The sequence below is a fragment of the Populus nigra genome, chromosome 1 (assembly GCF_951802175.1).
Source record: "Populus nigra chromosome 1, ddPopNigr1.1, whole genome shotgun sequence".
Classification (NCBI taxonomy): domain Eukaryota; kingdom Viridiplantae; phylum Streptophyta; class Magnoliopsida; order Malpighiales; family Salicaceae; genus Populus; species Populus nigra.
This window is the reverse complement of record NC_084852.1, coordinates 20,966,561-21,035,742: the sequence shown is the minus strand read 5'-3', so window position 1 is coordinate 21,035,742 and position 69,182 is coordinate 20,966,561. Positions and strand designations below refer to the sequence as shown.

Here is a 69,182-nt window from a genome sequence, read left to right as displayed (position 1 = left end):
GAGAATAATCACTCAATCTCTTCTCTCTTTCTTTCTCTTGCAGATTCAACGACGAATCGCTGCGAATTCTCGAATCACTTCTGGTCTTCAAAGACGTGAAGTCGCAGATCGAGACTCGATCGGACTTGAAACAGTTCTTGAGATTCGAATCTCTCTCTATTTTCCACGAAATCAAATGTAAAACAGTTTATCAGAAGCTTTTCATTCTCCAATTCTTCGTTCGCGCTTTCGCTCTCATAGGCGACACCGAGGCAGCCCCAAAATCTTCTACTTCAATCAATTAAATTTAAACTAGCAATCTGTGCCTTCTTATTGTGTCTTCTATATGTGCAGAGTTGTTTGGCACTGAAATACGAGGCATTGCTTTTTCGTGATGTCAAGTCTAGCAGTGACCGATCACTACATGTTTCGTATTTGGAATGGCTAAATTTTGCTCACCATTCGCTCGATCAGGGCTTCTATTCTATTGCTACACAGGTTAAGTTTTTTTTCATCATCACCATCACCATCACCATCACCATCATCATCTCTAGTCCAAGCCTTCACTTTCATTGTTTTTTTGCTCATGCAGGCAAGTGAAAAAGCCCTAGCATGCTTTCAAAAGAAGGATGTCGCAGATGCCAAAACAGGCGAATTCTTCGAAAATGCGCGCGTTATTGAAGATATAAAGAGGCTTAAGGACCGTGCCACGAGGTCTGCAGCTTCAGGCTCTGGTATGTTTTTAATCCTTTAATATGCATGTACAGTATCTGATCAGCTAATGCAAACTTCGGTGATATATCGTGTGCTGTGTTGTACGACTTATATTTTAGCTTTCACGATGGATATTAATTATATAATCTCAAATGGCTATACTTTATTGCTAAAGACAACAGTGTTGGGATATGAATTTGTGCACGAAATGATGTAAACAAGAAAGCAAAGCATGAAAACTATAAGTGTATAGCTCAAGTTATGGGTTTGTTTTCTAGAAATTATCAGTTTGAGTATTTAAAATTTCAGAGTCATTGGAAGCTTACATAATCGTTAAATTTAAGGCCTTGAGAAATTAGTTGAAATACATATAAGCTGATCTGGATACACATTGTTAAAAAAAAAAAAGTAAAAGAAAAAGAAAGCAAAGCATGAAGTGTTCTGTTGGACACTTTAATCGTTGTTATATGGAAGAAAGCACATCAGCCCTTTTCGTTCGTCAAAATAGATGTTCGAAATTCATGAGCTGCGCAGTGAAATGAAAATCAAGCTTGTAGAGGTCGTGGATGTAATAGATTGATAAAATTTATTTTTGACGCCGATGATGAGATTGCAAGTTCTCACCTCAAAAGCTAATTCATGTGAAAAGAGACCTTCATTTATGTTTTGCCAGTTTTTATGCATATATTGGTGAAACTTTATGATAATTTGTGCTGCGCCACAGAGTTTAAGAATGACTTAGGAAGATAGGCTGCAACCATATGAAGGAGTTCTTCCAAGATGTCTTTGTTGGCTTTAAATTAACTTTTTATAGGAGTATCCAGAATAACTCTTTATATATCGTTATATCCTTGTTTAAGGGTTTTTCGTGGAGTTTCATCATTCAGTGAATGAAGGGTACTTAACATAAGCTACGAGATTGCTTTAAGATAGATAATAAGTAGGGCGTGGCATGCAGCATTTCTTTTTGTGTTTTTCAGTTCAAAAGGCAAGGAGATAAGTGATCAAAGCAGTTTCGCCATTTCTGGTGTAGTATATTCTGCTAATTTGGTGTCTCGTATTCTCAATTTAGCAGAATTCACGCCTGTGGGTCATTCAGATGGATTGAAAATTTTAAGACTAAATGATCTACATTAGCAATTGCCACTCAAGGCTGCACATGATGTTTCTAGGTTATATATGGTTCTTTTACTTTTCATGTACCTATAATCTCAGATTCTACATGGGGTTAGTCATTACTTTATTTACCTGATGTTTGCTTTAATCCATAAATCTTTCTAATACTCGTTTTAGCCTTGAGGAAATATTGAAGAACTATATATCTTCCATTCTGTAAATAGAAGCTAATTGTATATGATAACCTCATCATCTTTGGCATATAGACTAATTAATGTTGGACCTCAGAACTAGACAGTTTGGATTTAGTGCAACTATTTTGTTGAATGTTTATATTTGGTTCTCGTTCCTCCAAGTGACTAAGGATTGGTAAATAAGATTTATGGTGAATGCGTGCTTCTTGATCACGTGGTCAAGCAACCCACAACGAAGATGATACAATTCCTGAAAAGCCAAGAAATTAGGTTTGGTAGGATTGTGACACAATGAAAACCTGTTTCAAGACACCAACACTATTGGAATAAGAAACCTTCACTCAATGAATACTAATTTGCGAATGAGAAGTACAAGGAAGACATCACAAGGTTAGGATAAGTCAATTCGTTTTTTGTCCCAGCAAAGAAAATGTGTCGCATCACGCAAAACATAAGTTTATTTTATAAATTCATGGCTACTGAAAATCTTAGCTTATAAAATCTTAATAATATTTTACAAAGTAACCTAAATGGACCCAAAACTCGTGGGCTAATATTTAACCACTTAAAATAAATTCAAAGTATATTAACTAAGCCCAAACATGAATAAAATAATGAAAATAACAAATCTAACATAAGAACTAAAGTTGTATCTAATTAAACAAAATAACCTAAGATAGATAATCTTTCTAATTTAAATCATATCATGAACGAAATTCTCATGCTAGAAACACTAGGGTTTTTGTTACCACCTTTAGATATCCAAAATAAGCTAAAAAATTGTTTGCTAAAGTTGCCTTTCTTTTAGTTTCCTTGTTTGTCTAGGATAATTAATTGTAACCTTAAAGAATCCTCTCAAAACATGGAAATTCTTATTGCCTTCCTTTAACCTTCATTTTAGGATTAGGAAATTCCCTAAAATAAGCTAACTAATCTGTCATTAAATACCACAAGCTTTTCTTTCCTTGTGTAGTTAGGATGAATAATGAATCCTTATGAAAAAAGAATTTTGGAACATTAATAAATCTTTGCCACCCTTGAAAATTATATTGCATTTCATTAAAGATCTTTGTAGAATTAGAAAATTCTCAAAACAAGTTGTCACGTTCTTGTAAGAAAAGGATCATTGCCAAACAGGAAGTTCATAAGTTAAAAGAAAATAAATAACAAAATTCATATAGCATATTCTGACTTATATCCCAAGGCCTTCCCAAACTCAGATTGACCTGAAATTTTACCCTAATATAGAACAATATTCTGGGAAACTCTAGGTAAATTTTCAACTTAATCCAACAATTGGATTTTGAAGAATGATTGCTATTGTAAAACTGGACAACAAACACAATTATGTTAGAATCCGAATTTTCTTATTCAGCCATTTTTTGGATTGTATTATTCCGTCTCTCTTCAAGATGATTCATTCTTGAATCACCAATAGGTATAATGGATGTTTTATAAGCCTTTAGAGCTCTTTTCTTGTCAACACTCACCTCTAACAATTTTATATGAAAGTAGCAGCCTTTATCTTTCATGTTTCATCCTTTCTGCGTTGTTGCTCCTCTCTCTGAAGCTTGTCATTCATATAATAGTTCGTTTGACTTATCAAATTCTTTCATTAAAACCTTAAACTTACGGGATAGATTTTTGCATTCTTCATCAAAAACACCAATTTGTTTGTTCCTCTCTTTTTTATGCCACTTTTCTTTTTGATACCTCATTTTTCTTTATCATAATACCTCATCAAAATACATGTAATCTTGATTGTAATACTCGTTTTGCATTTTGTTTTCTACTATAAGTTTTCAAACTGGACAAAAAACAAAAAATTCAACCAATCCTTTTTATTTTTTTATAACAGACCCTAAAACAATGCTAATGATAATAAAGAAAGTAAGAAGACACTTAGGATTAGAGAAAACAGACCCGAAACAAAAACATTGATAGAAACAAGTAGATTTGACGCACAACAAGAGAAAAAAACAAAATTAACAAAAGGATATAACCTGATTAATGGATCCAAACTTTGATACCAACTGATGTGAACCTCGTGGTCACGCAATCCACAATTAAGATTGAAATTTGATCCTGAAAAGCCGAAAGAGGACTGATAGAACTGTGACACAATGTAAACAAGTCCCAAGGCACCAACATTATTGGAATTGAATCGAATGACACCATGAAGTCAATTAATCTTCAATAAGTCAGTTTTAGTTTTTTCAAGAATCAAAGGATGCAAGAATCACTCTTACATGTTAAGTTGAGAAAACTTCAGAATTATTATTTATCAAAAGGTTGCCGAAACTTAGGCTTACAAGAATTGAAGTACTTCTAAAAAATTAACTCTAATGGATCTACTCTTGTGAGCTGAATTGATCCACTTACAAAACTGACCCAATACCTATTCTAGTAAGCCTAAGCCCTGATCCAAACAAGTTTTAGATCCTAGCTAAAAACAAAAAATTAATTAAGCTCAAACAAGTCTTGAGCTATAGCTAAAATAATAAAAATAAAATTCACAAGTTAATTTCTTATGTTGCTGTGAGAAGAAAAGGAAAGAAAACAATACAAGTATGATATAAGGCTTATTTATAACCTACAATGTTGCCCAATGATCATAGAAACCAATCTGTTATTAAATACCACTAGCCTTTTTTTTTTGTGTAACTAAGATGAATAAGGAATTCTTGTAAGAAAAAAGATTTTAGAATATTAATGAATCCTTGTGACACTTGGAAATTATGTTGCAGCCCATTAAAGATTCTTGTAGACCTCAAAAATTTCCAAAACAAGCTACCACATCTTTGTAGGAAAATGATCTTTGCCAAATAGAAAGTCCATAAGTCAAAATGAAGTAAATAACAAAATCTGTACAGTCTGTTCTGACCTATATCACAAGGCCTTTCCAAACTCCTATTCACTTGAAATTTTATCTTAATATAGAAAAATACCTATGGAATCTTCTGGTAAAGTTTTAGCTTGATCCAGTGGTTTGATTTGGAGTTATGCTCGATAGTGTAAAACTGGAAGATATAAAATTTAATGCCAAATTCGAATCTGACCTTGCTTGGATTATATCAGAGTTAGCCATCACTTTATTTACCTGATGTTTGCTTTAATCCATAAATAGTCGTGAGGAAATATTGAAGAACTGTATATCTTCCATTCTGTAAATAGAAGCTAATTGTATATTATAACCTCATCATCTTTGGCATATAGACTAATTAATGTTGGACCTCAGAACTAGCTAGTTTGGATTTAGTGCATCTATTTTGTTGAATGTTTATATGTGGTTCTCGTTTCTCCAAGTGACTAAGGATTGGTAAATAAGATTCATGCTGAGCTCTTTCAAACATCCCTTTTCATTTGATGGTTGCATATTCTGTTTGCTCATTCCAGTCCAGGCACAGGCGGCAGAGTATTTGAAAAGGAAAGTTGTCGAGAAGAGCAGAACATGTTCTTCATTTCGTACAGAAACAAAGAGTGCTGCTAGCACTCTGTTTAGAAATGGAATCAAGAAGCGGCATGCGCGTGAATTGCGCAAACACCAAAGTTTGCAGCAGAACATTGAATTTTAACTTTGTTGCCAATTTTATTTGCCCTCACCGAATTCATTCACATGACTGGAAAGTCGTATGAAGTCTCTCCATGTTAATCACAATCACTTCCCCCCTCAATTGTAACGATACTGAAGACAAAGAGAACGCTCTGCTATTCCATTCAATCGAAAGAACATCAAGGTATGCTCTGATTATCTGATCATTTTGGGTCTTTTCACATGAAATAATATGATGGGTTAGGAGTTTTTATTTATTTATTCATGTTCTATAGAGGCTGATACTACTGTGCTGGATCTGAATAAAGGACAGGCTGGTAGGATAGTGGTCTGCATGACATGCTCTGCTGGCTTGGCTTGGATTAGCCATATCAAGATTGTATGTGCCAACCAATAAAAACAATTAGTACGGCTAGAGCATTTATGTTCCTGTCAATGCATTATCATTGTATTTTACGGTAGAATAACAAGAGAATAATGAAAATGAGCTTTCACTAATCATTGAATAATTTTATAGGGCATGACCTGCAAGAAAAATGGAATTATCTTTCTACTTGTGCGTTCTTCAATCTATTTGTAGTGTATGTCGTCAGGAAAGGCTACTCTTCTGGCGCCTCTCGAGTGCTCTTGTCAGCGTTGCAAAAAGAGATTCATTTATGACCACATGGTATGGGAAGTACTCGTCACGTTAGAATAGGTATTTGAACTCTAGATTGAAGATGACCTCTTTAATTTTTGAAGTACTAAACCATAAATGACTTCATTTTGAGGGCAAAACGTAGCTCTGCAGTAACAAATTAACATGGCCCATGTTCGTGTGCATGCTCACGTGCTTACCTCTTGTTCAGGCCTATATTTTTCTTAATTTTGCACCGAATTTATAATGCAGACCTTGCCGCTCGAATAGAATTGGTCGCCTTGGCCTTGGAAACCCAACATGGAACCTGTTCAAGCAACTGAATTTCAAGTCCATGTTGCCTAAGTCAAACAATGCCTCTAATCTTCACCTCTTTAGATTTGAAAATAAACCATATGCAAATTTCAAGAATCGAATCTTCCCTATCACCAGGCACATTAAATGCTTGCATTGGAGCTCGCATGTTTTATTTTTCTCCAAGGGGGGGAAGATGTCTGTTTTTCCTCTATTTTATTCATGTGTTTAAAAATACCAAAGTAAAACAGAATACAAGGTTCTCACTTTCTGAAGTATGGCTCCTTTTTCTTCTTCCTAGAGCCTAGGGGTTTGAAACTTGGAAGTGAAACGCGTTTTTCGATGCAGTTCAATAAAAAGAAATGTCGCAGGTGGCCCCATGGTTGAGATACGAGTCTAAAATAACATATATACTTGGTTAAATAACATATATAGATATAAAGGGCGGGGAAAGGTAATAGAAACGCCATGACAACTAGCTAGGGAACGAGAGTTTGTTTTTCTCGGAAGAGAAGCTTAGAAGCCTGGAATTGGAATCATGTGGTGAGCATTAAATGCAAGAGATAAAGAATAGGTCTTAGGGTTCCACAACTCTTATGTTTTCCGTTTCAGTGTCTCTGGAATTGGGGTTTTTTTAATGCCTTAGAAGCTCGACCTTAGCTCTATGTCGGATCTCATTTGATGGTTCGCATTAATTACTTGGTGGGTTATCTATCATCGTCGTATTATTTTATGGAGTAAATTAGGAGTTCAATTGATGTCTGTTTATCATAAGAGACAGTCTTTGGATGATTTGATGGCTTGGAATAATGCGACTATAGTCAAAATGAGTTATAAGTGTTTTTACCGTGGAACCATAACCATAACTAGACATTGTTCAATGACATTCATGTGGAATGCAATGTTTGTAAGGCATTCAAACTATGTCAAACAATGTAAAGAATAGCAAATTATATAATTAAAACAGCAAATTAATGACAAATGTGAACCTTTTACTGTTGATTATGCATGTCAACCCATCTCGAGGCTAGACGTTAACCGTGTTCCCATACTTGGTTAAATATAATCGTGAAAGAATGAAAACGAGGCTAGAAATGCTAACTAAGAGTCTATTTGTTTTTGTATTTAAAAATGATTTTAAAAAAATTGAGATTTTTTTATTTTTTTGCTTCAAATTGATATTTTTTTATATTTTGAAATTGTTTTGATATGCTAATGTCAAAAATAAATATTAAAAAGTAAAATAATATATATTATTTTAATATATTTCTATATAAAAAACACTTTAAAAAACTGAAAAAAGCAGCAAAACATATGTTAATTTGAAGTGTATTAGTCACTATGATTAACTACTGACGTATATATCTCATGTTAAAATGATCAATTGTTGTAGAGATAGGGGGTGTTTGGCTTGGAGGTATGGGTGGTTTTGTTTATAAAACTCATCTAAAAAGCATATTTTTATAAGATATAGTTTATGCTTTTAAAAAGTTATACTTTTATAAAAAAGAAATTAATCACACCTACAAGCTAAGCCAAATACACCTGGTGTTCAAGAAAAAAGTTGTACGGAAATTTATTAGAAGTTCCTCATGTCAAGTGCCTCTCCCTCCATCATTGTAGGGTTGTCATTAATCTCTGAACACAATAATCACTTTTGTTGAAATATTTTGGTGTTATTGGGTGGCATTGGAAGGAGAAAATCCACTGAGTTGGCACGCTATATGTTTTTTTGATTGATCACAAACACTAGACATTGGAGTTGGTAGCGATATGTATTCTTATGCTATTTTCTTCGCCTTCTTTAATTTATTCAAGGAAAGGAAAAGGGATGCATTTTGATTTGCAACAGCAGTCGTAGACGGCGGACCGACAGAGGAGGAGAGAATTTAGAGTGAAATTTCCATGTGAATTTAATTTCGCAAACAAACATTCACGTCGAGCCCATTTTTCTTGGTGTCTTGATCCTGGTTAGCTAGGTAAGCTGGTAAACCCTAAACCAGCTTAATTAACATTAATTAATGACTCACACTTTCTGAGGTTTAGACTTTCATTTCTATATGACAGAGGTTTAGACATTTGAAACCTAACAGTAAAGTAACATAATCATCATACTATGTATTAATTTCTTTTAAAGACTCACATGATCAGTACTGTACATACGTAATACAATTAGAACATAAAAATACATATACGAATAGTCAAACAAGAACGTGGGTAAGATTACTGCTACACCAATGCGTTGCCAACCCATCACGCGCCTGGCGGTGGTCAACCTCCTCCATTTGATCTTGATACCAATCTCTACACTACAGAATATTGACCTGCATGCTCTATTCAGCACTATTGACTAATTGTTAAAGCCCAAAACTGTAAAACACTATGTGCATGATAGATTACGGGTTCCTCCAAACTCAGGAATCCTAGCTAGCCCTCTCCATGCATTTAATATATATTTCTTATTATTTATTTAATTATAGCGTGCATCCAATATTCTACACTAGGGGTGCCACTTCCTCAACTTATTATAAATACACACTTTTTGAAGCTCATCTTGTTCCACATTGAGCTCCCGTTTGTATTTCCTTTAATCTTTCTTTGTACCTATCTGCGTCAAGAGGGAATTTTCCTTGAGTTATTTTAAGACAGAAATATGGCGGGTTCTTCACCATGTGCATCCTGCAAACTACTAAGGCGCCGGTGTGCCAAAGACTGCATCTTTGCCCCTTACTTCCCTTCTGATGATCCCCATAAGTTTGCCATTGTTCACAAGATTTTTGGTGCAAGTAATGTCAGCAAAATGTTGCAGGTTTTTTCCTCTCTCCATCCTTTATTAATTTATATGATCTATCGATTCTGTCTTGTGTGTGTTACTACGGAAAAGAATGTTGTTATTTGCAATTTTTAACAGTAATGATGATGCTTTAAGTGATGAGAATATTATGATCTTGCAGGAGATTCCAATTCATCAAAGAGCAGATGCTGTGGGTAGTCTAGTTTATGAAGCGAATGCAAGAGTGCGAGACCCCGTCTATGGATGTGTTGGTGCAATATCTTACTTACAAAATCAAGTATCACAGTTACAAATGCAACTTGCAGTAGCTCAAGCAGAGATACTATGCATCCAGATGCAACAAGAGCCTAACTTACCAACCCAGCTAGATCAAGATGACAAGTCGCTTCTTTTAGCCAGCTGCAATAACTTCAACAGCATTCCTCAGTATTTTAACTTTGCCTCTTCAAGCAATGTAATCCAAGACCCTCTTAAGAGAGAGTCTCTTTGGACCTAGGTACTCAATCATGTTTGTTGTTAATGAAGTACCCTATCGTTTCAAGGTTCTCTCTAGCCAATTAATTTCGTGTTGAATATTGGCCTAGCTAGCTTTCTGGTGCTAGCAATGTATTTCTCATGGAAACAGATGCATGATTGCGTATAAACAGTTTGTGTGCGTGTGTCCATGTGAAAGAGAGAGATGAATAAATATTTAGCTCTTGCCTTCTAGGAGTAGGCGAGACCAACAAAAAAAAAAAACAAAAACTTCATGTGGGATATTGAGTTAAGGGGTCAACATTAGGCGCCGGCCTGCATGTGAGATAGGAGCACAGTAGGGTTTACATAGATTCTCTTTTCTTCATTAAGACGTTGCTTCTTATGGGGTATGCTGTCCCCTAGCTACCTAGTTTTCTTTCAGCATATATGATTTCAAAATTGAACCTGTAAATCAACCTTTGATCATTTCTGTCTTGCTCATGACACATCACTGGCCTGTGCAATTACTCAAAGTCCAAATAAGAACCGCGGACGTAGTACCCATAGTTATTAAACCCGACCCGGGGGTTGACCCGGCCAAGGGGCCGGGTTCCGGGTTTCATGGGTCAACTCGGGTCAACCCGGATTAACCCGGAAAAATTAAAAAAAAATTAAAGTTTTAATATTTCATATGAAAAAATCCATGTAAATATAGATTATACATATTATGAAGTTTAAAAGAATATTTTAAAAAGTTTTTTATTCCACATTGAAAAAACATAACTTTTTTCTTGAAAACATAGAGTATATATACTAATGAATTTCAAATCCCACATTGAAAAAACATAACTTTTTCCTTGGAAACATAGAGTATATATACTAATGGGTTTCAAATCCCACATTGAAAAAACATAACTTTTTTCATGGGAACATAGAGTATATATATGAAAGGGTTTCAAATCCCACATTGAAAAGATAATATATTATCCTTTTAAGTTGAAGTATTTAAACCAAAAGGTTTTTTATCCCACATTGAAAAAACATGGTTTTTTTCATGGAGACATAATGTATATATATGAAAGGGCTTCAAATCCCACATTGAAAAAACATGGTTTTTTACATGGGACATGGAGTATATATATGAAAGGGTTTCAAATCCCACATTGAAAAGATATTATGTTATCTTTTTAAGTTGAAGTACTTAAATCAAAAGGTTCTTTTATCCCACATTGAAAAAACATGGTTTTTTTCATGGAGACATAATGTATATATATATGAAAGGGTTTCAAATCCCACATTGAAAAAACATGGTTTTTTACATGGGAACATGGAGTTTATATATGAAAGGGCTTCAAATCTCACATTGAAAAGATACTTTGTTATCCTTTTAAGTTGAAGTAGTTAAACCAAAAGGTTTTTTATCCCACATTGAAAAAACATGGTTTTTTTCATGAGAACATAGTGTATATATATGAAAGGGCTTCAAATCCCACATTGAAAAGATATTATGTTATCCTTTTAAGTTGAAGTATTTAAACCAAAAGGTTTTTTTATCCCACATTGAAAAAATATTGTTTTTTTCATGGGAACATAGTGTATATATACTAATAGGTTTCAAATCCCACATTTAAAAAAAAAAAAAACCGGGTCTCGTCCGGGTTTGCCCGGGTCGCCCGGGTCCCGGGTTGACCCGCCGGGTTGCCCGGGTTTGGCCGGGCTGTTGCCACAGCCGGTCTTTTATTAAACCCGGACCGGTCCAGCCACCGGGTCGACCGGGTCCCGGGTCGACCGGGTCCCGGGTCGACCCGCCGGGCCGGGCCGGGTTTAATAACTATGGTAGTACCTTCAATAAATGACAGAGAAAACACGTTAATAACACGCATACAATTATGGTCGTTGTGTTTCGATTGTAATTAATTAGAGAGCTTGGTAGGCAACACCTGGAAAACCATATATATGATGCAACTGGAGGCTACTGGATACATCCATGTGTGAATGTACGAGTTTCAGTGTGTGTGTATGTGTATCCTGTGGTAATGAATTAAGATGTTTTATTATGTAAGTATAATATTAATATAACACTATTTTTAATATTTTGCTAGATAACATTATCAATTTTTATTATCCCAAAATTAACATCTGACTGAATTTTAAAATTTTTAATTATATAATAAACAATTTATCACATGGTTTAAAATACATGTAAGCAGTACTTAATAATTCTTAACTCTTGTAATGCTTAAATTTTATTACACCTTTCTCTTTAAATGTTATGGTTGTAATCTTGTGCCATGTTTTATCAAATAAGAAGCAATGCTATTGGTAGTTTGAATTTACTATATTTAGGTATTGAAAAAAAATCAAGTATTATAACATATATTTTGTTAATAGATATGTCTTTCATAATGAAGAATACGATCATTGTAGAAAGACCTACAATAGTAGAGTTTGTGTTAAGGGATCAATTTTTAATGAGTTTGAAGTTGATTATTATAGAAAGTTATAAGATATAATCAAATTACAATATCATAACGAGTAGAATAAAATTAATTTTTTTATTCAAATACTATAAGTATGATATCACTAATAGAGGAATTAGAGTAGATCTCCATCATGATTTGGTCAAAATTAATACAAAGGCTAGACTTTATAACATTGATGTTGTCTTCGTTTTTGCCAAGCAATGCCAACAAGTTTACATCGACGTGTAATGAAATTGATATTAATGTAATTTTTTCATATGTTGTTGCTTTATAATGAACTATTGTTACACAATTGGAATATTTATTGTTGTGATTTTAGTGCTTGTTTTTAAATAGAATTGGTGTTATTATATTGTGATTTTACTTTATTTGCAGGTTTGATAGATATGGAATACAAAAATATTGGGGGGGTGGGAATGTTTTATACCGATAGAAATACCAATGGCATGTGAAATACCAACAAAATTATAAATTGAATTAGTTCATCGGAGAGTTCCAAGGAGTTAAAAAAAATTAAAAGACTTTGTCATTGTTTTATACTAACGATAATACCGATAACATGTGAAATACCAATAAGATTACCAATGGACTTAGTCCCTCAAAGAATTCTAGAGAATGGAAAAACATTATAGGACTTTGCCACTGAACATTCAAATCACATAGACAGAACAAAATATCATTAGGAAAAAAAATTGGTAGGGGTTAGAAAATTTTGGAGGGTTCTTAAAAAAATTTAGTGTTAATTACAGATGGAATTACCAATGGACTATAAAAATTATTAATTTTATTAAGCCAACGATGCAACTGGAAACACACACACACACACAGAGAGAGATGTTTTTCTCATTCTTTCTTCTTTTTCTTTTTTGTTAACTATAAATGCATAGACAAGTTAGGAAGGTAGGAATTGAGGTTTTTAAAGGAACAACTTGTATAAAAAATGATTTAAGATGGAAAGAACAAGAGAGAATAGATTGTTAGAGGGAGAGAGACACAATTTGAGAAGGACGAAGAAGATCAAGAGGAAAAGCCTGCAAATAAATCAATAAATTAGGTGCAAATTCGGTTGGTAAGACTTTTTAATATTTTTCTTTGTTTTAGTAGTTTTAGGTGTACGAAGGAAGAAAATCCTAAAAATTCAATTCTAGGATTTATATAACTTTTTAGGGGAATGATTGTTTTGATGAATTGTTAGTTGCTTTGTATGAGAATGATATGAATGATAACAAATTTAAGTATAAATTGGATTAAAAACCATAAAATTTGGATTTATAAGTGGCCAACCATGTTAGGTGTTTTAAAAGAATTGAAGATTTGATTAAATTGAGTTTATTTTAATGTTTTAAATAATGTTCATGAGGGGGTTATATATTATATCGTAGTATTGGAAGAAAGAGGAGCAAAATATAAATTGTGTTTTAGGATTAGATTTGTGGTTGGTTATATAGATTTCATGTTATAAATATGTGTAGGGAAAATGTAAACATGAAACATTAAAAAATCTTAAATGTGCAATTATGTAATGGATTAGAGTGAAATTATGGATTGATGTTTCTGGCGTGCATGAATTATAGAAGTTAAGAAACTTATCCAAGATGTATGAAAAAATATTGAAATAGATTGTGTGAAGTGTTTTGGTATGGAAACTAGTATATTTGAGAAATAAATTATGAAAATTATGACTAATCATGAGTTTATTTAAATTGGATGAAAAGTTAGTTTAGAAAGGTGGCAGGATTAATTTTTTATGCTATTCATAATCAATCGAATAATTTGATAAATACATCAAATATTTAAAGGTGTAGTTGTCTAAATAAAATCAACTAGTTTGCGACATGAGTTATTAATGTGTATTTGTAGGTTTTAAAATTTTAGGTAAACTTTTATATAGGAGAGGTTTTCCTTTTCTTTTTAAATAGGATATAGTGATAATATTATGATTTCTTTTTTATCAAATTTGTTTAGATGAGGAAGAGAATATTAGTAGAGACAAAGTTGGATAGGAGCATTGTTGGTTCTTCTGGCAACGCTTTTGATGAACATATGTAGCAGTGCCACTAGGTGCTGATAATGATGAGACACCTCAAACATCCTTTCTCGATGTAGGCTTGTCGAGTGTAAGTATGGCTCACAAAGCTGGTGTTCCTTCTAAATGGGATGTTTACATTGGGAAGTATATTGCTAAGTGGAAGCATGATTACAATATGTAAATTTGTTTTCCCTTACTACATGAAAAAAATTAAAAAAAAATGAATAAAGTTTGAATAATTAATTTTAATGAATGAATTGAAATTCAGGTTTATAAATGTTGAGGCTACTCACATAATAACATTGACGATGAAATCATCGATTAGAGTGTTTTCGTTTGAATGGAAGCTTAATTGATGTCTGGTTAGGAAAGTTCAAGTTTAGTATATACATAAACAATTATTTTTTAAATATTTAATTCAATTAGTTTTTTAATTTTAATAAACTAATTATTTTATGAAATTGACATGTAATGAGAAATTTTATTGGGAGGAGGCTGATAACAACGTGACCATGAAAGTGTGAGAGAATCACAATGCCATTAGGTAAGATTCAATTCAAATTGTGATATTTTTCTTAAAAAATATTAAGATTTTATTTTATTGTATTTTATTTGATTTTTTTTATGAATCAAGTTGCGTGATTTCTAGTATGATGCCTGAAAAAAAAATACATATGCAAAAAAAAAAAGATCTTCTAGGTCAGGAAGACGTTACTATGTAAAGGGATTTCAAACATCCGCACATCATAAAGGGTATCTAGGATGTTTATCTCGAGCACGTGATGTCGAAGCGTTTCATGAGGTGGTCACAGTCAGGTTTGGAGAACTAGACCAAGGAGATTCATGATTTTATGAGCACACACACCGATGAATCCATTCCATTCATTTCACATACAAAACGAATGGTAAAATTTTGTTTTATATGATTTTTTTTGTTTTATTATACGAAAATATTTAACTAATAATAGCTTTCTTTTACATGTTATAGTGTTTAGGCGCGATTCAAGACCGATGAAACTCTTTGTTGAAAATCACATACGAAAAGAGAATAGACAGAAAGGGGTGCAACAACTCGTAAATAGCCGAGCCAAGAAGTTTATGGTAAGTAGAATTTGAATATTTTTTTAGTTATTTTTTTTATATTTGATAAATTTTTTCCATGAAACATATAACACCTGATTGTATAAGAGGTACATGGACAATCATTCAACTCATCCGAAACTTGATCCAAATTTGTAGTTGGAGGCTGGATCTACCGGTGAACCCAATAGAAATTGGGTTTACGATATCTCCAACACTACGATCAAGGATACATGGACGGGTTATAATATCTCGACCATTTGGACCTTAAATCTAGATTGAGTGTGCAATCATCAATCGTCCAGGCCATCATATTAGAACAGGTTCAAGTCAGATTACCCTAGCTGTTATGATCACCAATGAATTTATCGATAGAACTATTTTAGATAATGTATTTGTTTGGTGTATAATTCTATTGGTAGATTTATTTATTATTATATTCCTGATAAAATAAAAATCACCAATAATATATTTTATGATGATATTTTTTTTATTTGTTATGCCATCAATTATTGTGCTTTTTGACTGAATTATGCTTTAAACACCGACAAAATAATATTTTGTCGGTATTTTGCTATTTTCTTATAGTGCTTTCAATTTTATTTCCGTAAGGGATTACAGAGTAGTAATTACGAACAGCACAGTTCTTGTGAGAAGAATCTTGAAAAACCCATTTTCATATTACATTTTGATAAAAGAAAAGAAAAAAAAATCAGTTTTTAATAATTCTACCTGCTGTGATTTTTCTCCTACGTTTATATATATCAAAGCTAAGAAGGTTTAGAACTTCAAGCAGTTTAAATAATCAAGGCTACAACATATCCTAATCTTTTTTATCTCCAGTATTTAATTTTCAAAGTCAGATTTAGAAGCTATTAGTTTAACATGTTCCCCTTTGGAAAATGCCCATTGATTTTCCTATCGGGAACTTGACGTTTCCAGTTTGCATGGGGACGTTGTTTGAACAAGTTTTTTGGTATCATCTGCCATTATTTGCACTTCGCAGTGATATAATCCTGTTTATGGCCATTGGGGTTAGTTGGAATATTGCTAAATCATGTCTGCGTGCTCTCTGGGGAATATAAACGAACAGTGGCTTCTTGATTTAACTGTTATTTTTCATTTTTTTGGTTTCATAGTCTGCTGGTAGGATTAGTTTGCTAAGATGAGATGGAGTCGGGGGGTGGCGATGAGACGAAAGCCCCCAGAATGGAGGAGCTTCTAAAAGAGTGTCCCTTCAGCAAAAAGTTGCAAGATTGGGTCGAGGGCTTGTCATCTATGAAGAAGTTAACCGGAAGATTCATCGATATATCGTCGTTTAACTGTTAAGAGTCATCAGTTGATCATAAATTTCCATATAAAATTAACCTAAAATCTCATAATTTTGCGTTTCAAAGAAGGGTCGGCTAAAATTTAAAAAACATTGTTTAAAATTGATTTTTTTATATTTTTTATCAACATCAAAAATAATTTTTAAAATATAAAAAATTATATTATTTTAATTCATTTTCAAATAAAAAATATTTTAAAAAGTAATTACTCTCCAACACTATTAATACTAGAATATTTTAATTCAATGATAAAGCCTGGTAATAGAGACTTGGGTCACTCTTTTAGGAGGCATGTCGGGGACAGGTTAACCATCATTGTTGTTTTTTTACATTTCATGTCCTTTTCTCTACCTCTCCTTTTACCTCTAAGAAAAGAATAATACCTTTGTTCTTACCTTGGGCTGGGTTACGGGTAAATATGTTCAGGCGAGCCTGCTTTCGGCCCTGGCCTGGCATTTTCTGGTTCATTCTGGGCCGACTTTTATCTTTTAAATGAAATAATACTTTTTTTTTTCTTTAAAGACATCGCTTAAATTAAATAAAGTTTTTAAGAAATCAAATATTTTATTTTAAAAAAAAATGAAATGCTTGAAAAGAGAATTATTTATTTGAAGAACACAAAAACATCATAAAAAAACAATAATAAAAAAATTACATAGTTTTTAGAGTCAATTGTAACATAGTCCCTATAGTTTAGCAAAAATAATCAATTAGTCCTCAAAATTTCAAAAGTTATTATTTAATCCTCATGTTTTTATATTAATTTATAAATTAATCATTTTATTCCATTTTATAATATTTTTCGTCTTATTTTAATTCTTTATTTTAAGAAATGAAAAGGGCAAACAAATAAGTAGATACGATGGAAAATTTGATGAGAAAAGAACACATTCTCTTATGGAATAAAATGCTAATAAATTAAGCCTGGTAAACAATGATAAAAAAGACTATTTAATTTCTAATACTACAATGATTAATTAATTAATTTTGATAAAATACAAATACTATATTATAATTAACTCTTTTTAGTAAATATAACTATGAAATAATTTAATTAAAATGGATATTAATATACTTTAAATAAAATAATTGAGATAAATTGATTTTAAAATATTTAAGGCTATTAAGTATATAATTAAATATTATTTAATTACTAGGTATAAAAAATGATTAAAGCTAATTAATTTTAAAATATTTAAGATTTGTTTTTATTTTTTATGTAAAGTAAACAGTCTACCATCTCAAAAATAAATCATTTATGCCTTTTGAAGTAGACACTAAAATATTTTTAAACTACTTTTTTGTAAAAATCACATTTCATTCTAAACAACAAGGCAATTATATTTAAAATCATAATATTTTTTTTTTTTTGCAGTGATTTGCTTTAAAGCATATCAATAAAAGCTAGAAAGAGAAAGGTCAAACATGCTTTCAATTATAATCAATGCCAATAAATAAATAAAAATTGAATAACAAGATAAAAGGATAAGTATTCTGATAGGTTTTGTAGTTGTGATTTGAAAAAAGTTGTTTTATAAAAAATATTTTTGGTTGATGTTGGTTTGATATTTATATATGTTTAGTTAAAACTGTAGTTGAAATTGACATTGAACAAAAAGTAATTTAATGTATTTGGTTATGAATTTTTTTAAAATAAGGTTATAAAATAACTAAAAAATATATATATTAATATTGATGGTTTTTAATTTAAATATTGTAGATTTAACTACTGCTATTACATCATGAAATAAATAATACTTTATATAAAATATTTGTTATTGTTTCATTAAAATATCTTCAATTTCATCACGTACAAAATTTATTCGACAATGACTATAGTTTCCTTGATTTTTTTGAGCGTGCAACAAAATCAGGTAAAATATTATCAAGAACAAAATTAGAATTACGATCAAATTCTGTAAATGCTACGCCATCATGCGATCTTCTAATTTATATAGTGTCATTGAATAATGTTAAACACTAGTTTTTTGAAAAAAAAACACAATTAAAAATAAAAAAATTAGATTTTTTATTGTTCATTTTTGTGTGCAGAGTGAATTAATTCACTCTACATGGACGACAAGAAGAGAAAGTTCAACCTGTGGTTGAACTTGCAAAAATCAATAAAAAACTGTTTTTTCATAATTAAGGTCCTGCCTCAGATAAATGATGAGGCCTATAATTTTTATATTACTTTCAATCGGTAACCAAACATCATTATTAGTGTGTTTAGAAGAAATGTAAACATTATCTCAGAGACAAACAGGCTTCATTGATAACGTTTGGATAGATGGTGTGATGTGAATTATTATGAATGGTTGTTAATGGAGAAATAGTATAAACTAGGTTGGTGCACGAGTTATGCTACCTACAAGTCCATTTTAAAATATTTAAGCATTACCATCATGTTTTATTTTTTAAAAAGAAATTTAATATCTCAGGTTATAGTCCCGTCTAATTAAATAATTTGACTTTATTTGAATCATATATAAAAAAGATAATAATAGCAAACATGAAAACATATATATAAAAAAGAAAGCCGTTGAATGAGGATCAAAATAAGTAAAAAGACAATAATATGTATGTATTGAATTACATAAATCATAAACCATTGTGTAAATAAATGAAAAAAATTAACAATAAATAAAAAAAATAAAGAGATCAATGTAGGTTAAGATATTTAATATCACAACACAAGTCATTTACTTGATTATATTTAATAAATTTATTTATGAAAATCAATCTGCAATAGAGATTGACACACTCATAAAGTTTGTTGAATAAAATAAAAGAAAAAAAAATTATGTAAAGTTACGCATATTAAAAATATTATAAAAAATAAATATTTAATCTATATAAAATATATATAAAAAAAACTATAAATGAATCATACAAATTTGAGGAAAAAATTAAACACACCCAATATAATTTAAAAATAATTGCTACTCAACAAAGGCTAAAAACCAAAAAAAAAATCATAAAGAAGTGATATTAATTAAAAAATACATTTAAAAATTATTTTAAAAAACACATTTAAAAAATTCATTAATAAAAAAAATATAATAAAAAAAAGAAGCAATGAGGCCAAGCACTGCTAAACCAGTAAGGCAAGCTTATTTCCTAGCCCAATCGCACAAGCCATTATTTTATTTATTTTTTCAGTTTAATGGGGCGAATGAACCAATTGCTTGGAACAAAAACAGATGACGTGTCATTTTAAAATCTCAGAGTTCGAGCATCGTGTGGCTGGAAAATATGTTTTTTTAACTAAAAAACTAATTTATAACCCATTTTTTACCTCAAAGCATTTAGAAAATACTCTAGGAACCTTGTTAAATCAATATATGGCCTCAAAAGACATGAAAAATGCTCAAAACTCGAAATTAACCTAAAATAAAAATCTTTTCAAGCTCAAATATGTTTTTTAGGTGTTTTTAAGGTAAAAAAAATCTAATATTAATCATCCTTATCATATGGAACCTTTTGACACAAAAATCAACTATTTTGGTGGTCGAAATCTTTCCCAACGACAACTTTCTCTTTTTCTAAGCTGGAATCTAGTGACTCCTCTCTCCTCTACCCAAAAAGACTAAAAAAAAAGAAAAATAAAGTTTGATATCAAAATATGTTTTAAAAAAATTATAAGGACTGGTTATCATGTAGCGTAAAAAGATGAGGACTAAAATGAATTTTTTAAATAAATTATAAACTTGTCATCTATTTTATCTGTTTTTATTGTTTTAATTTTCTATCTTTAAATTCAACCCTCATTGTAAAAAAATATGCAATTTAATTCTAATTTGAGCTTAAATTAGTTTAATTGTGCAAAAAAAAAAGTTTAAAGATCAAATTAATTTTTTTTTAAATCATTATTACATCTCATAGTGAATTAATAGAAGATGAACAATAAAAATATCTACATTGTTTTACATGTAAAAGCTTTAGTTTTTGGCAATGTGTTATTGATGTTGCATTAATTTGAACTTCACCATGTTTACTTGTTGAAAGTGAAACGTCTTCTTGAAATGGGAGAACGTGGTGGGGTGAGGTATTGAAAAGACAAATAGAAAATCATCCATGTATGTATATTAATTAATTAAATTTTATATTTAATTTTTAAAAATTATTAATTTGAATTTTATAAACTTTAGAATTATTATAAATTTATATGATAATTAACTTCAAGACTTATTAATTTAGTTAAAATACACGTAAGCTAATCTATACATCCACATTAATTAATAAAATAAAATTATTGCAGATCCTGGCCATGATTAATAATATTAGTTAGCTAAGAACTGATGAGATTGTCCAATGAATTGACTCCTTCAATTGGAAAACTAAGATAAGATCACACTTGATATAAGTTTTGCAATTAAGTTTTGTCACTAATGCCAAAAATCATAAGTTAAATTTAAATAAAAAAAATTATTTGTTTTAATAAGAGGTTATAACATTTATTTTTTATTTTTTTTCCAACTTATTAAGAAGTCTTAAAATCTTGAATCTTTATCTAGAATTTCTGAATCTCGAACTTTACTTCATGAGAAAGAAAAAATATCGAATTTACGGACAGTAAATCAAGCTCATGCATCTAACTTATCAATTAATCTATTTCATGTTTTTCAACGAAATTAGTTGAAGTTATTTTGTCAAAAAAAACTTTTAATATAAAGTATTTTTATAATTTTCATACACAAGTCACGTCAACGTACATTAATTTACCCAACCTGCAAGTTTGCAACGATTCTTGAGAAGGAAATTGTGAGATCCTGAGTTGATTAATCAACCAATAAGTCACATGCTTCTTGACGCAAAGAAAACATTTCAACATGTCACCGGGTCCCAGCTCACAGGGTGCGAAAAGGTAATAATGGGCCCCACACTCCTCCAGGACGGAGCCTATGGGCCAATCAAAACAAAGAAGGAAGTGAACCAACCAATAGAAAGGAGATAAGATTCCACGTCGGAACAAGTTCTTATAAAGAAAGAAATGGTCATGAATATCCACATTGCCTCCTCTTCTTAGATATCTTATAGTGTTCAAACCTGCTATGCAGACGTAGTACACGAGTAAAAAGAGAGACACTCAGACGAAAGAGAGATAGGATGAAGTACAATTCTTTCTTAAAAAGCCCAAAGAAGGAAGAGCAAGAGGTCCCAGATACCGTTGTTCCTCAACTCTCCAACATCAAAGAAGAATCCTATGGCAATGGAGAGATTGATGTTGTGGATGAATTGGAAGGGATTTTTGGAATTGAACATGATGAGATGTTGTCAAGTGATAACATGTACGGCCAACTTGGTTGGGATTTTATGGACTTGGAGGAGTATCCAGCTGCTGAAGATGAAGAAGGATCAGAAATGTTTAAGTTTGGTGACAGCAGAAGCAGTTTCTTCGAGTTTGAAGAAAGCCATTACAGTATTGGTAAGGTTATAAAGGAAGAGAGTATTGGGTTTGGGGATGGACATGGAGATGAGAAAGGAGTGTCTTTGAACTTGAACTTGAACTACCAAGAGGTCTTGGAGGCATGGTCTGATCGTGGGCCACTTTTGGCCGATGATCACTCTCTTTCCACGGCAAGCAATGGCCATTATGTCAGTACTCAACGAACTTATTATTCCTTTTCCTTTTTCTTTGCGCTCTTCCTTTTGAACTGTATCTTGAAAATGGAAAATCTCTCATCACCTGCATATTCAATCGCTATGATTTCAAGCTTAGAAACTGTTGTTTGTGAATGGCTGCTAATTTAAGGGAAGAGAAAGAGTAGACTGATGCATTTTTTGAGTGGAACTTTTACTTTCTCTTGTGAGCATTTATGTTTCTTTTTTTTTTCCTTTTTTGTCGCCCAAGCCAGTACTATATAAACGTAATAGCATTCTTAAAATTTGACTTGTGTTTAATTTAGCTGTGAAATTAATGTTGAAGAATTAGTTTAAATACTGATCAGATGGGAGAGGTGCCAGTGATGGAAGAAGATAGGACAAGAAGGGAAGCAAGTGTCCTTAGATACAAAGAGAAGCGCCAGACCAGATTGTTCTCTAAGAAGATAAGATATCAAGTTCGCAAGCTCAATGCAGATAAAAGGCCTAGACTCAAGGTTTGTACCCTTCTTCTTCTTCTTTTTTTATAGAAAAAATAAAATAAAATTGAAAAGGATATCTTCAAGAATGTTTAGAGAGACCCATATTTTTTTCATTCTAGTTTGAATTATGAGCATGTGTTATTTTTGCTTGCAGGGTCGATTTGTGAAGAGAGTTACCTGATAAGATAAACTCGAAACGGGTTTGAGATATCTGAAGAAACATCTTAATTCTTGGGCCCTTTGTTGCTCATGCTCTCTGCTTGTCTCAAATGAAAATATCTGTAACTCCCGTATTTCAAAAATATCTCTGAAGTAATCTTTCTAAAGACTTTCCGGGCACTTTCTTTTGTAAATCCCATCATGCGTGATTGACCTACTGTTCATACCATGGTTTGGTCCCCATCTGGCTTTTAGTGATGGACTTTTATCAGATCCAGCAATCAAACAGTAAAATGATAGCGAATCAGCAGGCTGGGCAGCGCAAATTGCAGTGGTCCTTCTCCGTGCTTCGTTTTCATTAGTAATTCTCATTTTAATGCTTAGGGTTTTCCAACTATTATGGGACCTGTTTATGTCAGGAGTTGTTTTCTGGAGTGCTAGAAGGAGTTTCAGCTCAGGAAATCTTCAATAGGAATGGAATGTAACTGCCCCACTTAAAAAAGACAGGGCTGGCATCATCTTGCTGGCCATACTAATTGTTTGAACATTAGCACATGGAATGATGATAATATCTGCGAAAAAATAAAATTTTTAATTTTAATCGAGATTAAGACAGAAATATAGTTACGCCCAGTGATTTTTTTTCCCTATTTGCCCAGCAGTTTGAGTTAACGTATCATTCTGATTCGCCCATTGAAAATACTTGATTGTTAAGACCAAAACATAAGCACTTGTGAATAATTCAGAGATGCTGTAGTTTTCTCATTAACCTAATTCTTCCCATTAAAAAGGGGAAGAAATTAGCTGTTGGTTTCTCTAAAGTCCTGATAATTTGCCAGGAGATTTTCTTATTAATTCTTTAATCGTCCTGTGGTGTTTTCCCTTCAATTGTCTCTTTCAATATAAGGTGGTCCTGCGACGCCAAGAGAAATGGCTATGGCAGGAACAGTGCCATTGTCACTGGTTGGCTTGAACCTATGCCTGGGCCCTAAATGAAAACGATGGATGACAACAGTCCACAGAAGGATGGGCTCTCATCAACAAAACATGGGATCCTTTACACATTTAGGGAGGGAAACACTTGGGCTCTCTACTTCAAGCATAGATAAGCTCCAATGTTTTTTTTTTTTTTTTTTGAGTTAATGGCATGTTTTGATTTTCTACCATGTGTTTTAATAAGATTTTCACCCTTCTATTTAATTCGATTAAATCATATCACATGTGTAACAAATATGTGCATAGATTTATAAGATCGTCCCCTGTAAAATAGAATTATATATGTAAAAAGTGAAAAAAAAATGAATTAAAAAGCGAGAATTTAGTTACAAATATGTTTCTTTTTCAAAAATTTAATATTAGACTAGAAAAAAATAAGAAATTTAGCATCTAATAAAATGTTATTATCAACAAAAATACGAATGAGAAATTTATTCTTTTATGATTAATTGTGATTTAATGGCATATTTTATTCCCAAATTATTGGGATTTAGAAGGAAAAAAAAGACATAAATTATCAATTTAATCTACTGAATTCTTAATTAATACTTGTTAAATAAACTAAGGCCTAACATCAAGTTTGAACGTTAATACTAACGGTCAAGCTTTGACCCTTTCGTCAAATTACTTTTCAAATGGCAAATTATTTAGTGAGCAGATGTTATAGTATTCCTTGGCGAAGGACGAGGCAGGAGGAGGAAGAGAGTGAAATTTTATGAGAAAGTAATATAATTATTACATAAATAGACCTTTTCTATATAAAAAATAAAACTTTTTATTTTATTTTAGTTTAACGTAGGTGTTCGGGTCAGCTTTCACGCACCTCGATTAATCCAACACGCTCTAAAATTAACAACCATGTAAGTCTCTAATATTTATTATATGAGCAACTACGTACTCAAACATAAAATAACAAAATAAACAAATCTTTTAATTTTAAATTCTTATCACTTACCACTATCTAAATGGTTACAAAACCTTTTCTATTAAGCTAAGAAATCGTGCTCGTGTAATATAATTAATTAATCATAAAATATTACAGTCATGGGCCATTACTGCCCGCAAATTGGCCCATCACTTGTCAAGCCTCTTTTACACTCCTCGTCTTCAGTTTAGTCATTAGTGCATCATTGTGATTGGGTTAATTTTTATCAAGTCAGGGGAGGAGGAGCTCTCTCCTGAGAACCTTTACAAGGGGCAATATCGTCTTGGAAAGAGGAAATATTTTTCATTTTTTTTTCTTTCCATTTAGTTTATAGCCCCTTTCTTGCTTGGCTTCAAGGCTTCATATAATTTCTTTCTTGCTTGCTTGAGATGGATCATCTAGGAGGAAACCTTGAGCCAACCACCATTTGCCATGTTATGGCCTTACCATTTCCAGGTCGTGGCCATATAAATCCCATGATGAACCTTTGCAGGTCACTGGCTTCAAAAAGACCTGATATTCTTATAACATTTGTTGTCACTGAAGAGTGGCTGGGCTTGATAGGCTCGGAGCCAAAACCTGACAACATAAGCTTTGGCACCATTCCCAACGTGCTCACTTCTGAGAGAGCTCGAGCTGGGAAATTCCCTGCCTTCTTCCAAGAGGTTTTGACCAAGATGGAAGCGCCGGTCGAGAGGCTCCTTGGTCAGCTTAAGCCACCAGTGAGCACCATCGTAGCGGACACGTATTTGATGTGGGCTTTTGAGATGGCAAATCGCAACAATATTCCGGTGGCCTCGCTGTGGACAATGTCGGTGCCGGTGTATTCCGTGTTTCAGCATTTCGATCTCCTTGTCCAAAATGGACATTTCCCAATTGAGTTGAAAGGTATGTGTGGTTTTGGTATTCTTGGGTTCCCCCCCCTCCCTTTTTTTCTTCTTTAGAAACCAGTAGAGTTCCCCAATTACGTGTTTGAGCAATACACCTCCACAATCATACAAAATTGCTCCAATACAGTGAGCTTAAAATGCCAGGAATTCCACCTTTTCACTGACCTCAAACGTGAGTCGTGGCCCTCTCAGAAACAAAAAAAAAAAAAAAAAAGTGGGTAATAATGCATGCGCTACTTTATTGAAGATCTGGCTGCAAATCTCCAATATAATAATTTATTGATAATGCTTTGGTGTATCTCTGATTACATTTCTAACACCCATGTGACTTAGCAGGAAAAGATATCTAAACAGTACTGCTTTAGAAGGAAAGCCAAACTGTCTTTCTACAAAAATATTTTAAACAAATTCAAAAGTTTAATATCTGAAATTCATGAGAATGGACTAACTGCTGCGGCTGAGAAGCCTCAAGAAGATAACAATTGTTTTTTCTTAATTAAAAATAATTTTTAAATTTTTTTAATATATTTTTAAATAAAAAATATTTTAAAAAATAACCATTAATATATTCACAAACACCTATTAAATATAGTTATGGTAATTACGAGCGTTTTTCTTCCACACTTATTAAATATAGTTATGGTAATTACAAGCGTTTTTCTTCCACACCTATTAAATATAGTTATGGTAATTACAAGTGTTTTTCTCCAAGGAATTTTTAATTAAAATATTTTTAATTTTTAATATTAATACATTAAAATAATTATAAAAAATTTCTTATGGTGCAGGGCATGTCATTGCTTATATTTGCCTAGACTTTGTACCTTCGAGAGCAGATATTTCAAAACCATACCAGGCAGAATCCCTTATTTTACTCACGTGTTTCCGTCATTCATTTAATTTTACTATTTTTAAAAATTTATTTAGCTAGTACCTTGCGTTAATTATTTTACTCACGTGTTTCCGTGACCAATGTTATTGCTTAATCTTCATTTAATTCTTTAATTAATTCATCTTATTTAACTAATTAATTCCGCGCCCTCTTCGAGGGGTTTTGGTCCTGACCAATAAATCTATCTATCACTCAAACTAGTAATTACTAATTAGCACCCACACTGTATATTAATGCCTAATTAAGTAATTCGTGCCTGCCCTTGGCATTTCACAGAAAGAGGAGAGGAACTAGTGGAATATATACCAGGGATTTCTTCAACGCGTGTCGTGGACCTTCCAACGTGTGTGTATGGGCATGGACGAGATATCTTGCATCGAGGATTCGAAGCCATTGCAAGTGTGTCCAAGGCACAGTTTCTTCTACTCTGCTCAGTCTACGAGCTTGAATCTCAGGCGATCGATGCTTTAAAAGCAAGCATTTCATTACCTATCTATCACATTGGTCCTACCATACCTTACTTCAAACTAGAGCAAGAAGAGATTGTTACAGGTCCAGGTGAGACGACTAACTATTTCCGATGGCTCGACATGCAACCGAGAGGATCTGTCTTGTATGTTTCTCAGGGCAGTACTCATTCAGCTCCAAGTGCCCAATTGGATGAGATTGCTGCTGGCTTGCGCGATAGTGGTGTTAGGTACTTGTGGGTGGCAAGGGCAGAAGCTTCTTTGTTCAAAGAGGGTCGTGGTGACATGGGTTTGGTAGTGCCATGGTGTGACCAATTAAGAGTATTGTGCCATCCTTCTCTTGGGGGGTTCTGGTCACATTGTGGATGGGGTTCTACCTCAGAAGCTGCTTTTGCTGGTATTCCATTGCTTACCTTCCCTTTATACTGGGATCAAGCCCCGAATAGTAAGGTAATTGTTGATGATTGGAAGATTGGTTGGAGAGTAAAGAGTGGATTGGATGTGGACAAGTTGATAAAAAGAGATGAAATTGCAGGGCTCGTAAAAAGGTTTATGGATTCGGAAAGCGATGAGGTGAAAGAAATGAGGAGAAGAGCAAGAGAAATTAGTGAGATTTGTCGACGAGCCATTCGGAAAGGTGGATCATCTGATACCAGTATCGATGCCTTTATTGATGACATCCTGCAACACCACAAGAATTAAGCTGATAACTGATCAATGATATTTCTGCTATTGTCAATGTTCTTGCATTGATTCCCTAGCTTTTGTACTCAGTGCTCTTGTATCTGACGTTTCATGATTACAAAAAAACTTGATCTTTCCATTAGAAAAACAAGCAGATCACTGAGATTTCTCCGAGTCCTAAGGCTACTTGAAGCTTGTACGTTATAATATCTGGTTTGCAAGAGGTTTCAGGAGAACGCAAATATTTTTTTTGTTGTGACTAAACTAGTATCAGTTCTTCCCGTCAAGATTGTGTCACTAAGCTGGAGCAGTGTAATTTTTTTTTTTTATGAGAAATCATCCTTGAAATATTCAAGGAACAGATTAAGGCCTATGATCACCAATCAATAAAAACCGTTCTGGTTAAAGAACCATTTTGTTCTCAAATGGCCTTTTGATCTCTACAGAATTATGAAGGAGATGGGCCTAAAATTTACAGTTTTCGAGATCTTTATGTCGTTGGGCCAGGGGCTCCGATCTCAGTCATCATGAAATTTAAAGGGGGGACAAAACTCGGCAGTCGAAAATGGAGTCTAATTGTAATTATTTTTTAAAATATTGTTTTATGTTAAAATATATTAAAATAATATTTTTTTATTTTTAAAAGATAATTTTTATAATTAGTATATTAAAATTATCTAAAAAATATAATTTTTTTTAATTTTTTTAAAAATATGGATTGACTCGTGTTTTCAAATGCTCTATAGAATACTAACTGCCAAATACTAATGCAAGATTAAGATCTAGCAAACCTAATGGAGAGGACATGGTTGGACCGCTTCTAATCCAATGCCAATAATTCTAGTTATTTTTATGTTGGAAAAGTAAATTTTTTTAATTTTTTTAATTAATAATTTTTAGTATTTTTATATTATTTTGATATAATAATATTAAAAATATTTTTTTAAAATAAAAAATATGATTTTAATATATTTTTAAATAAAAAATACTTTTAAATATAACTATACTACCAAACACTTCATTAGTCACGCCGTATATGCCATGGCAGTTGGCTAATGAGACTTGTAAGAGGAAAAGTCCATTTTCTTCTTTGGACAAGGAATAAACAATTTCACCATCCATGTTGTCAACCGACGGCATCCTAATTTCAGGAAAATTTATTTAAACAGAATTTTTTAATTTAAAATAGCACTCAATAAAAATAAAATTTGAAAAACTAGAATAATTTAAAAAATAACATATATTTATACTTGTTTTATTAAAATGACATGATATATAGGGCGGAGCCGGGATTAGTTAATAGAAAGGGTCAAAACTTAAAACATAATTTATTATTAAAAAATTTATTTATTTAAAATAAAATAAAATAATATTATTTTATATAATAAATATTAAAAATTTTAAAATATTTTGCAGGCCGCGCCTACTTGCCTGCCCTGGTTCCACCTCTGACTGTATATTTTTTTAACATATAAAAATTATACTTTTCAAAATAATGTATTTAGCTGAAAATTTTAAGTTGTAGTGTTGAAAATAATGACATGTTAAAAAATTTAAATAGTTATGATGACCTCTATATTTGGAAAAAAAAATAAAATTTGGCTCCAAACAGTGTCAGATTTTGACAAGTGAAGAAGGAGAACCACCGATTTTGCGCGTGGGAGAAAAAATAAATAAATATTTTATAGTTTCCAATTCCATTCCAACTTCTTTGCTAAGGAGTTTTAGAGTATGATTATATTTATTTTATAAAATATATTAAAATAATATTTTTTTTATTTTTTAAAAATTATTTTTAATATGGAGCCCCGAACCTTTCCCCGTCCATCATTATATGAAGAAAACATAAAATCCTCCATCAATTACCTCCGCAATTACAAGCACCAACCACAGCCCAAAGATGGGTACCCTCAGAACGGAACCAACCACCACCCTTCACGTGGTGGCGATGCCATATCCCGGAAGAGGCCACGTAAATCCCATGATGAATCTTTGCGAACTCATGTCTTCCAGAAAACCAGACATCCTCTTCACCTTTGTTGTAACAGAGGAATGGTATGACCTCATCCACTCAGATACTAAGAAGCCAGCCAACATCCACTTCGCCACCATCCCCAACTGCATACCGTCTGAGGTAGGCCGTGCCAAAGACTTCCTGGGATTCTTGGAGGCTGTTGCCACAAAAATGGAAGCTCCTTTTGAGCAGCTCCTTGATCGGCTTGAGCTGCCGGTGGATGTTATTGTAGCTGATACTTACCTGGACTGGGTGGTGCATGTTGGGAATCGGAGGAATATTCCTGTTGCTTCTCTTTGGACCATGTCAGCCTATGTTTTTTCACTGTCCCGTCATTTCGAGCTACTCGAGCAAAACGGCCATTTTCCGGTGGAGCTATCGGGTATGTAAGAGAGAAGCTTTTGACTCCTTTTCTCTTTTGCTTTTCTTTTTATTAAATCTTATAATTTCTCAATAAAATCTTTTCATTCTTATTAAATCAAGAATTTTATACATTTAAAGTAATTTATTCCAGTGTTGCCTCGATATTTGACCAAAATTAATTGTTTTTAACAAACACGTAGCTGATGCTTTCGGGAATATCGAGATAGAATCACACGCATGGTACATTGTTGTCTTTCACTGCCCACCAGCCGATGTCTGCATTTTGGTTAAAACGAAAAAAAATAAAATAATTTAAGGTAGTCATTTCACGTGCGCACTGCCATAAATGGATGTGTGGTCTGTGTGTGAGACTGTAATTATGTTTGTATTTTAAAGTATTTTTTATTTAAAAAATATAATTTTTTTTTATATTAGTGTATTAAAATAATTTAAAAATATTTGCTCTCTGTCAAGTCTTTTGACACGCTTCCAGTAGAGCATTCCTAAAATATGATTGCTCATTCATTTGGAAAAATATTCATAATTTGAGATTCATTAGGTAGCTTCCATACACTAATATTGTTCAGGAATGCTATTTTTAGTTTATTTAAGAGTATGATAAGAATTAGTTTTTAAAATATTTTTTTATTTAAAAAATATAATTATACCGGAATGTTAAACAAGATATTAGGCTGCAAGCACTAATGTATATGGCAAAATTCATAAAAACGAAATTGCAAAGCGGAATTCAAATATTGTTTAGCTCGAAGTTATAAACAATACACGGAATTAAGTGGTCTGCGTCTCTGGTTCTTGTTGTTGAGCATGTCATCTTATTCTGATCTGACACAATTTGGAAATAATGTTGCTGCAGAAAGAAAGTTTAAGGTTATAATATCCACAAAATTCATCATTGCAAATTCACTTCATTCGCAAATCTTCTTGTGTTTTTCAGAACGAGGTGAAGAACGAGTGGACTACATTCCTGGAATTCCTCCAACGCGTTTAGTTGATTTTCCAAATATATTTCATGGAAATGGTCGACAAATCATGCCTCGATCTCTAGAGGCTGTTTCAGTGGTGTCGAAAGCTCAGTATCTTCTGTTCACTTCTTTCTACGATCTTGAAGCCCCAGTAATCAGCGCTTTAAAACCCAAGTTTCCTTTTCCTGTATACCCTATTGGCCCTAGCATACCCTATTTCAAAATCACAGACAACTCTTCAGTTATTGGCAGTAATCACAATGTGCCTGGCTGCATTGAATGGCTAAATTCCCAACCTGAAGGCTCCGTGCTATATGTTTCAATGGGAAGTTTCCTTTCAGTATCAAGTTCCCAAATGGAAGAAATTGTTGCTGGGGTTCATAATAGCGGTGTTCGATTCTTGTGGGTGTCCCGAGGGGAAACAACTCCTTTTAAAGATGGTGGTGGTAATATGGGGCTAGTTGTGCCATGGTGCGACCAAATAAGGGTGCTGTGCCATTCTGCTGTTGGAGGTTTTTGGACACATTGTGGGTGGAATTCCACTCTTGAAGCTGTTTTTGCTGGAGTTCCAATGCTTACTTCTCCTATATTTTGGGATCAAATTACAAACAGAAAATTAATTGTGGAAGACTGGCAGATAGGATGGAGAGTGAAGAGGGAGGAGGGAAGCGAAATTTTGGTGACAAGAGAAGAAATTTCAAAGCTTGTGAAAAATTTTATGGATGCAGAGAACATTGAGGTGAAAGCAATGCGGAAGAGAGCTAAAGAACTTCAAGAGACTTGTCGTGGAGCTATTGCGAAGGGTGGATCATCTGACACTAATCTTGAATCTTTCATAAGGGACATTTCACAAGGCCAGGCTAAGTGAGCTGGTTGATTATGAATTGAAGTAGTCTTCAATCTTCATCCTTGAATAATGCATTAAATTTCTAGCTAATTTGAGGCCTAAGACCATGCATTTTTGGAAATGAATGTGAAATGCATTTTTGAAAATGGATGTGAAATTGTAGCTTTCTTAACGAAATTTGCATAATAACAGAGTCTTTGAGTAGGCTCTACTACTTATTTACTTGTGCTCCACTGTGACTCTTATATTGAATATACATGTTTTTTGGACATTTGTTTACATAAGGCAATTATAAACATAAATCAAAAAGTGTATACAAGAATCTAATTAAATAAATTAATAATTATGTTTGTAAATAAATAAATAAAATTAAAAATATCTAAAGATAAATTAGATCAAGATATTTGATCTGACAACATGAAATATTTACTGAATTTATTTATTAAAATTAATTTTTTATTCAATCAAATGATAATAGAAATTGATACACATATAAAACCTATTAAATAAAATAAAAGAAAAAAATATCATGCAAGACCGCACATATTATAAATATTATTTAAAAATAAATATTTTTTATTTTTAAAAATAAAGTTCATCTATTTAAAGACGTATTAAAATCATAGAGGAAGGATAATAATCAAAACATAAATAAAAAGATATTTCTTTTTTAAAAAAAACATATTAAAAAGATATCAATTAAAATAAAAACCAAAATCAGGATTAAAAAAAAGAAGCAGTGATAGTCTAGGTGTCGCAATTAAAAGATTAAAAGTGAAAATTAAAATAAAAAATAAATTAGAGGGCAACCCAAAAATTTTTATTAGAGAGTTAAATTGAAAAGAAAAATAAATTCAAAAACAAAAATAATTAAAAGAATGAAGACTAAATTGAAAAAAAAAATTGACCATAAACTTAGATTAAATGATAAAACTGAAAATCAATAAATTTTTTATAAAAAAACAGAGAAAAAAATGTTAGAAATCAAAAGAAAAAGACTAAATTGGAAAATATAATACATGATAAATTGAAATTGAAGAATTAAATAAAAAATAATAAAATTTTTATAAAAAGACCAAGAAAAAAAATTAAAAATTAAAAGAATAACAATTGAAATTGAAACATAAAAAAATAAAAAACTAAGTTGTAATTTTTAGGAAAAGAAAAGGAAAAAACTTACTAGCAATAAACCCCCCCACCTTCACCAACACACGCCACACTATGAAAAAGAGAATGTGACAATACTTTCAATGATATTGTGGAAGGGCATATATATTTAATCATCGAGAGATGTCAAACACATTACACAAAGGACACGGGTATCTCTCACGTGTTGGTGCATGAAAAGCATGCATCTATAGTTTTTTGAATATTTTTATTAATTAATCAAAGTAGAAAACTAAAGTGCCCTCTATTGATATGGAATTAACAAAAAAAAAAATGTGAAAAGATGAAAAAGTCATTTGGCATATGACTTATTTTTTCTTTAATTAACAGGGAAAAATGTTTTTTTTTTATTTTTTTTTAAAATGAAAAGATAAAAATACATTCGATCTAACAATTCTAACATTTTTTTGAACTTGGAGGTATTTTAATTGTTTTACTATTTAAATAAAATAAAATAATGTGTATACTCATGAACAATCATGTAATGACTGATCAGCCATGAAAAAAAGACTGCAATAACTTCAACTTATTTAAAATCATAAATTTTTTTATCAGTATATACAGTGATTTCTAGAGTGGTTGTTGATAAATACAAAATGAGCCCCGTCCTCTGCAACATCATTGATGGACGAAGGCAATATATTCACAAATTCAAGTTGAATTTGTGACCACCTGTATTTACGAATTGCCAAGTAGTGACTGGTTACATTTTCATAATCCAAATCTCCTCTCTTTGTACATAAATCCATAGCATGAATCTGGAGATGCTCGTTTCTTGGTGCATGAATCCAACAAGAGAAGGACAAGAGTATGCAACAGCTTTGTTCTAGCCTCACAATAACCCTATCAAAGACTTCTGCAAGTAATTCGCGCATTTTTATTTGGAAAGAGCTAGCATGGATCCAAAGGCTGTCAGCATTCACGGGTCACATTTCCTCAACTATGCTGGCAGCATACAGATAAAACAGAAGTGTCATAATCAACTAGAGTCGTGATGCTTTCATCTTCCAAATCTCTTTTTTTTTTTTTTTCACCATATGCAAGTCCTGGTCTTGCTTGATTTGACTGTTCCAGATCTAATACAAATTATCAACGGACACACGTTTCGTACAAATCATTCGAGATACACAGTAGGACTCTAACATTGACGCCGTCGACCAGCAATCAACAACCAGCTGTCATGTGATGGCTGTACCCTATCCTGGTAGAGGCCACGTCAACCCCATGATGAATCTCTGCAAGTTAATTACTGTCTTCAAAGAAACGGGATATTCTCATAACTTTTTTTTGTTACTGGAGAGTGGCTTGGACTCATTGGCTCTAATTAATACTAAAAATAGCACCATACAATTTGCCTCGATACCGAATGTTATCCCATCTGAACTTGTCCGAGGAGCGGATTCTACGAGGCTGTGATGACGAAGATGGAAGGTCCCTTGGAACAGCTACCTGATAAAATTGATCTGCTAGTGACTACTATCATAGCTGAATAGCTGATGTTGAGCTACGGTGGGCAATTACCATGGCAAACAAGAGGAATATCCCGCTGGCAACACCATGCACGGTGTCAGCAACTGTATTTTCAATGCTCCAACAATTTGCTCGCATAAAAAACCTGCCGACACCAGCCAAATTGTTAGGTATTATTAATCTGGTTTCTTAACATAAATTGCTTCCTTGTTGCCTCTTCTCGTACTGATTTTTCTCTCATTAGGCTGAAATGAATGACATCCATATATTCTTTCTGACTCTGTCATTTGATTTTTTATTCCTTTGGGACTGGACGAATAGAAATAACTGATGGCAATTGGTATATGTTTTATATGCTTTCCTATGTTTTGATGATGGAGAATAGATTGTTTACCACATCCTGGGAATTTCTTCAAAGCATGTAGCTGACCTTCGAACAATCTTCCGTGGACATGAGGCAAGATGCAGCTCAAGTTGGAAAGCATTTCATGGGTGTCAAGAGCACAGTTTCTTCTAATCAACTCTGTCTATGGGCTTGAATCCCAAGTTTTCGACACACTAAAAGAAAAATTAGATTTACCAATCTATTCTGTTGGTCCTGCCATACCTTGTTTGAACTTAAGGACAACTATCCCGTCACTACAGGTTCTGATATCACCTACTATTTCCAATGGCTAGATTCCCAACCTACACACTCTGTTTTGTATTGTTATTAGGATGTTTCCTTTCAATTTCCAGCAAGCAAATGGATGAAATTGTGCTGGGTTGAGAAATAGTGGTGTTTGATATTTGTGGGTAGCTCGTAGAGAAGCTTACGGCTAAAAGGTGTCGGTGGAGAGGTTATTGGTGGTAGTTTTGAAACACTCAGAGATAAAACATATTGTTTTATTTTATAGGCAAAAAGCTTATATATATTGTTAAGCTCTCAATCACATCTTCTCTTTCTTTCTAGTGTTTTTCTCTTATATTTCTCACTTATAATTCTATAAACTTAGTTACTTATTTATACACAAATTAAAAGTATAAAAATTCAGATTTCAAGTGTGAACATAATGGTTAGTGGTAGTGTGAAGACATTTGACGGCTACAGTTGGTGGTTGCCTTCCTTAACCTCCTAGATTGAATTTACTACAACAAATCTCTCTTTTAAACTCAATCGAGAGATTTCATGTCAAGCATGAACTTTAATCTGATAAATATTTTTCTCTTCAATAGCTTTGTAAAGATATTTGCAACTTGATCATTTGTTTTGCAAGATATCAGTTTAACTTCTTTATTCTCCACATACTCTCGGATAGAGTGATGACATGTATTGATGTGTTTACTTCTCTCATGATATACTGGGTTCTTTGCTAATACATTCGCTGATCGATTATCAACATAAATCTCTATAGGATTTTTGTGAGGAAATCCCAAATGCTTCAACATATTCTTTAACCATATTAAATGGCATACAACTGAGTTAGCAGCAACATACTCGACTTCTTTACTTGATAACCTTACTATTAATTATTTCTTGGATGACCATGTGAAAGATAAATCTCCTATAAAAAAAAAACAAATCCTGTTGTGCTTTTCCTTTCATCCAGAATCTCTACCCCAATTACTATTTAAGTAACCAATAAGATTGAAGTTTTTACTTGAAGTATATAGCATACCTTCATTTATCGTTCCTTTGATGTAGTGGAGTATTCTCTTGGTTGCATTCAAGTGAGACTGATCTGGTGTCTCCATATATTTGCTGATAAGTCCTACTCCATAGAGTATATATGGTCTAGTACATGTCAAGTACCTCAAGCTTCATACTAAACTTTTAAAGTAGGTTGGATCAACATTTCCTATTTTACTCTTCCTTAATTCCATTCAATTTTCAACTAGAGTTGATACTTGATTGCAGCTTTTCATTTTGAACTTTTCAAGAATATCTTTGGCGTAACTACTTTGGGATACAAAAATCCCCTTTTCTTTTTGCGTCATTTTAAACCAAGAAAATGTGCCATTAAACCAATATCTGTTATCTCAAACTCCTATACCATACTTTTCTTGAAGTCTTCAAACATGGAAGGATTGTTGCCGGTAAATATCAAGTCATCAACATATAGGCATGCAAATAGTGCTTCCATCAGCTTCTTTTTTCACATACATTGCATGTTCATATGGACATTTTTCAAATCTATTTTCTTGAAAATATCTGTCAATTCTGGTATTCCAAGTACGTAGAGTTTGCTTCAAACCATAGAGGGCTTTCTTTAACTTGTATACTTTGTCTTTATTATCAACTTCAACGTATCCAAGTGATTGTTCAATATAGATCTCTTCTTCTAGAAAGCCATTCAGAAATGTTGACTTCATGTCGAGTTGATAGATCTTCCATCTATGTTGTGCAACTAGTGAGATCATTAGTCTGATTGTTTTTAGCTGGGCTATAGGAGCAAATACTTTCCGTAGTCAATGCATTCTCTTTGTTTGTAGCCTTTTGCTACTAATCTTGCTTTGTATCTTTATACTTCATCTTTTGCATTCTTTTTTGTCTTATAGACCCATTTGACACCTTTTGCTTTCTTGCTTCCTGATAGATTAGTTAGCTTCCAGGTATCATTCTTCTCAATGACATGTATTTCTTCATCCATTGCTTCTATCCATTTTTCTTGTGTGACAGCTTCATTGAAGCTAAGTGGGTTACTATCTGTAAAGAAACAAAATAGAGTTATATCTTCCATGACTTGTAAAATTCAGATGTCCAGGCTTTAGGTGCCAGAGCCACTTTTCATTGTTAGTGATGACACTCAAACACTTTGGTACATCATATTAGATGTTTAGAGGAAACATCCTATTCTTGGACATCTTTACAAAAGCAATTAATCTCTCATTGTAGTCTTTAACTATTAGATGACAATTCTTCATAAAAAGAGTATAACCTTTCTCTAGAAGTTTACATGCACTCAACATATTGTGCTTTATGGCTGGAATATAGTAAACATCTGCGATGTAGCTATGATCGTCAGTTTTCAACGTGATTGGGATGTTGCCTTTACCTTTTACTAGAACTTTTGAGGTATCTCCAAAGGTGACTTGTCCTTGTATAGTCTCATCTAGATCACCAAATAGATCATGTCATCCATACATGTGATTATTGGCTCCATAATCTAGATACCAAACACTCTCTTCATTCTCGCCTAGTCCTTGTTGGACAAATAATGCAACTGATCCTCTAGTGGTGGTATGAACAAGCCAACTATGCAGCGGAGGATGCCAGCATCAGAGGATCAGTTGCATTATTTGTCCAACAAGGACTAGGCAAGAATGAAGAGAATGTTTGGTATCTAAATTATTGAGCCAATAATCACATGTGTGGATGACAAGATCTATTTGGTGATCTAGATGAGACTATACAAGGACAAGTCACCTCTGGAGATACCTCAAAAATTCCAATAAAAGGTAAAGGCAACATTCCAATCACATTGAAGAATGATGATCATAGCTATATCGCAGATGTTTACTATATTCCAGCCATAAAGCACAACATGATGAGTGCATGCCAACTTCTAGAGAAAGATTATAATCTTTTCATGAAGAATTATCATCTAACTATTAAAGACTACAATGAGAGATTAATTGCTTTTGTAAAGATGTCCAAGAATATGATGCATCAAAGTGTTTGAGTGTCATCACTAAGAATGAAAAGTGGCTCTAACACCTAAAACTTGGACATCTGAATTTTACAAGTCATGGAAGATATAACTCTATTTTGCTTCTTTGCAGATAGTAACCCATTTAGCTTCAATGAAGCTGTCACACAAGAAAAATAGATAGAAGCAATGGATGAAGAAATACATGTTATTGAGAAGAATGATACCTAGAAGCTAACTAATCTATCAGAAAACAAGAAAGCAAAAGGTGTTAAATGGATCTATAAGACAAAGAAGAATGCAAAAGATGAAGTTCAAAGATACAAAGCAAGATTAGTGGTAAAAGTCCATAAATAGAGAGAAGGCATTGGCTATAGAGAAGTATTTGCTCCTGTAGCGCAGCTAAAAACAATCAAACTAATGATCTAACTAACTGCACAACATAGATGGAAGATCTATCAACTCGATGTGAAGTCAACATTTCTGAATGGCTTTCTAGAAGAAGAGATCTATATTGAACAACCACTTGGATACGTTGAAGTCGACAATGAAGACAAAGTATATAAGTTGAAGAAAACCCTCTATGATTTGAAGCAAGCTTTACGTGCTTGGAATACCATAATTGACAGGTATTTTCAAAAAAATGGATTTGAAAAATGTCTATATGAACATACAATGCATGTGAAAAAAAAGTTGATGGAAGCACACTATTTGCATGCCTATATGTTGATGACTTGATATTTATCGGTAATAATCCTACCATGTTTGAAGACTTCAAGAAAAGCATGGTATAAGAGTTTGAGATGACAAACATTGGTTTAGTGACACATTTTCTTGGCTTAGAAGTGACACAAAAAGAAGAAGGGATTTTTATATCCTAAAAAAGTCACGCCAAAGATATTCTTGAAAAGTTCAAGATGGAAAGCTGCAATCAAGTATCAACTTTAGTTGAAAATAGAGTGGAATTGAGGAAAAGTCAAGTAGGAAATGTTGATCCAACTTACTTTAAAAACTTAGTATGAAGCTTGAGGTACCTGACATGTACTGGACCGGATATACTCTATAGAGTAGGACTTATCAGCAGATATATGGAGACATCAGATCAGTCTCACTTGAATGCAGCCAAGAGAATACTCCGCTACATCAAAGGAACGATAAATAAAGGTACGTTCTATACTTCAAGTAAAAACTTCAATCTTGTTAGCTATTCAAATAGTGATTTGGGTAGAGATCTCGATGACAGGAAAAGCACAACACTATTTTTCTATTTTATAGGAGATACATCTTTCACATGGTCATCCAAGAATTAATCGATAGTAACGTTATCAAGTTATGAAGCCGAGCATGTTGCTGCTAACTCAATTATATGCCATTTAATATGGTTAAGGAATATGCTGAAGCATTTGGGATTTCCTTAAGAAAGTCCTATAGAGATTTATGTTGATAATCAATTAGCGATTGTATTAGCAAAGAACCCAATGTATCATAAAAGAAGTCAACACATCAATGCACATCAGCATTTTATCTGAGAGCATGTGAAGAACAAAGATGTTGAACTGATATCTTCAAAACAAATGACAAGTTGCAAATATCTTTACAAAGCTATTGAAGAGAGAAACATTTATCAGACTGAAGTTCATGCTTGGCATGAAATCTCTCAATTGAGTTTAAAGAGGAGATTTGTTGTAGTAAACTCAATTCAGAAGGTCAAGGAAGACAACCACCAACTGCAACCACCAACCGTAGTCGTCGGCCGTCTTCACAATACTACCAACCATTTGTGTTCACACTTGAAATCTGATTGTTTATACTTTCAATTTGTGTATAAATAGACAGTTAAGTTTATGCTATTGTAAGTGAGAAATATAAGGCAGAAACACTAGAAAGAAAGAGAGGGTATGTTTGAGAGCTTAAGAGTATATGTAAGCTTTTTGCCTGTGAAATAAAATAGTGTGTTTTATCCTTTATGAGTGTTTCAAAGCCACCACCAATGGCCTTTCCCACCAATACTTAGTATCAGAGCCTTGTTTGTAAAAAAAACATAGGAGCTTTTGGGATACATCTGAATTTTCAAAGTTGTCAACAACATTTTTTTGATCATTTCACAGTGTAGAGTTCATCAATATGATGTCAACGGTGCATAAATCATCCTGATCGGAGCAGGAGGTTGTCCACACGTGCCACCTAAAAGTTTGGTACTGTAGCCATGCACAGACGAGACGCTCAATGGAAGAAGATGACTGAGCCACAAGCACACCATATTTGAGCCACGTCGAGCTGTCTAAGCGAAGCCAGAAGTCGTGCGGTCCAGCTGTTAGCCAAAGAATATTCTGGTTCAGCCCCAGCAGGTACATCAATACGGGTTGCTCGTAGAGAAGCTTACGGCTAAAAGGGAGTTGCGGTGAAACGAGATAGTAGTGTCACGGTGTAACCAATTGAAGGTCTTGTGCCATTCTTCTGTAGGGGGATTTTGGACACATTGTGGGTGGAATTCGACTCCTGAGGCTGTTTTTTCAGCGACATCAATGGTTGCTTTCCCTTTATTTTTCAATGTGGATCCCAATAGTACGCAGATAGTTGAAAACTGGATAATTCGTTGGCAAATGAAGAAAGATGAGGGGCCTAAACATTTGGTTAAAGGAGAGAAAATTACAGCAATCTTGGTTTCTCACGTATAAGCAAAACTTCAGACCAAATTCTTGTGTTAATTTAAAATCAATGCTTGCAAATCTCTCTGTATTGTGGCCTATAAACTGCCAAAACAAATATGGTGAAGACCTCGAAGACCCATGAAACTGACAGGATAAAATCTGACGATGACATCTGAGAGAAGCACTTTTCCCGATTGTGGTCATCTTTTGAAAAAGTAGCAAGAAGTTAAAAAGAAAGGAAAAAAAATAAAAGAAGAATGAAGACGGGGGCAGGTTGTGCTTAAAGATTAGGTACCATTTTTTTAACCTAGCAACCTGCAAAAGAAGGATAAGAACAAAATTCTCCAACTCATGATTCCAGATTTCCACACAAGTAGCTATATTTTCTATAGCTAATTACTTTTTAATTCTTAAAATCTTATCTCAGCAATTTTTTGAAGTACGTTCTTGTTGACCTTGCAACTTTTCTCCAGAGAACTAAAAAGTGCATCAGGAGCAGAATAACTTAACAATCTTTGTACTTTCATCAGACATGAATTCTGTTGGCCTGGAATCAACAGCAGTATGCCATGTGGTGGCGATGCCTTTTCCCGGCAGAGGCCACATCAACCCCATGATGAATTTCTGCAAGTTATTAGCTTCAAGAAAACATGATATTTTGATTACTTTTGTTGTCACAGAAGAGTGGCTTGGCTACATCAGCTCTGAGCCAAGGCCAGAATCTGTACGCTTGGTCACGATACCTAATGTCATCCCACCAGAGCGTCTAAAAGCAGTAGATTTTCCTGGATTTTATGAAGCTGTTATGACCAAGATGGAAGCTCCCTTTGAGCAGCTGCTTGATCAGTTTGAGATTCCTGTGACTGCTATAATTGGGGATATTGAGGTACGGTGGGCTATCAGCTTGGGAAACAGAAGGAATATTCCAGTGGCTGCTTTTTGGACGATGTCGGCAACATTTCTTTCAATGTTGTATCATTTTGATCTCTTCAAACAGAACCAAAAATCACCAACTAATTTGTTAGGTATGTAAACTGCAGCTATCCATATTATCTTACTTTGAACTTAATTTCAATGATTAATAGCATCATGCGTGATTGTATATATTAGTGTTTGGTATAGGCTTAGTAGGTTCTGTCCGAGCTTGAAATCAATTAAGCACTCTGACAAGATAAAAAAGAGAACAAGAAAATATTGTAAAATAAAAAATATGTTTAGTTTTTTTCACTGTTTCAATGTGAAAGAGGAACTTGGAAGATTGAAGTGGAATTTCCAGCACAGAGTATGGTGAGGCTAGGGTTTTGAACTGGTATTTTCCTTACAGAAAATGGTGAAGCTAGGTTTTTTTATTACGGTAATAACATTCAGAAAGGAACTTTTTGCGTTGTCCTTTGTTTGATAAATAGATTAAGCTAATGTAAAAAGATTTAAACAAATGGCAGAAGGCATGATCTTGGATGAGATCAGATATGAACTGCTTGGGCATTTAAGCCAAATACTTGAAGAATTCGTAGAGATCACAAATAAATGGTTCATGTCTTCCTGATTGACGCTTTCTGAATTTCCATGCTATTTGATATTTCAAAACAGAAAGTGATGGTAGCAACTGGGTATTTTTCTTGCATATAACAGGACAAGTGGATTACATCCCTGGAATTTCTTCATCACATTTAGCAGAACTCCAAAAGGTCTTCCAAAAGAATGATAAAAGAGTATTGCAGCTAGCCCTGGAATGCATTTCAGAAGTGCCGCAAGCACAATATCTTCTGTTCACTTCTATCTATGAGCTTGAGCCCCAAGTCATGGACACTATGAAAGATACTTTTCAATTTCCTGTCTATCCTATTGGACCTGCCATACCTTACTTAGAGCTTGAATGTAATTTGTCAGGAACTAATTATAGTCATATGGCCCCAGACTACTTACAATGGCTAGATTCTCAACCTAAAGACTCTGTCTTGTACATCTCTTTGGGAAGTTTCCTTTCTGTTTCAAGCACCCAAATGGATGAAATTATTGCTGGGCTTCAAGATAGTGGTGTTCGATATTTGTGGGTGGCACGCGGAGAAGCTTCTCGGTTAAAGGACATATGTAGTGATGATATGGGGCTAGTGTTGCCTTGGTGTGACCAGTTGAAAGTGCTGTGCCATTCTTCCATAGGGGGCTTTTGGACACATTGTGGATGGAACTCTACTCTAGAAGCAGTTTTTGCTGGTGTTCCAATGCTTACTTTCCCTCTGTTTTTGGATCAAGAACCAAATAGTAAGCAAATTTTAGAAGGTTGGAGGATTGGTTGGAAGGTTAAGCGAGGTGTGAAGGAAGAAAATTTGTTAACCAGAGAGGAAATTGCAGAACTTGTGCAGAAGTTTATGGATTTGGAAAGCAATGAAGGGAAAGAAATGAGGAGAAGAGCAAGAGAACTTGGAAATATTTGTCAACAAGGTATTGCTGAAGGCGGATCATCTACGACCAACCTTGATGCATTTATTAGGGATATTTCACTGGGCATCAGGCACTGAACAGTTTTTGAATGCTGTAATCATTTTCCAGTGATCGAGTTTATTCACTACTAGAAAAAATTGCTTGTCATGTTGTCAGAGTTCAATGGAATTATGTTCTCTGAAACATGATCAAGGTAAGGAATCAAGTGCTAACTACTTGTTTGTAGCATTCAATTAACTGATAAGTTCAGATGAGGAAAAGAAGAAGAAGAAGCTGTGTCTTCTACTTTGGTGAAAAGTAAAAATAAAAACTATTAGTATTCTTCCATGAATATTTTTGTTTCATAAGCACTATCATGAAGATAAGGTTGTGTTTAATTTTAGATCAAGGAAATTAAATGATAATTAACATTTAAACCGCTTGAACTATCATTTTTTATAAATTTAGAGTATGAATATTTGATAGTTTTTGTGGTTATGATTTAAAAAAATAAAAGTTTATAAAAAAATTATAAATAATTTTTTTAATTAATATTTTAAAAGAAGATATTCAATGAATACATATGTAATGTAAAATTATGATGTGTTAATTAACAGAAATTTTTTAAAATTATGGTTAAAGTAAAATATACTTTCAATTTCACTACTTTTACAAACAAACACTTATTAAGATAAGGAGAAAATTAATGACAATAGAGTTTTTGCAGTGCACGTTAAGTTTTAATTAACATGGTTTTAAAAATAATTTTAAAAACTAGTAAATAGTGTGTTTGGTAATACTGTATAGAATATTTTTAAAAATTATATTAAAATAATATTATTTTTAATTTTTTTTAATTTATTTTTTATATTAATACATCAAAAATAAAAAAATAATAAAAAATTATTTTATTATTTTAAAATTATTCGAAAATTACTTTGAAATCATGTCATGGAAAACATTAACGGGAATAGCATGTACCATAGTTTTTAGAGCCAGTCCGGTTCAAGGCCTGTGTTTTGACTGGGTCGCCTAGGTTAAATTTTTTTTTTAATCAAAACAACGTCATTTTAATAAAAAAAATAAACGAGTTGCAATCGGGTTTTTGACCAGGTTTTGCCGGATCAGCCTTGTTACACCAGGTTTTTTCTTCTCGTGTTTTTTCTTCAACCCGATCTAATTCCAACTCTGAATTAACCAGTTCCCGAACAGACCCTTCAAAATAAGTCAGGTTTTAAAACTAAAGCGGGTACTACCAACAATAATTGGGGGAACAGAGGCTTTAACTAATGAGATTCTGTTTTTTTTTTATATATAGATTTTAAGGCAATAATGAGATTCGTTCAGGGAGAAGGGTTTTCTGCAAGAATTATTCCACAGCCTTTATCAAAATTTCTACAATCCTAGTTGAATCGTCATTGAAAATGGATTTGTAATTGTCCTAAGCTAGCATGTGAATTATTTTATGGTAGATGTTTTATGTTTCGCATGTGAAATCTATTAATTATACATATAATGTAATCATGGCTTTAGTCGGTGAATTACATTAGACACGAAGTATTCTATTTCCCGTAATTGTCATGGTTTAAGTTAGAAGAGAAGGAACAGAAAAGCTTTAATTGATACATAAATTCTTCTTTGTTCAAAGATTTGTGTATGTGCAGAAGAAATGCAAAATACTGATAACTTGCTTTCTGTTTGGGTACAGAAAAGGGTAATGAAATAGTGGATTGCATCCATGGAGTTTCTCCATTACGGCTACTGGATCTCCCGTCGTTCATTCTTGCAAGCAACCACTGCATATTTCACCGAATCTTAGATCTTATTTCGTGGATTCCTAAATCCCGATACCTCTTGCTTTCGTCAATTTATGAGCTTGAATCTCAAGCCATCGAGTGTTTGAAATCAGAGCTTTCTATTCCCGTTTATACCATTGGCCCTGCCATACCTGACCTGAGACTTAGAGACCATTCTTCTGCAAGTAACAATAACAATGAACTCAACCATCTAAGATGGTTAGATTACCAACCTGAAAGTTCGGTTCTAAACATAAGCTTTTAAAAAATTGATGTAATTGCCATTTTTAAATTTTGAAATGTCATATAGAATACTGTGAAATTACTAAATTAACCTTAACATAACGATTTTTTTGGTTTTTAAAGGGCAAAATAGGTATTTCACCCTAAAAGTCTAAAAATACCACCAATTCCTTCTGTTTTTGGCCTCCTATATTTCAATCTCACTCTCTCCTTACAAATTAGCCTAAATTAACCTACAATTTGATTCAATAAAAGCTAAATTAAAAAAAAATAAAATTATAAACATAGTGTCCATAATGTTTTGTGAAGAGATTCATAATATATTTTATACCATGAATTTCCCACACCTTTTAAATTTACTTATAATAATAATAATAATAATTTTCTAAGTTTGCTTCCTTGTACAATAAATCTCACAATGTAGTTTCTCTTGACTCTACAATTTAATCCAATAAAAACTAAAATAAATAAATAAATAAATAACACTATAAGCATGGCATCCACAATGTTTTACGAGGAAATTTATTTATGCAATAAATTTCCTACACTTTTTAAATTCACTTATTATTATTATTATTATTATTATTATTATTATTATTATTATTTTCTAAGTTTGGTTGCTTGTAGGACAAATCTCACAATGTAGTTTTTCTTGGCTCTTTGTGTGTGTTTTATAATGTGTGCATCTAATCACATCAGGAATTCTTTTAGGGACCTAAATACAAATTAGTTAAGCATTTAGGGACTAGCTTGTATTACTACTATTCATTACATGGCACCTAAACTCCATTCTCACCACCGACTAGACTTTTCTACACGACACCCATTTTTGTAAAGACTGAGGGGAAAAAAAAATAAAAAAAAAAGAGGACCCAAAATCTTGGAAACCCTAACCTGTTCAATTGTCGGTCAAAACTTGCAAAACCATAAAGGACAAATCTTTTCTTTCTTTCTCTCTGATAACCCCAAACAGAAAGCTCAACACATGTAAGTCAGTGTGTATGGCTATAACCCTTACCACCCAACACCAAAATCTATCCCTAAACATTAACCATCAAAATCTCCCTTTTTTTCACATCACCAATTCACTCCGTAAAACCCTGAACAATTCTCCACCACCATGGCCACCGACGCCGCCGCCACCAAATTCCAAAACCCCGCTGATTTCCGGCCCGATTTCCACCCGGAGAAAATATCCTCCACAACCACCTACGATGGCCTCCATTTTTGGCAATACATGATTTCCGGTTCAATAGCCGGTCTTGTAGAACACATGGCTATGTTCCCTGTTGACACAGTCAAGACCCATATGCAAGCAATCGGGTCTTGCCCGATTAAATCCGTAAGCGTAACCCATGTCCTCAATTCCCTTCTTAAATCCGAGGGCCCTGCTGCCCTTTACCGTGGCATTGCCGCGATGGCTCTCGGCGCTGGTCCCGCCCATGCTGTCCATTTTTCATTTTATGAAGTCTGTAAGAAACATCTGTCGCGAGATAACCCAAATAGTTCAATTGCGCATGCGGTTTCTGGTGTTTGTGCAACGGTTGCTAGCGATGCGGTTTTCACACCGATGGACATGGTAAAGCAGAGATTGCAATTGGGGAGTGACAGTGTCTATAAGGGTGTTTGGGATTGTGTTAAGAGGGTGGTGAGAGAAGAGGGGTTTGGTGCATTTTATGCTTCGTATAGGACTACTGTTTTGATGAATGCACCATTTACAGCGGTTTATTTTACGATTTATGAAGCTGCGAAGAAGGGTTTGATGGAGATTTCGCCGGATAGTGTGAATGATGAGAGGTGGGTTGTTCATGCTACTGCGGGTGCTGCTGCTGGAGCTTTGGCCGCTGCAGTTACCACGCCACTTGATGTTGTTAAAACTCAATTGCAGTGTCAGGTATTGTTCTTCTTACTCTGCTTTTAATTCACAGTGAACTACTTTGCCAATTTGAAGAAAATATTAGGCTAATAGAGAGAGAATGCCTAGCTTTTAAAAGTTGCAATGCAATTGAAATCAAATTTTAGAAGAGATTTTAATGATCTAAAGGGCTGATTTTGAGTGACCAAGCTAAGCTAATGTTTGGTAGACCTCCAGATGGTAGAATCATGCTATCTCTGATCTTGGTGTATAGGCACACACAATAAGAAGATGTTTTTACAAGGAAAACTGAATCGTCATTAGGAATTCCCATACTAAATGCTTCATTTATTGAAGATTTACAAGGATGGGTTGCTAAATGCTTCATGATGAATTAATAATCACACTCTTCCAGCTTCATATCTGATATTTATACAATCTCTTTATTTTTTGCACTGCCCCACTCTGACCAACATATTCAAAATTTCTCACATACCATAACAACAGTATTCATTTTCTGGTCGAACCCAATATAAACTTGTAGCAATCACACAACCTGAAGATTTGGTGTTTTATAAGTATTATGGCTGTAAAGGAAGGAATTTGCCATCGATTCATTGTTTATACTTTAATGGGTTTTGGTTTAACTTTCGACATCTGACTATTTCATATCAGTCTCGCATGAAATCAATTTTACAAGAGTTGGTCGAATGTTCGACATCTGACTATTTCATATCAGTCTCGCATGAAATCAATTTTACAAGAGTTGGTCGAATGTTAAATTGGTATTCTCATGCAGTTGATATCATGCCTCAGCCTGTGTGTTTTGTTTGTCATTGAATTTCTTACAGCTCGTCCAGCAGAAGGCTGTTGGTTCAACCGATCAGTCGTGGTCAATTGAACTACCTAATCAATTTAGAAAGTATTAAATTAAACCATCTAAATGCTTAAGAAGAACAATAAGATTAGAACTGAAGATATGTAATCACCTAACTCCTGAACTAATTCTACCTGATCAATTTAGAAAGTATTAAATTAAACCATCTAAATGCTTAAGAAGAACAATAAGATTAGAACTGAAGATATGTGATCACCTACTCCTTGACTAATTCGGACACTTGTCAATTTTACCATGCCTTTCTGTGTGTTTTGTGATGTCTAGTCAGTGATCCTTGTTCATCGATGATGAGTTGGTGTTGATCTCTTGAAGAAATTCATTGTTATACTCCAATTTGTATACATTATACAAACCCCCCAAAAAAAAAAATGAAATGAAATGTTGGATAAAAAAGCATAGTTTATGAGAACCTACCAAGGCTACTACTACTAGATGCATCATGTAACTTACTGGTGTCTGATCCGATGGACTCACCATTGCATGCTAGGGGAGATGGGGTGGGACCTCAAGTTCACTTTCCCTCATTGTCACATAAAGACTTCAGGGTGTCTTAATTTGTGTATCATCTATTACAGGCGTTAAATTTCTCTTTATAATTTGATAACAGCTAACTCTGATTGGATTTGCAGGGTGTTTGTGGATGTGACAGATTTAAAAGTGGTTCGATTGGAGATGTGATTAAAGCAATACTTCAAAAGGATGGCTACAGAGGCCTCATGAGAGGTTGGATCCCAAGGATGCTTTTCCATTCACCAGCTGCAGCAATCTCGTGGTCTACCTACGAAGCCTCAAAATCTTTCTTCCATAAACTCAATAGTAACAGTAACAGCGACAATGTCACTTGAATAACCAAGGACCAATAGGCATTCATTATTCTGCAGCTGCATCAGCATGTACAAGTAATGGGATGCATCACACGAAGGATCACAAGCATGCACTTGTACCATTTCTCAGGCCTTGTACCTAGCTGTCTATTTAACCGGTATTACGAGTCAAACGGATGTTCAGATAGAATGTGCTGTTGTACATGTAGCTGCTCCTTCAATAATCCTTCTGCCCTTGCAATAATTTTACCCTTGTAATTTTCGTTTTCATGACCGTACAAGATTCTTTTATTGCAACAAAATTTTTGACCTGTAATCTGGATATTCAAGAGTTAGTTGCTCTTGTTATAGCTTGCAGCTATTGAGTTGGTGGAATTCTGCTATCATGTCTGAGTCATTCTAAAATTGTAATGAAATGTGGACAGTTTCAACTTGCTTGGCAGTCATTACAGCATCCTGAACTTTACAAGACAATCAAGAAACAAAGAACAGAGAGTTTTATAACTATGATTCGAGTTTATTTTCTTGTTCTGTATGAGCTTCAACTGTCTGATCCTCAGCCAACAGGGAGACATGTTGTGACCTCACAACCTGACCAACAATCACAGTGATATCATCAAGTTTCCCACCTGCCAAACAAAGAACTTGGTCACTTGTAATATTGAGGAAAAAGAACCCATCTTTGTAAGTTTTTACCAGTGAGCTTCATGCCAAGAACTTTCTTCCAGAAAGGAACATCAAATCCCTATCAGGAGCATTCACAAAGAAAAAAAAACGTCAGACTCGTTGGAAAGATGATTTAATACTCAGCAGTACAGTTATCATTCCAAATAATGTTACCTTTGATCTGGCTTCCAATGAATAGGGGGATTCAAATTCTGAATTCGTAGAATGAATGCTCGCTAGGTTAGCTAATGCCTTTGCTAGCATTGAAATCAAATCTCAATTAGAAAAATGTGAAGTTGATTGCCAAATACAAGTTCTTCTGATCTTTGAAGACATACCAGCCGCAGCAACATCACCATGTCCAGCAACTGTCGAAACAATCTCATGATCAAAAACGTTGTCAAAAAGCCCATCTGAGCCCATCACTATGGTGTCTCCTTCCATTACTTCCACCCTGCTAACCTTTTTAAAGAGATGATACAAGCAATGCAGATGATAAGAAGCTTACTAGACTGCACAAACCATTTTTCATTCAAAATAAAAAAACAGCGAAGTGGTAAGAGTGCATGAATTCTTTCCTGAACCACGAGACATAATTTTTGTTTGCACAATCATTTAGCTCATCTTTACTGAGGAGGATGAAACAAAGCGGGGTGCATGGTTATCAACTGAACCTTAAGGTTGATAAGCATTTAATTATCTTACACATGAATAGCTCAATGGATCATGAGAATTTAAGAAAACATTACCATTTCTGACATGAATTCATTGTACTATCAGCATAAGATACTCAGCTGAAAGTACCCAGTAGACATTAAAAATAAAAAAAATCCCACGTTCTAGTATTGAGATGTGAGATATAAAAATCACCATACCACCGCATCAAGGTATGTTTGCCCAACCATTTCTGAGCTCAGCTGGTAGGGACAATCGAAATAATGTTCTTGTGGAGATGTGGAAAAAATTATTCGGTCTGAAAGTTGAACAAATAATCAAAGTTACTTCAATTTTAAAAGAAAAAAAGGGTAAAAAAAGAATGGCAACAAGAACAAATGAGGAGTAGGCCACAGCACCTCCACGGATAGCCCTCAGTCCACAATCCCCAACATTAGCGATCTTTAGTGTTCCATTCGTCTCCAACATGGCAACAATTCTACTCAACCAAGAGGGAAGTGGAGCTTAAAGATGATACCATGACGCCCCTAAACATATGGTCTAAGGATGATGCTCTTGGGAACTATGGAGTGGATCAACTTACACAGTAGCCGAACCGACAGCAGAAGTGGCAGCATGTGCTTTCCTTATGAGAATTTGGGGATCATAGTTAACCTGCCAAATAGCAAAGACCATTAAATGTATTAGCTGAAAGCAAAGTAAGCAACCAAAAACATTCAATTGGCAAGTAAAGACTACAGTTGCATACAGTCCTTGTAGAGATTGTTTGAAGAAAAACTAATTAACCAGAACATAACAATGAAATATATATATATATATATATATATATATATATGGTCTTAACAGGTATTACTATGGCACTACCTCCTCATCCTCCACGAGACATGAAGCATTGGCCATCAATTCCTGTGGGAATAACGAAGGATCGACATTCTGTTCAGCCCAACTGAAAAGAGCATTTAAACAGCATGAAAACAGTCATAATTCATAAACACCGTCAAGAAATATCTTGTGTCACAAAACTTTTCATACAAACTTCACACATGCTTATAGGCTTGCATCCCAAACAAAAAAAATCTCTTAAGTTTCTTGAGAGCAGAGCCAAAATATTTGCAAGTGTTTGACTCATAGCTTATTTTATGATTGTCAATGTGATGCAACTCAAAATCAGTCACACACATACGTTACAAGGAAGCCTATGGTTTTCACACTTCCAAAAATGCATGATAAAAAGGAACAACATATATACTGATGTAAAGTTTCATACCCAGAGACACCATCAGCAACAGCAATAACGCCACCATTGTAGTCGCTGACAAGGAATGCATCTTCCCCACCTCTTTCGACCTATTTTGAAAGACCAAGATTTCAAAGTTCAAAATAATTAAATGGTACTAACATCCAATCATTTGAAAGCATAAAGATGGATAACATCGGCACACCTTTTTAGGATGTGGAATCAAGTGAGTTCCAATGCAAAAGGATACCTCTGACCTAGAAATATTTTGAAAAAAATAAATAAATCTATAAACTTGTTCAATTAAAACTAAATATCAAGGCTTGCTTTTATATGGTACTGAATCCGTCATCAGCGTGAACTTCTTTTTCTAAATAATCACTGTATAAGAAAAATAATTTTTGGGAGCAAAAAACCAAAAGTACAGGAAATCTCTTTACCAATATCAAAGAAATGAACAAAACGACTAAAATCATTAAATAAAATGATAGTAATTATAAGCTTTTTTCCATTTAATTTACATCGACTGCAGAAAGAAACCAGAATCCAAACTTTTCTAGGCAAAATTTAGCAGCAGTTCTCTTTAAAGGACCTAACTAACTTTCTTCACTGACTACACTGTTGTGTTTTCATTTGCAATTTTTCTTTCTTTTTTTTTGATAATTTCGGAAAGGAAATTCAGTTGGCAAACAAAGGAAAAGATAACATGAGAGAAACAGCTTACCGAATTGTTTTGGTTTGTGATGAAGCTGCATAGCACAGTAACCTGTGTTTCTTAGGAATTGAGTTTCTGTTCGATGACGATGATAACAGATTAGGAAAAGAGGTTGGGAGAGACCGAGAAATCGAAGCCCTAAAAACGGTAACCATCGCCATTTCCCGCTTCAACTCTCTCTCTCAAGTAACTATGCAACACCCTTACTTGCAGAGCGAGTTCAAATCAAATGTGTGGTTCTTAGTTAAAACTTCAAACAGAGCACTTTATTCGAAGCCACCAATAGCAAGAAGTCAATTGTTAAAAATGGATTACTCATGGAGATTTATAACAACAGGCACCAGTGGTCTAGTGGTAGAATAGTACCCTGCCACGGTACAGACCCGGGTTCGATTCCCGGCTGGTGCAGATATTTTTTTATATTTATTTTTTCCGTTTCAAATCTCTTATGTTGATGAGTTCAGAGGATTAGGCATTTGACATGCCTGCGTCATGGTTGTAAATAAATCCATCTTTGCCTTATTAGAATTTTTCGACTTTTCGTTCTCCATACCCGGATTTGAGATTTGGGATTGGGCGGGTCGGGTTAGTGAAGAGCAGTGGATTGGTCAGCTTAGGTGATTGAGCCAAAATTAGACACGTGTGTTACTTAATTACTATGAGATTTGGGATTTGCTTTCTGTGCTTTTTATTCCATTTTTTTGCATTTGAAAAATGCTTTTATAAAAATTATTATTTTTATTTTAAATTATTATTTAATATGTTAATATCAAAAATAAAAATAAAAAATAAAAATTATTATTTAAATATATCTCCCAACAGACAATTTGCAACATTTAATTATTTGACGCGCTAGATGATCTGAATCTATAAATTGATGCAAATTAATCTCAAAGCAAAACTGAAGTCGCAAATCATGGTGCAAGAAATTTCTAACTGCCATTTACAGGGAGTCCCTGTGCGCGTAGTGCTCCAGTTGTGATGATGTGTTGATCAGGAACCTCTAGAGGCACACCTCTGGCTGCCTTCTCAGTGCCTCAGGCGCCTATATTCTCTGTTTCTGCTTTCTTGTCCATTCTCTTGACAATGCCAGCAATAACCTGATAAAATGACTCGGATAAACTCAGCAAGATAGGAAGCTCCAAGAGTGTAGATTAGAATGAGTTTCTGCTATATGGCTCTGGTTCTGTAATTTAAGAGGCAATGATAAATTTGTACCTTTCCAGGTCCTAATTCGTAACTCTTCTTCAGCCCTTTGGCCAGGAGAGTCTTCACTGTTGTTTCCCATTGAACAGGAGAAGTCACCTGCAAGTTTGAATTTACAGGATCAAATTATGGTTTCCCCTGCTTTATCATGGAGAAGCAAATTGCGTGTAGCTTACTTGGCGTGCCAAGATCTTCTTAATTGTGGCAGGATCTGCATGTGGTTGTGCATCAACATTGGATATAACCGGTATTCTTGGTTGTCTAATTTCAGTGGCTGCCAAAGCAGCTTCCAATCTTGAGACAGCTGGTTCCATGAAACTTGTATGGAAAGCACCAGCAACTGCTAAACGCACCTGAGAAAAGTGGGAGCTATGGTCATTGGCAGAAGCAAGATGGCCACACAAAAAAATAAAAATAAAATAAGGAAATAAATTACTGTCATTCGAGCTTTGAATGACTTTGCTTTAGCCTCTACTGCTTCCACTCCCATAAAACCTCCAGATACAGCATAATTACCCTACCAAAATGCATCAGCATCGAAGTTAGTACACATTAAATTAATAAATAGACAAAGCATTGCAACAATACTAGAAGACACAGATCTGAAGGAACCTTACAGGACACAGGTAATTCGCAATCTGAACTTTATTATCCTCATCAACGTCTTGATTGGCTGCATCACACAAGTGTTGAACTTTGTCAGCGTCCAGTCCGATGACGCTGACCATGGCACTTTTAGCAGCATCGGCAGCTTCCTGGAGGCAGTTTCATTGAAAACATTATTACTAAAAGATGTCATGAAGCACTCAATTTGAGGTGCATAGAGCAAAGCCATCTCATGGCCAGCTATGAATGTTCACCTGCATGGCTTCACCCCTTAGTTTGACCAGCTTGAGTCCATCTTCGAAGCTATAATAAGATTGAATCCAGAGAAAAAGGACATGAATACAACGAAAAGTAACATAAAAGAAAGATAGGAATCATCTCATCTGTCTTCAGGGATTAAAATTTATAGTTCTAAAAACACAAAAGCATGTACCAACTAAAACATTCAATATGATGCTCCATCTCATATACAGAAAGCAGCATGACAACAAGCAAATAAACACCCAACTGTGGTAGTCATCAATCAGAATTGAATGTAACTGGATTATTCCAATTTGCAAGTTGCTCAGCACAGTTAACCCTCTAAATGAGGTAGTCAACAAGATCTTAAAAGAAACACTGTTTTGGTTGCATATTTCCATATAGCCATGCTTGGCTCACCGAGGAATAAATGAGAATATGAGCCTGAGCGAGGGGGGTAAGGAGCTCATACATTAATTTGTGCAAACTCGTCAACACAATATCAGTTCAATTCAATTGCGAGAAAATTACGTGATGTTGCTTCAGTTTTCAAATACAACAGTTGTTTTCTTGAGTTAAATGCTCACCTGAAGGCTCCAGCAAATGCTAAAGCAGTATATTCTCCCAAGCTGAGACCACATGTGACATCAACAGAGTCAATTATCTGCTGGCCTCCATCACGAGCTCGGAGCACTTCAACTGCAGCTAGACTTGTGACATAAATAGCAGGCTGCAATGACAAAATCAGATGCTCACTATTAACCATCACTTGAAAATCTCATGCAATAACAACACCAGATGCATGGCGGCTAAGCATCGAACTTAATGTAGCTATTTAGAAAAAAAAGTTGAAAGAAGTGGCTTCCATAAGACAAACTATAAAGGAATATTAAAACAGCAAAATAGAATAAAAATAGAGAAGGATGTAAATCAGTGGCATAGTGTTTATCCCAGGTTAAAAAATAAAATCAAGGGACCTTTCCAACTGGTGATTTAGTAAACCAATCACATAGGAGCTGCTAATTAAAAAGAAGATGTTGATATCTTTCAAAAAAGTAGAGTCTCTTCAATCATATATATCGCATCAGGTGAGCTTGTCCCCTTATGGCATGAGTAATGATAGATTATTGTCAGCACAATTAAACCCAAAATAAAACATTGCGAAGCAGAAAAAGGAAATACCTGACTTATAACAGTGGAATCGAGCTTCTCTTTCGGACCACTGGTGCAGAGTTCTACAAGATCATACCTGTATCCCAATTATAAGTAATTCCAGGCCGGATGTCTAAAGCTGACTTTTTTGCAACCCAGGATTTAGAAGAAATATTTTTTGAATGCTTACCCCAATATATCATTTGCTTTTTCGTACAACTGAGCAGCAGCTGACACGCTTTGAGCCTCCTTTCCCATCCCAACAGCTTGGGCACCCTGAATTGCTTATAAAGAAACAAAACAGCACCTCCAAAATTAGGACAAGCTATTAACAACTAATTCACTGTTATTAAGCACCGATTTTGCAGTCCAAACCCAATTAAACATAAATCAAGCCTTATCCGATCATTCCCTGCATCGGTAATTTAGCCCATGCAGGTAAATTAGAGACGTGGCTATCAAGAAATCAATTGAAAACTAACCTGACCGGGAAACAAAAAGGCAGACGTAGGCTTATAATCGATAAACAAAATATTATCAACAACAACAGTTTGATTTTGAGATCCAACTGACAAGCTCATAAGAATCCTAGATCGTTTCCCATTTTTAAGACCAAATCCTCGATTTCCTTTATTAAAAGCATCGGAAGACGTGAAAGAGAGGGTTTTAAGAGAGACGGAAGGGAGAGCGAGAGAAGAAGATACCATGGTTGAAGAAGGAAGTGTGCGTACGATAAGAGGGTTGTAGTAGTGGCGGTGAAGGATATTGCGCATGTGAATTTGGTGCTTGTAATGTAATGGGCAGTAGCGGAGTTTACAAAGAGAGACGTTGGACTCGCCTTGAAAATCAAAAGTTGGCAGCCAACTGCGTTTCTGTTTTGGGTGGATGAAATTCTATTTTTGGAAGTTTTTTTTTATTTAAAAATATATTAAAATAATATTTTTTTATTTTTAAAATTTATTTTTAATTTTAAAATATCAAAATATCTGAAATTAAAAAAAATATTAATTTAAAATTTAACAATTTAAAAAAATAATTTTTTTAAAAAACACTTTTAAAACATTTTTTTTATTGTATATGCTTTCTTCTACTTCATGAAAATTTAATATAATTTTTATTTAGTTAGAAATCTTAAGTTTTGATTGAGAGTTAAAAATCTCAGGAGGATTTCGGTTAGATTTTTTTTCCCCAGTGGAATCTGCAATTTATGATTCTACGAGGGTTCATGTAATTAATTATACTCTATACAAAAAGGTATTGGTTGCAAATCCACAAGCAGATGTTTTTTAGTTATTTTTTTTTATTTTTTTCTTTTCATTTAATTTTTTTTAATTTAGTTTTTTAATATTAACTTTTTTTTCTATTTAGTTATCATAACTTTTATGACATAAATCCCAGATTTGACGGGTTAATCTAATCTGACGGTTAACCCAATTGACTCAATTTTATTTTATTTTATTTTTGATTAATTTTATCTTTTTTTAATTTAGTTTTTTAATATTCACTTTTTTTGTATTTAGTTATCATACTTTTATGACATGAATCCCAAATTTGACGGGTTAATCTAATCTGGCGGGTTAACCTAGTTAACTCAATTTTATTTTATTTTTAATTAGTTTTATCTTTTTTTTTAATTTAGTTTTTTAATATTAACTTTTTTTCTATTTAGTTATCATACTTTTATGACATTATCATACTTTTATGACATAAATCCTAGATTTGACGGGTTAATTTAATCTGGCGGGTTAACCCAGTTGACTCAATTTTATTTTATTTTTAATTAGTTTTTTGCTTTCAATTTTATTTTTTAATATTGATTTGATTGAAAATTAAACTTCATAATTTATTTTGTTTACTTTTTATTAGATTATCATAATCTTACAAGGGGGTTTTACTGTACCCTTTCTCACAAAATACTATTCATTGGAATAGTGTTTTGCTTTGTTTTTATTTTCTTTTCTTTTCAATTAATCTTTTTTTTGTTTAATTTTATTTTTTAATATTAAAAAAATTTCTATTTAGTTATCACATTCTCATGACACGAATCCTAAATTTAACAGGTTAACCCAGTTGACGTAAATTTGTTTTCCTTTCAATTTCATTCTTTAATATTGATTTGATTAAGAATTAAATTTCATAATTTGTTCATGAGAATAATGCTTAACGGATTAATCAAAGTTAACTTGAGTTGTTTTTTGTATCTTTTATTTAATTGATTTTTTTTAATTTTATCATTCGACATTAAGTCGGTTAGGAAATGAGCTTCATAATCTATTTTGATTTAATTTTTATGAGAATATCTTGGTATTAAGATCACGGTCACGAGTTTTGACATTTTAACCATGGTTAAATCAGGTCGTATTTTTTTTCTAAGAGATTATATTGTTCTTATTATTATTCAATATTGGGTCAGTTGTGAATTAAGTTTCATAATTTATTTTTAAACTAATTGACTTATTTTTTCTCTCTTTTTATAATTGACTTTTTTTTCTAACTTCATCAATTAATATTGTATTTAATTGGGAATCAGGTTTCATGATTTGTTTTGGTTTGTTTTTCATTAGGTTATCATAGTTTCATGATACATTTATAGTGCTTAACGGTTAACTCTGGTTAACTTAGCTTAATTTTTTATGTCATTTTTTAATTAAGATTTATACAATTTTCATCGTTCAATATTAGATCCGACATGGACGATTGAGAATCAAGCTTTATAATTTGTTTTGACTTTCTCTATATAAGATTATCTCAGTCTCAAGACTAAAGTTACTGATTTAACAGGTTAACCCAGGTTAAATCAGGTTATTGTTTTATTTTTTTTCTATAAAGTTATCTCACTTTGATGACTCGGGTCATGAGTTTGGTGGATTGACTAGGCTTGTTTTTATGTTTTTTTTTTAATTGGTTTATTTTTTTAATCCCATCCTTCAATATTGGGATGGTTAGAGATTGAAATTTGTAATTTGTTTCAATTTGTTTTTCATGAGGTTATTATGGTCTTATGACCCGAGTTGCAAGTTTGACATGTTAACCCGAGTCCTTTTTTAGGTCCTTTTTTATTTGATTTTTTTTCAATTTTATCTTTCAATATTGGGTTGATTGAGAATTAAGTTTAATAATTTATTTGGATTTACTTTTTATAAGATTATTAAAATCTCATAACCAGAGTCATGAATTTGACACATTAACCCGAGTTGTCTAAGGTCAATTCAATATATTATTATTTTAATATTAAGAAAAAAGATATTATCTTGAAATTTTATTTAGTCTAAATTTATTTTCACAGGTTGTATAAGTTGTTTTTGGATCAGTAAAGTTAAATGGGTTACATCGGGTAAATCCTCACATGATATAATTTTTTTTTCCGTTTGGAAAAAAAACATTAGCAACATTTGAATATTTTTTTACGTTCAAGAAAAATTTAACTTGACCTGCAGCGTAACACGGGTTAATCATCTAGTTAAGATACTATTTGGTATGACATTTGCAAGAACTAATTTAACTTATTTTTTTACTTTTAATTTATAAAATAAATTATAAATATATATGGTTAGAAATAATTTTTGATATAAATAAAAATTAGTTACAAAACTAAGTTAAAATATTGATTTAATAAAAAAATAATTTTTTTCTGGATTATAATTCAAAGTTTAGATTCGTTTTTTACAAATCATGCTAAACATGGTCTTATTATCTAGAAAAAATATTATATTATGGACTCCTTTGTTGTCTTTGAAATGATATTGAAGTAATCATGTACAGGGATCGTTTAAGACCAATATTTTGCTAACAACTGTTCCATTTCAATTTTGAAGCTCTTTTTTTCTTCATTCATCATTTTCTTCCAAGAATTTCAAATACAGCAATAATAAAAATAAATAAATGAATAAAACGATATAGCGGATAAAATGTATGTACGGCGGCGTTTGTCACTTTGTCTACTATCATTTTCTTGGAACTGGCATAGAAGGGAAATTATGAATATCATCATCCTCCCTCAGACCTCTCGTCAATTGAGATATTTCCTTGTTCATCCTCTCGATGCCATATGCAACTGCGGAATTGCCGATGCTCCTATCAGGCATCCCAAACAAGAAAGGATAAAAACTCTTACATATGTCTTGGCTTAGCATGAACATCATCACAACCAAGTCTTCCAAGTAAAGTGCTGCTACTGTTATTTCTTACCATGTCGAGGGAGAAGGCCGCCATGGCAGAATATCCAGTCATTAATCTCGAGGACAACAGCATGTTGTGCCAATTGACATGCTAATGGACCACCTGGTCTCAACATGATCGATCTGGCAAATTAATACCTCCTTTTGTCTCTGTCCTCATAGTTTAAGACTATATCATCAGTAAATGTTCCACATGCGGATAGATAAAGACTATAGAGGGAAACTTTCTGTGGAGGAGCAGAAGGAAAACAAAGAAGTCCACTGCATCTGATAATTGAAAGGACAGAAGATTTTTGTACCTTCACCAGATTCCAAGGACCTCAATGATTCTGAGACAATCTCCGATCTTCTACTTGTCTTTTAGACTCTCCAATCCAACCAAGAAATGTATTTTCCCAGTCGTACTGGTGATCCTCCGAGTACGCCAGGAAATCTGAACATTCATCAATGCCCCTGATTCAACATATCCATAACCTGCCCCCACATTCATAGTCTCATGTCCCATTGACCAACCATCAAAACAATAATATAGTTAAAATATAAACAAATAATTTTTACGGGAGAATAATATCCTGAAGATTCACAAGAAATCCTTTAAAATGAATATATTAAACTCAATCACCGAAAACTTTGCAGGATGACACAGGATTTTATGGAATAGACATGGTAGGTAGTAATCTTATAGGAACTTCAATAAGACTTCCGTATAATGTTGTGCAATATTTAAAAATTAGCTATAGCATGATGTTGATGTTGCCTCACTACCAGAGCGTATTACAAACCTGAAAAACAGCTCCACCTTGAGCTTTTGCCTGAATACCCAAAGAATGTAGCGAGGACAATATTGCTATCTCTTCCTCACCTCGATCGAGTATATCTCCGAGCTGAATCAATGCCTGCATTTCCAAAGAAAATTACCTACATCAGATGACAAACAAAGAAGTTAATTTGACGAGGATATATCGTAATCCTGGTATATCACGTATAAGATCAAAGTCCATAAACTGTAAACCAATAGTAGTTCGAAGTTTTCTGCATATTAGACGGATGAAAGACACGGTTTCTCCGTCTGTCCATAAATCTTGACCATCAGAACTCAGAACGCCAGCGATCTCGAGTGCACATCTTGCTTGTCAAGATCTCCATGAAGATCCCCATCTTTGAATACAAGTCAAAGTAGAAAATAAAGAAAAAAGTTCAATGAATGACATGCATAAAAGCCACAACAATAAATGCTAGAATTAGTTAATTAGAATGTTTCTCTTCAATACACGACATCTCCGCAAGTATCTCTTTGAAAAATGAAAATGAAAATTTGAATTGCACAAAGTTAACAAAACAATCTCCTTTGGAGATAGAAATCAATGACAAATTATAAGTTTGATGAATTGAAAAGGATAAATTGGAAGAAAATCACTTGTCTCAAAGAATTATTTATATATTCTCTAACAAACGCAAATAATTCTAGTATATTGGTGATTGAAGTGTCCTTTTGACTCGCAGCATCTGCATTCGTAAAATCCCGCCCAGTTCACACTTGTGTGGGAGAGAAGTCCTTGAAAACAACTTCATTTTAGCCCATTTCGGGTCCATTTTGGCTCCGGAAAGCAACAGACGCCCTCCATCTCTTGCTCTGAGCTCAATTTGAGCAGCGCAACTTTAAGTTTAGAAGGCACACATGCGCTGCACTGCATGTAACGAAATCTTCTTTTACAAATAACTTACTGGCAAAGACATAACAGCCGACTAAACTGGCACCATGAATGCCGTGGTGCGAAAACCCAATTAAGTTAAACATATTAAATTAAAAGAAACCATGCAGTGTGGAAAAACCACGTTGGTTTTTTTTGAAATCATTATAAATTGAAATAATAATTTTTTTTTTAATTTTCATTTTGATTTCGCACTTTTTTTTCACAACTGAGTTTTTTTAATGCAAATTAACACCCAGTTGTAATTTTTTTTTTTTGGAATGGAAGATTGGATTAAAATTCAAGGGATCAAATTAAAAATAGCAGGTAAAATAGGTGATGACTTTGAATTTCATTTGAAAAGTTTGTTTTGATCCCCAATCTTTTTTACTTTATAAATTCCTTTAATTTTTATAAATTTAATTTTGATATTAAAATTTATTTTTTTTATTTTGAAGTTTTCATTCAAAGTATCTTTTAATTTTCCTAGTTATCTCTTAGATATATGCATTTAACTATTAAAAATATATTTATCTTTTAAATCTCTTAAATTATTCTATATTAATATAAATATATGTTCAGAGTATTATAAACCTAAGTACAGATCTATAAAAACTATCTCTTTTAAAAAAATAATGCAATGTGAATAAAACTTATTTTTTACCATGTTACCATTTTTACTTTTCTCCTTCAAATATTTACAACAAGACTGTGTCGGAACGGTCCATCTCCTGTGTATATATAAGAATAAGAGACCACTGTTTGAAGTGCATGATGAGGAATGGGCAAACTGTTGCGCAGTATGGTCCAAAAACAACTATCCAGTGAACATGGATGAAAATCAGCGTAGCCCTTGGAATAACATTTTTCAACTTTGAGCGTTTTGGAGGTTAGAACGCCAAGTTTAGCCATTTGACCAGCTTTATGATCAAGCCTAACCCAACTTTACCAATCATTCTCACCTCGGTCATAGCCACAGCCCATGTATCCATAAAAGCCTTAGATGGCAGCAGAAGCTCATGAAACTAAGATATATACAAATGGTAGCCCAGACCAAACGAGGCATTGACCCATCCGCAGAAGTTGAGCAAATTTTCTCATTGCTTTACTGGCACAGCCCACCACCCCTCTCACACCCAGATAAATAAAAACTTAAACCCCTTCTCTTGTCATCTTCCTTTTCCTTGATGGAAACAACTCTTGTAATTGCAATATTTCGTGAACCATTTTCCCTAAAAAGGCAAGAACTGATTAAATTATGATCGTTAAATACCCAAAGTAGAACAAGATATCGTTGAAGAAGGATATCATTAGATGTTCGAGTTCAATGATAGCCGTATCAAATCAAGCATTCAACGTATATACCCAACTGGAGGGTCTCAATAATCTGCTGTTGAACTTCTCTTTCAACTTCTTCAATGGAGTTCGTTTGATCCCTTTTTCTAAACTCTTTTCTGACAAAAGTTAATAGAATCTGAAAACAAAATGTGACAAAGGTGTGCAAGTGGGCATGCACATCCAGTTGTTAATCCCTGGGGATTTGTAGTGCAGCTAAATCTGCTAAGAAACAATGAAAGAGTTTTTTTTTTTTTGTATTTTTATAATAGAATCTGAAAAGAAAATGTTACAAAGATGGACAAGTTGGCGAGCACATTCAATAGTTAATCCCTGAGGACATGTCACTACTGAAAAGACCAGAATATCATCCAATGTTAATGGATAAAAAGAAGAGCAAATATTGCAGTGTCTACTTGAAACAAAGTTGGCTCTTTCACATGACCCATGGCTATATGTAGAATATATTTTCAGATAAAAATATCTTGTATTTCATTTTATAATTTAAATTTTTGAGTTGAATTGATTTTTAGATATGGTATCAAAGTTTTAATGATCAAACGATCACAAATTTGAATCTTACCATCCTCATTTATTTGATAAAAATTAAGTATAAGGTAATGTAAATCTGTGCAAGTTTTAAGTTCAAAAAACTTTTACTTTGAGAGAATATATTAAAAAATAATATAAATTATATTTTAAAACCTCATATAACCGTCTAAAATTTTTAATTAAAATGGTTATATATATATATATATATATATATATATATATATATATATATATATATGTCATTATCAAGCACAACCACTATATACACAAAATGGGTAGCAACATAGCTAGGAAGGATAGCAACTCATAGGAAGGGTAGCACCTAGCAAAGATGATGCTTAAATTGAAAAGATGGACCACAAAGAAAGTTAACATAAAAGTATTCGATCGAGGCTGCTGATATAAGCAGATGCAGCTAGCTGCCACCCCCATCAAATATGGAGTGAAATCTAGAGTTTTTTCTAGATTTTTTTCCACTCTAGTACAAACTTATTTTTCAAACAAGTACATTTCAGAAAATAATTCCCAGTCTAAGTATAGATATGTAGTGCATGGGTAAAAACATGCATTTGCTACACGCGCAACCTATATGCAGCACATGTGTTATATACACATGCCTAATATTTTCTGTGCTAGATTAATAATTTATTTTCCTACCTATTCTAGTTTGTGAAATAAATTTGTCTATTGTGCTCATGTGGGAAAAAACCTGTGAAATCTACAGACATAAACATGGTAGGAAATGTAACATCACGATTCAACTATGTTGCCCGACATGGATTGCTGGAGGAAGCATGCGGCTTTAAAGAGGGCTCCCTCTTTTCCACATTTGGATCTTGCTTATAAATGTATTTGTGGCTTCACACGGGAGTAAAATGTAAATACCATAACTGGCTATGTTTAGTCGTTCTCAGCTTCACGTACTGAATAGTCCAGGTATCATATGTCAGGTCGCTGGAGAAAAGCTTCATTGCTGGATATTATAGAAGAGTTGGTGGTTTTTATGAAGATAGCAAAGCAATTTTACACAGATTTACTCGTTTCTTTTGATCTATATCAAAGGAAAAATAGTATTTTTTTTTTCTTATAAGGAAGCCCGATGTCTTGCATAATGAGCAAAACCTTAATTATATTAATGTAGTTAACAGGATGAGTAAAAATGAAAGCACAAGAAGAGGTCATTTTCGAATGAGATGTTTACAAGAGTAATGTGAAGCCGGAAAGAGGTCTGCTCGTGCTCTATCTGTGATTTTCTTTTGCCTTTTTGAGAATGGTTTTTGTGTAGTAATTATAAAGTGGTGTTGATTTTGATGGACCTAAGGTCCAAGATGTGTAAACCACCCACCAAAAATAAGAAGTCAGGCAGTGTACCGAAAAGGGAAAAAAAATGAAGCAGGGAAATTGGGGCCAAGAGAAGCCTGGTCCGGCTCTGGCGTTAGGACAAGTGGGAAGAAATTGTCGGGCTGTGGACCCCTTTACCAAGAAATCTTATCCTTCTCTATTTCATAGAATATATTTTTTTTCATGCGGAGATACGTGATTTGACCATTGCTCATCTCATCCACCTTCACTTTGAACCTTGTGGAGACTCTCACCCACCTTCTCTAGATTTCTCCTTTCCTAATTCTATCTCTCGGGATTGGCCTCCCTACCTAACTTCCCTTTAATTGTCATTTACTATCACATCCTCGAAAAGAGAATTATTATATACTATAACCACACCATTACCATCATGTCGCTTTTATTGGACAGCCAGTACGGAAATCACGCTTGGCTAAAAGTTCCTTTTTTAAGCTTAGAATTGCTACTCTTTCAGGGCCTCTTTGATTGCCCAAAAGTGAATTTATGAAATTTTTTTTCATGTTGGGCAACAATATAAAAAAATAATTAAAAAAAATTAAATTTCAGTTAAACTAAAAAAAGTAACATTACAAAAGAAAAATGTTTTCCTTTTGTTAAAGAAAGAAAAACACTTTCCTTCTGTTCATTTTCTCATACATAGCTGGAGAATTTTTTCTTCAAAATCACACAGTCTCCTTTTTTTCAAAATCAATTGGAAATTGAGCAGGAACAAGAATATTTTTCTGGACCAATTAATTTCAGGTAATTTTTTCCTCTTTATTTCCTTTATGTTTTTATCTTATTCTGCATAGATCTGTAAAAATGATGGCATAAATCTTTGATATTCTTGATAAATCTGCTATTGTTACTGTCATATTTTTTCCATAACATTTTCATAACTCTTCATCTTAATCTCGTCACATTCAACTAATCAAGCAACCTAAAAAAAAACATATTTTTTCTGCTATTGTTTTCTTCTTCATGAATCACAATCGGCAGCTTACTAACCAAACAGAGAGACAAAACCGCGGGGGGGGGGGAGATAACTGTGACAGAGAGAGGCAAAACGGTGGGGGGAGGGGGGTGATTTCTGTGAACAGTGAGGCAAAACAGGGGGGCAATTTCTGTTAACATGGAGAGGTAACGCGATGGGGGGGATCGATTTATGTGAACAGAAAGAGGCCAAAACGGGGGGGGAGGGGCGATCGATTTCTGTTGACAGAGAGGCCAAAACAGGGGGGATCGATTTCTGTGAGAGAGACCAAAACAGGGGGGGCAATATATTTCTGTGAGATCAAAACAGGGGGGGCGATCAATTTCTGTTAGATCAAAACGAACGGGGGGGCGATCGATTTCTGTGAGGGGGTCGATTTCTGTTATAGGGGCGATCAATCTGTTAGCAAAGAGAGACAAAACAGGGGGGGAGATTTCTGTTACAGTGAATCCTTGCTCTCGAGGGGGGGGAGATTTCACTCTCTTTTATAGTGATTTCTGTGAACTTTACAAACAAAATGGGAGCAGGGAAATTGGGGGAACTGGAACCGAGAGGAGAGGGGATTGGGAGGGGAATGGGAATAGTGAAATTGTTAAATGCTAATAGGGAATTATACAAACCAGTTATAACGAAATTATAGGGAAAATATGGAATGAATAACAGGGGAAATGGGGAATGGGAGGGGAATGAAACAGTGCAATTGGGGATGTTAATGGGGAATTATACAAACCGGTTATAACAGGGGAAATGGGGAATGAATATAACAGGAAAAATAGGGAATTATTGTCCACTTCTTTCAGCATAATTTATTGTATTAATTGTGTAAGTATTTTATATGTTTTTTTAATATTTATTTCCCTAAATTTTTAGGTTTTGTTATCAGAAAACTTCACTTTCATGATATGGATAATAAGATAATTCATGCAACATGTATAGGAGCAGCTATAACTGTGATAGTTATAGGGGTAGCTATTATTGAACAAGAAAGAAATACAATTTATATACCAAGAGAACCACGTATAAATGCAATTACTCAACGAGAATTCTATATTGACAGCATTTTGAATCGAGGTGATAGGCATTGCGTTGAACAAATTCGTATGAAATCTGTTGTCTTATATAGATTGTGTGATGTTCTCACAAGTCATGACCTATTACGATCAACTCAAAATGTGTCGATTAAAGAGCAAGTAATTGTGTTCTTACAAATTGTAGGCCAAAACCAAAGATTTTGTTTTATTAGTGGTATATACTATAGGTTTGTTGAAACTATCCATCGTTACTTTAGAATTGTTTTTAAAAGCAATTCTTAAGTTATACAAGCACCTTATTACATATCCAAAGGATACAGTTCCAGCTGAGATAATGAATAATCGAAGATTCTATCCTTATTTTAAGGTATGAGAACAATACCAATATTTTTATACATTAATTAATTACATCTAGAAGTAAAGTTTATAAATTATTTTTTCATGTTTATATAGGATTGTGTGGGAGCAATTGATGGTACCCATGTTCCTGCAAATGTTCCTTTTGAGATTCAAGGAAAGTTTCGAGGTCGAAAAGAAGGAACAACACAAAATGTTTTAGCAGCTATAACTTTTGATTTGAAGTTTATATATGTTTTAGCTGGTTGGGAAGAAAGTGCACATGATTCACGGGTTTTAGGTGATGCATTATCAAGACCTAATGTCTAAAAATTCCAGAAGGTATATAATAAAGTATTGTATTATATGCAATAAACATATAAAATGTTTTATCAGATAAAGATAGTAATAGGTTTTATTTTTTTTAATTTGTAGGGAAATATTATCTTGGTGATGCTGGTTACGGTATTCGAAAAGGAATCATTTCTTCTTTTCGTGGAGTTCGATATCACTTGAATGAGTTTACAGAACGTGCACCAGAAAATAAAAAGGAGCTATTTAATCTTCGACAATCTTCATTGAGAACCGATATTGAGCGAGGGTTTGGTATTTTAAAGAGTCGTTTTAGATCAATTGATGGAAAATCTTTTTGGTCTTATGAAACACAAGTAGATGTTGTGCTTGCATGTTGTATTATTCATAATCACATAATAGGGGTTGATCCTTATGACTTTATTATGGAAGAAATATGTTCGGATAGTAAACCAATTAGACGAACAATCAACTTAAGTCAACGGGAGGAAAGGGAAGAGAATAGGGAGTGGATAACAAAAAAGAAATGATTGCATCAACCATGTGGAATGACTATAACACTCAAAGAAACTAGTAATTGAGTGTTAATTATATGTGTTTGTTTTTATTATGTCTTACTTGAGTTTGTATTATCTTTATTATGTATTTGGAGTAGATGTTGACTTTATTATATTTTCTCTTTTAATTATTAATTGTAGTTTTTATATGAAATTTATTAAATCTAAATATTGTATGATTTTATTTTGTATAAATTTATAATTTTTTTTTGTAGAAATGATTTCCACGCATAATGAAAAATGCAAGGGCAAGCACTTCACATGGTCTAAGCCTATGTCTCATATGTTGCTTGAGATATTAGCTGATGAGGCACTTAAAGGAAGCAAACCTTCTTCGACCTTTAAAGCAGAATGTTTTGTTAAGGTGGCTACAGAAATAAGTCAAAAGTTCAATATCCAATGCGAGCCTAAGCATGTGGATAATCATCTCAAGACGGTGAAAAAAGAATGGGGAATAATAACCAAACTTAAAAATAAAAGTGGCTTTGGCTGGGATGATTGTTTGAAGATGATTACAGTTTCGAAAGATGTATATGATGAAGAAGTAAATGTATGATAAATATTATACTCTTTGTAATTTTTATATTTACTTTTGTTTCTAAAATGTTATACAATGAACTAAAAAATTGCATATTCTAAACTTTATGAACAGGCACATCTCAATCATGACAAGTTTCTCAACAAAAAACTTGATATGTATGAGGCAATGACAATTGTTGTTGGAAAAGACATGGCAACCGGAAATTATGCCAAATCATATGCATATGTCAACTTAGAAGAAAACAGTGAAGAGCAATCAATTCGAATTGAAAATGAAGGTGAATATGAAGAAAGTTATAAGGGAAAAGAAACATCTTCCTCTAGTACACAAAAGAGGCAACATAGGAAGAGAAATCGCACGTATGAAGATGATGGTCTTGAAAAGTTGTCTAAACAGATTGGAGATGTAGCATTTACAATTCAAAGCCTCAACAAAAATCAACTTGATGTTAATGCGCTGTATACGGAAGTGATGAAAATTGAAGGCTTTGATGAGATCACTCTTGGGGATGCATTTGATCATTTGGTCCAAAATGAAATGTTGGCAAAAGCATTTATGGCAAAAAATGCTAATTTGAGGAAAATTTGGGTTCAGAATTTTGTGAACCACCAGTACTACAGGCCTGCTTGCTAAGATGGTTTGACTATGTTCAAAATTTGGGTTCAGACTATGTTTGTTATTTAATGAGTATGTTTACTTGTTTAATTCGGTCTAGCATGTTTATATTTGTAATTTGAACTAATATGTATGTATATGACATCGAAACTTAATATTTATGTATGATTATGTTTGATGTTAGATATTTATATTTATATCTTGATGTTTATTTGATATATATTAAAGGGATATTAAAGAGATAATTGCCTTTACCCGTACAAAAAAAATATTTATCCAAAA

At 33.4% G+C, this 69,182-nt stretch overlaps 9 protein-coding genes, 2 long non-coding RNA genes, 1 other non-coding gene and 1 pseudogene across 14 annotated transcripts in view; 9 read left to right on the top strand and 4 right to left on the bottom strand.

The window, feature by feature from the left end:
* The window catches only part of LOC133687804 (protein DOUBLE-STRAND BREAK FORMATION), a 6,216-nt gene extending 162 nt beyond the window's left edge, over positions 1–6,054 (top strand). The window contains exons 2-6 of one of the 2 annotated variants that reach the window (XR_009841037.1): positions 44–251; positions 334–477; positions 572–713; positions 5,400–5,740; positions 5,832–6,054. Coding sequence is in view for 1 of the 2 variants with exons in the window: in XM_062107136.1 (XP_061963120.1) it covers positions 44–251; positions 334–477; positions 572–713; positions 5,400–5,578 (673 nt within the window). In the remaining variant the exon portion in view is untranslated. Of the gene's footprint in view, positions 1–43; positions 252–333; positions 478–571; positions 714–5,399; positions 5,812–5,831 lie in introns of those variants that run through there. The other variant, XM_062107136.1, reaches the window with a different exon arrangement.
* A 3,008-nt stretch (positions 6,055–9,062) lies between these two features.
* LOC133686719 (LOB domain-containing protein 12) lies at positions 9,063–9,925 on the top strand. Its single transcript, XM_062106992.1, has 2 exons — positions 9,063–9,296; positions 9,442–9,925. The coding sequence occupies exons 1-2, from the start codon at positions 9,141–9,143 to the stop codon at positions 9,775–9,777; spliced, it is 492 nt and encodes a 163-aa protein (XP_061962976.1). The 5' UTR covers positions 9,063–9,140; the 3' UTR covers positions 9,778–9,925.
* An 11,740-nt stretch (positions 9,926–21,665) lies between these two features.
* Positions 21,666–23,510, top strand: LOC133695962 (zinc finger protein CONSTANS-LIKE 16). The gene is made up of 3 exons (XM_062117953.1): positions 21,666–22,258; positions 22,612–22,761; positions 22,901–23,510. Exons 1-3 carry the CDS (start codon positions 21,770–21,772, stop codon positions 22,925–22,927), a joined length of 666 nt encoding a protein of 221 aa, XP_061973937.1. The 5' UTR covers positions 21,666–21,769; the 3' UTR covers positions 22,928–23,510.
* A 1,525-nt stretch (positions 23,511–25,035) lies between these two features.
* On the top strand, positions 25,036–28,046 carry LOC133697557 (UDP-glycosyltransferase 87A1-like). The gene is made up of 2 exons (XM_062120199.1): positions 25,036–25,714; positions 26,885–28,046. Exons 1-2 carry the CDS (start codon positions 25,216–25,218, stop codon positions 27,775–27,777), a joined length of 1,392 nt encoding a protein of 463 aa, XP_061976183.1. The 5' UTR covers positions 25,036–25,215; the 3' UTR covers positions 27,778–28,046.
* A 1,530-nt stretch (positions 28,047–29,576) lies between these two features.
* LOC133684187 (UDP-glycosyltransferase 87A1-like) lies at positions 29,577–32,188 on the top strand. The gene is made up of 2 exons (XM_062106820.1): positions 29,577–30,155; positions 31,092–32,188. Exons 1-2 carry the CDS (start codon positions 29,660–29,662, stop codon positions 31,985–31,987), a joined length of 1,392 nt encoding a protein of 463 aa, XP_061962804.1. The 5' UTR covers positions 29,577–29,659; the 3' UTR covers positions 31,988–32,188.
* A 1,456-nt stretch (positions 32,189–33,644) lies between these two features.
* LOC133673984 (uncharacterized) lies at positions 33,645–35,651 on the bottom strand. Its single transcript, XR_009835100.1, has 2 exons — positions 34,998–35,651; positions 33,645–34,748 (listed from the first exon to the last, which is right to left on the bottom strand). It is a non-coding gene; the product is annotated as an uncharacterized LOC133673984 (long non-coding RNA).
* Positions 34,632–35,535, top strand: LOC133673978 (uncharacterized). Its single transcript, XR_009835099.1, has 2 exons — positions 34,632–34,773; positions 34,989–35,535. It is a non-coding gene; the product is annotated as an uncharacterized LOC133673978 (long non-coding RNA).
* Positions 35,652–41,154: 5,503 nt separating the features above from the next.
* Positions 41,155–43,656, top strand: LOC133673969 (UDP-glycosyltransferase 87A1-like). The gene is made up of 2 exons (XM_062094923.1): positions 41,155–41,908; positions 42,516–43,656. Exons 1-2 carry the CDS (start codon positions 41,416–41,418, stop codon positions 43,400–43,402), a joined length of 1,380 nt encoding a protein of 459 aa, XP_061950907.1. The 5' UTR covers positions 41,155–41,415; the 3' UTR covers positions 43,403–43,656.
* A 2,520-nt stretch (positions 43,657–46,176) lies between these two features.
* LOC133669029 (uncharacterized) lies at positions 46,177–49,303 on the top strand. The gene is made up of 2 exons (XM_062089044.1): positions 46,177–47,237; positions 48,726–49,303. Exons 1-2 carry the CDS (start codon positions 46,464–46,466, stop codon positions 48,939–48,941), a joined length of 990 nt encoding a protein of 329 aa, XP_061945028.1. The 5' UTR covers positions 46,177–46,463; the 3' UTR covers positions 48,942–49,303.
* Positions 49,304–49,325: 22 nt separating this feature from the next.
* LOC133669014 (probable protein phosphatase 2C 26) lies at positions 49,326–52,471 on the bottom strand. 2 transcript variants are annotated; one of them, XM_062089034.1, is made up of 11 exons: positions 52,223–52,471; positions 51,704–51,755; positions 51,529–51,608; positions 51,126–51,207; positions 50,845–50,915; positions 50,660–50,739; positions 50,462–50,559; positions 49,925–50,048; positions 49,761–49,843; positions 49,617–49,665; positions 49,326–49,549 (listed from the first exon to the last, which is right to left on the bottom strand). In XM_062089034.1, the coding sequence occupies exons 1-11, from the start codon at positions 52,372–52,374 to the stop codon at positions 49,425–49,427; spliced, it is 996 nt and encodes a 331-aa protein (XP_061945018.1). In that variant the 5' UTR covers positions 52,375–52,471; the 3' UTR covers positions 49,326–49,424. The 2 variants fall into 2 exon arrangements, with proteins under 2 accessions (XP_061945018.1, XP_061945024.1); XM_062089040.1 differs by lacking the exon at positions 51,704–51,755 and having other exon boundaries at positions 52,223–52,362.
* A 79-nt stretch (positions 52,472–52,550) lies between these two features.
* TRNAG-GCC (transfer RNA glycine (anticodon GCC)) lies at positions 52,551–52,621 on the top strand. Its single transcript has one exon. It is a non-coding gene; the product is annotated as a tRNA-Gly (tRNA).
* Positions 52,622–53,012: 391 nt separating this feature from the next.
* LOC133681136 (uncharacterized) lies at positions 53,013–56,267 on the bottom strand. The gene is made up of 10 exons (XM_062104272.1): positions 55,900–56,267; positions 55,608–55,693; positions 55,448–55,514; positions 54,853–54,995; positions 54,280–54,328; positions 54,037–54,174; positions 53,856–53,936; positions 53,596–53,772; positions 53,432–53,518; positions 53,013–53,313 (listed from the first exon to the last, which is right to left on the bottom strand). The coding sequence occupies exons 1-10, from the start codon at positions 56,188–56,190 to the stop codon at positions 53,251–53,253; spliced, it is 1,182 nt and encodes a 393-aa protein (XP_061960256.1). The 5' UTR covers positions 56,191–56,267; the 3' UTR covers positions 53,013–53,250.
* Positions 56,268–59,361: 3,094 nt separating this feature from the next.
* LOC133675543 (shewanella-like protein phosphatase 1) lies at positions 59,362–60,873 on the bottom strand (annotated as a pseudogene).
* Positions 60,874–69,182: the final 8,309 nt, after the last annotated feature.

Excerpts from the sequence above, each read along its gene's own strand:
- LOC133697557 (XM_062120199.1), top strand. The coding sequence starts at position 25,216 with ATGGATCATCTAGGAGGAAACCTTGAGCCAACCACCATTTGCCATGTT. Across the intron at positions 25,715-26,884 it reads TTTCCCAATTGAGTTGAAAG|AAAGAGGAGAGGAACTAGTG; the intron begins GTATGTGTGGTT and ends GGCATTTCACAG.
- LOC133686719 (XM_062106992.1), top strand. The coding sequence starts at position 9,141 with ATGGCGGGTTCTTCACCATGTGCATCCTGCAAACTACTAAGGCGCCGG. Across the intron at positions 9,297-9,441 it reads ATGTCAGCAAAATGTTGCAG|GAGATTCCAATTCATCAAAG; the intron begins GTTTTTTCCTCT and ends ATGATCTTGCAG.
- LOC133669014 (XM_062089034.1), bottom strand. The coding sequence starts at position 52,374 with ATGGCGATGGTTACCGTTTTTAGGGCTTCGATTTCTCGGTCTCTCCCA. Across the intron at positions 51,756-52,222 it reads TCACAAACCAAAACAATTCG|GTCAGAGGTATCCTTTTGCA; the intron begins GTAAGCTGTTTC and ends AAATATTTCTAG. Across the intron at positions 50,740-50,844 it reads GCTGTCGGTTCGGCTACTGT|AATTGTTGCCATGTTGGAGA; the intron begins GTAAGTTGATCC and ends TTGGTTGAGTAG.
- LOC133695962 (XM_062117953.1), top strand. The coding sequence starts at position 21,770 with ATGAAGTACAATTCTTTCTTAAAAAGCCCAAAGAAGGAAGAGCAAGAG. Across the intron at positions 22,259-22,611 it reads CGGCAAGCAATGGCCATTAT|ATGGGAGAGGTGCCAGTGAT; the intron begins GTCAGTACTCAA and ends AATACTGATCAG. Across the intron at positions 22,762-22,900 it reads ATAAAAGGCCTAGACTCAAG|GGTCGATTTGTGAAGAGAGT; the intron begins GTTTGTACCCTT and ends TTTTGCTTGCAG.
- LOC133681136 (XM_062104272.1), bottom strand. The coding sequence starts at position 56,190 with ATGCGCAATATCCTTCACCGCCACTACTACAACCCTCTTATCGTACGC. Across the intron at positions 53,937-54,036 it reads TTGCGAATTACCTGTGTCCT|GGTAATTATGCTGTATCTGG; the intron begins GTAAGGTTCCTT and ends GCATTTTGGTAG. Across the intron at positions 53,773-53,855 it reads CATTCAAAGCTCGAATGACA|GTGCGTTTAGCAGTTGCTGG; the intron begins GTAATTTATTTC and ends CACTTTTCTCAG.
- LOC133684187 (XM_062106820.1), top strand. The coding sequence starts at position 29,660 with ATGGGTACCCTCAGAACGGAACCAACCACCACCCTTCACGTGGTGGCG. Across the intron at positions 30,156-31,091 it reads TTTTCCGGTGGAGCTATCGG|AACGAGGTGAAGAACGAGTG; the intron begins GTATGTAAGAGA and ends TGTGTTTTTCAG.
- LOC133669029 (XM_062089044.1), top strand. The coding sequence starts at position 46,464 with ATGGCCACCGACGCCGCCGCCACCAAATTCCAAAACCCCGCTGATTTC. Across the intron at positions 47,238-48,725 it reads AAACTCAATTGCAGTGTCAG|GGTGTTTGTGGATGTGACAG; the intron begins GTATTGTTCTTC and ends TTGGATTTGCAG.
- LOC133673969 (XM_062094923.1), top strand. The coding sequence starts at position 41,416 with ATGAATTCTGTTGGCCTGGAATCAACAGCAGTATGCCATGTGGTGGCG. Across the intron at positions 41,909-42,515 it reads ATCACCAACTAATTTGTTAG|GACAAGTGGATTACATCCCT; the intron begins GTATGTAAACTG and ends TGCATATAACAG.